The sequence below is a fragment of the Podarcis liolepis genome, assembly GCF_965112155.1.
Source record: "Podarcis liolepis genome assembly, chromosome: 1".
NCBI lineage: Eukaryota > Metazoa > Chordata > Lepidosauria > Squamata > Lacertidae > Podarcis > Podarcis liolepis.
In genome coordinates this window covers 24,833,591-24,905,679 of record NC_139554.1, presented here as the reverse complement: position 1 = coordinate 24,905,679, position 72,089 = coordinate 24,833,591, and the positions used below count along the sequence as shown (strand labels likewise).

Here is a 72,089-nt window from a genome sequence, read left to right as displayed (position 1 = left end):
GTTTGGACAGAGGAGGCGGAGCAGTCCTTTCAGGCACTCAAGCGTCTCTTCGCGTCGGAAGAGCAGCTGCTTCACGTCAACCCCAGCAGGCCGATGAGGGTGGAGACAGACGCCTCGGACAGAGCCGTGGGGGCGGTCCTGCTGCAAAAGGACCAGCAGGGGGTGTGGCGACCGGCAGCGTTTTACTCCAGGAAGCTCAGCAAGTCCGAGCAGAACTACACCATCTGGGACAGGGAGTTGCTGGCCATTCATGCAGCGTTTAAAGCGTGGAGGCACTTCCTGATCGGCGCCAAGCACACGGTGCAGGTTTGCACGGACCACAAGAATCTGGAGCACTGGCGCACGGCACAGTTCCTAAACCAGAGGCAGATACGTTGGGCTGAGTTTTTTGCGAACTTCGACTTCCGCATAGAGTATGTCCCGGGGGACACTAACATCATGGCGGACGCCCTCTCCCGTAAGCCACAGTATCTGGAGGACGCAACGCCAGCGGCCGCCATGCACATCTTCGCACCAACAGTATGGGCGTGCGCCGCGGCCACCGTGGACCTGGAGGCGGTGCGACGAGCGTTGCAGGATGACTCCTTTGCGCAAGCAAAGATGGCAGAGGTGCAAAGGGGCACGGCTGCGGCCGACGGTTTCCAGCTACGAGATGGATTGCTCATCCGTAAAGGGGCCATCTACGTGCCGGGAGACGACCTTCGCGCCAAGGTGCTGCAGCAGCTGCACGACGCGCCCACGGCCGGGCACTTTGGCAAGGAGAAGACGGTGGAATTAGTAGCCAGGGATTTCTGGTGGCCTGGAATGAGAGGGGAGGTCGCAGACTACGTGGCGAGGTGTGACACCTGCCAGAGGGCCAAACCAGTGCACAAACCGCCGGCCGGACTGTTGGAACCGCTGCAAACTCCGGTCGAACCTTGGGAAAGGGTGGCCCTGGACTTTGTCACGGATCTGCCCAGCTCGAGGGGCAAGACAGCAGTGCTGGTGGTGGTAGACCTGTTTTCCAAGATGGCGCATTTCATTCCGTGTGCTAAGGTGGCCACGGCGGAGCAAACCGCCAAACTGTTCATAGACCACGTGTTCAAGGTTCACGGTCTGCCACGGTCTATTCTGTCCGACCGGGGGCGGCAGTTCATCTCGAATTTCTGGCAGAAGCTGATGGGCTTCCTGAACGTCAAGATCAACCTGGCGTCGGCGAGACACCCGCAGACCAACGGGCAAGCGGAGCGGGTCAATGCCATCATGCAGCAGTACCTGAGATGTTATGCAAATCAACAGCCTGCGACGTGGGTGGATTACCTGCCGCTTGCCGAGTTCGCCTACAACAACACGAAGCACGTGTCCACGGGGGTCACGCCGTTCTTCGCCAACAACGGGAGGCACCCCAGAACCTTCCCGGGACTGGAAAGAATGGGAGAGGGGGAGCCGCAGACAGCAGATGCGTTCGCGTCGGAGCTGCAGGAAGTCCACGATCAGCTGAGGCGCCACCTGGAGCTGGCCAAGCACGCATACAAGGTACAAGCGGACAAGCACAGAAGGGTTGGCGAAGAGCTCCACGTGGGAGACTGGGTTTGGTTAGCAGCCCACGCAGTGCCGGCCAGGTCGTTGGCCAAGAAGAAACTAGGGCATAAACAACTGGGGCCCTACCAAGTCGAAGAGCAGGTCAACCCGGTAGCGTTCAGACTGGCACTTCCGGAGGGTTCCAGAATGCATCCGGTATTCCACAGATCGGTGCTCACTCCCTACAAGGCACCGCACAGGTTCCAGGAACCCGGAACGGCGCCGAGTCCGGTCGGAGACAGAACAGGGCACGCGGGAGTGGCACAGAAGGAGCGCATCAACGAAGTCACGGAGATTTTGGACTCCAGATGGGGGGAAGAGGGGGTAGAATACTTTCTCGCCAAGGAGGGCACCCCGGCCAGTGCGAACAGCTGGGTGCCGGGCTACGCCTTGGACGAACCCCTCCTCAAAGACGAGTTTCATGCCCTCTTCCCCCATAGACCTATGCCAGCAGACTTTTTCGACGACTGGCTTTTCACGCCCACGCTTTCGGCCAGCACTTTCCGGGGGTTCGACTCGGACGAGGACCCGACACAAGACGTCCGTTCCCCGGAGGGGTCCCCCTCGGGATCTGCATCAGAACCCTCGTATTGGTGGGACGATAGACCAGAGGAGCAGTTCCGCAGACGGTGGCTGGAAGGCCCAGGACGAGCAACACCGCCAGGAGGAAGTGAGGGAGAGACGGACATGGACGTTTTCGGGGACGACCCTGGTTTCGAGCACGGCGGCACAGAGATGGAAGCGGAGGTGACCGTTGTCGACGAGAGCAGGGAGGAAGACCCGCGAGACTTCAGATGGAGACCCGCCACGGGAAGCGACCGATATCCGACGTTCGTCCCTTTGCAACAGCAGCCCCCAGCTCCAGCACCGGAAGGAGGGGAGGGGGGAATGGGGGGCTTCGAGGGGGGGATGGATGTCAGGGGTTTAGGAGCAGAGGCACGGGCAAGGGAGGAAACAGAGAGCGAAGGGGAGGAGGCAGAAGAAAAGATGAGTGATGACGACGACCCGAGATCTCCGAGTCTTTCCAGTGAATCAGAGGATTCACAGAAAGGAGCACCAGTGGCCAGGGCAAGGGGGGAGTCTAGGGGGGCACCCCAGGAAGATAGAGCCAGAGGGGACTCAGAGGGGAGCAGCTGGAAATCGGGACCAGCGTCACCGCCAGGAAGCAGGGAAGAGGAAAGGAGCCAGGGGGGAAGCGCTGGCAGCTCACCACAGGAGGGAGGGCATGAGTCAGGAGTGGCCACACCTCCATCGGGGAGCGAAGAAACGGTTAAGAGGAAAGTGGAAGGTTGGGCGCGCGCGCCAAGTTCAAATGCAGAGGAAGGCGGCGCAGTAAGCAGCCCCGAAAGGGAACCAGGTCCTAAAGCCCGGCGCAAGGAGGCAGGAGGGTCCGGGTCAGCGTCAGAAGAATCCCGGAAGGAAGAAGCCCCGGGGGGTAGAGGGACCCAGAGGAGGACAGTCAGGCGGAAAAGGTGGAGCAAGGCTAGGATATTAAGTTGGTGCACACGGGGCGGAGACTCAGACGGAGCTTCGCCGATCTAGCTACTAGACGTAGAGTTGCGCGCAGCAGCGTGAGAATGGAAACTGTAATTCAATAAAGACTTTTACTTAATGATCGCTGGCTAGCGTGATCCTCTGTGAGCTAGGATCTTCAAGCAGCTCTGACAACGACCATCAGACGAAGTTACATAAAATAACTGCATGGATCAGAAGTAACAACATCCAAGTAGGCTAATTATAATAATCCTCATTAGGTCAAATAATTGACCTATATGTGAAATATGGATCTCCTATAGATTACACCCGCACCAACTTGGTTTGATCAGCTGCTCAGGCGCGAGAACAGGACACCCACTCAGCTATGACAGGATTACAAGTTTCAGTGTAAGGGCCATCCAATGATAACAAGTATTACAAGCTATGAACATTCCTATTATGAGCCCATTGTTCCCAGACTTTGTCAGCAGCACTAGTAAAAACTATCCATGAGGATTCTATGAGAGCTAAAACTATGCTAAAAAGGTGAAAGCTTAAATATTCGGGAAGTTGGGAAACCCACAGAATCCTGTGTTAGATAGCCAGGAAACATGATTCACAAGTGTGAGACTACAATTACGCACATTCCTCAGTTGCCAACTCTCAGTGCTGCATTTCGTACATAACGGCATTCACAAGGTCACCTCAAAGTCATTTTGGCAGCTCTGGTAATAAACCCATACTGGGCCCTCCTGCCCTATTAAAAGATATAATAATAAATTAAGGCTGCAGTTCCTTACCCACATACTTGGGAGTAAGCCCAATTGGACTTAGTGGGACCTACGCCTGAGTAGACATGTATAGGATTTCACTGCAAGTAAATAGCAGATGTTTTCATTGTCTGAAAACCCTGTTGCCTGAGATAGGTGGCTTTAGGTGTAGCTAGGAGGGAGATTTTCCTACATCAGGGCTGCATTTGTGCAGAGGAAAGGTGGTGAATGGAGCAGGCCAATAAAGGCAAGGATTGGGCAGTCTGTGCACAGGAAGAAAATCTTCCAGTTAAGGAGGCAGTGGGGCTTCCAGTGAGTCAGAATGAGTTCTGATAAACCTTTTAGAAGGCTGTCAGGCTAATGCACAAAAGAATAATGACACAGCAAATGTGCCATTTTACAACTCTGGTTAATGAGCAGTCTTCAGCACCTTACATCTCTAAAGTAATTGAAAGGTTGCACATTACCCGACCTATTTCCCCCTTTGGTTGTAGGTGTTCCATCCCCAGGGCTCCATTCCAGTACTTTAGTTCATCTGCACACTGCCGCTCTCCCAAAGGCATTTCTCCCCATCTGCTGGGGTGATGGGAGTTCTGCAAGTCTGCGTGCTGGAGAAGAGAGACTGACATTAAAGGGAGCCAAAATTCCCCACAATTCTCTCCTACGCATTTGCACTAAACGGAGCAACACTTCTGAGACGACGGCTCCGAGTGTTGTTATGAAACACCTGCCACCCGTTCACAAGGCCTGCCAGAAATCCAGCCTGACATTTATGCAAGTTTCTTGACAGGAAACCACTTGAGCAGGCAAAAAGAAAGCCACCAAAAAGCCGAGGCGAACCATAGCCATGCTCAATGAACCAAGCCTAACAAGGGTTGGCAGGGGGTTGGACTCGATGGCCCTTGTGGTCTCTTCCAACTCTATGATTCTATGATTCTATGAAGGGTGACCCTAGTTGAGGATGTGTACCCAAACACATCTCTGCATTCCATAGGGGCTTCTCATGTGGAGGTGCACCAGAGCAAGCTGTAGAAGCAGCCCACACCTTGCCCCCCAGAATTTCACTAAGTTCTTCTTTCAGGCTGCCTCAAGTCAGAGGATTGATCCTCATACCCTGCATAATCCATAAGATCTCCTTATTAGCATTAATATTATTCATTAAATTTCCATCCCGACCTTCCTCCCAAATAAGTCCAGGGTGGCAAAAAAACAAAGCAGCACAATACAATTAAAAATAAAACATATAAAAAATGTTTTTAAAACTGTCCCATATCCTTACAGCTAATAATTTCAAAGCTGCCAGGAACATATCTTTCAGCTATGAAATGCCTGGATAAGGAGGAATGTTTTACTACTGAAGGCAGGAGAAGGGATCTCACAAACAGGGAACCACCACTGAGAAAGCCCTGTCACAGCTCAGAGATCAACCAACAACAGCAACAACATTAGGACGTTGGTGTAGTCGTGTTGTCATTGCTGGGCAGAAGTCCTCTGGACCTGACCACCTTAGCTGCAGAGAATCTAGACTGAGGTACCCAACACAGTGCCCTCCCAATATTGTTGAACTCATCTCCCATCAGCCCCAGCAGGCATGGCCAGGGATGAAAGGAGTTGTGGTCCAGAGACATCTAGAGTGCCCATGGTAGCTACCTCCAGTGTAGACTCCATTTGGGACTCTTTTTCAAGAGTGTTTGAAAGTTGCAGTTAGTGAAAAATGCAGCCCCTCACAACCTTTGGAATCTAGGTAATGTGGCAGGCAATTCTATATACGTTTACTTAACCGTATGCCTCAGTGAGTTTAGTAGGGCCTAGTCAGAGGATTGCAGTTTCAGAGAATATTGGCTGCCTATCAACTTGTGGGCAGCAGTTGATTTAGGGCAGTGTGCCAGGTTCCGCCACACTGGGAGCTGAACCCAGGGTGTGCTGCAGGACAGCACAGCTATGATGTAGCAAATCGAGCAGATTTGGGCCTTGCTGCTGAAATTTGAAAGACCCAAGTCCACCCCTGTTGTGGTCTTCTGATTCAGGCTTTACATGGCTCCTTTATAACTTAGATACCAGTACTGTTTGAGATCCAGGAGAGGCAATCTCCTGGTGTTGACCTTTACAGCCCTTAACAGCCTCAGCCCTGAAGGAGTGTCTCTACCAGTATCGTTCAGCCTGGACACTGAGGTCCACCTCTGATGGGCTTCTGGCAGTTCCCTCACTGTGAGAAGTGAAGTTAGAAAGAACTAGGCAGAGGGCCTTATCGGCAGTGGTGCCTTTGCTGTGGAATGCCCTCCCATCAAATGCCAAGGAGATAAAGAACTACACAAGTTTTAGAAGACATCTGCAGCAGGTAGTTTTTAATGTTTAATGTTATATTAGTGTTGGAAACTGCTCAGAGTAGCTGTGGCAACCCAGCCAGATGAGTGAAGTATTATTATTATTATTATTATTATTATTATTATTATTATTATTATTATATTATTATTATTATTATTATTATTATTATTATTATTATTATTATTGCATACAGAAAGGTTTTTGATGTGACACCCTGAGCCAATCCTACCATTCGGCAGCTGCTTTGAAGTATCATGAAAGGGTGGCAAATCATTGTTGCTTTACTTCCAAGAGGAGGCACTTCTGGGTGATGTTATTTCTTCACTACCTCATAAGCTGCTTTGAGTTTCCCAGGCAAAACTGCTCTAGACATTGGGTTGCCATATTTCAGTCAAAATATGGACAGAAATGTTATTGAGCTTTTTTTGCCAAAGTTGTCGAGCTTTTTACGCAACAATACCGTTTTTGAGCTATTTTTATGGGGAAACAGCACTGCCAACATGAGCTGCCATACACCTCGATTTTCCCGGAAATTTTTCATCCAGACACCGCTGCCGACTGTAGTATTCCGGACGTATGGCAACCCTATCTAGAAATATGTGAAATGTTCCTAGTTGGAGAGTGATAACAGAAGTTATAACCCTGGCAAGCACCTCATTCTGGCCCCATCATAAAGCACTCATACGATGTGGTTAGCTCTGCCACACATATTTGCCCCTTAGTGTGAATGCGTCACTTTCCTAATGCTACTGAAAGTAACATTTAACTTCCTTTCTCAGTTATTATTTCTGTGGGAAATAATTTTTAATGTCCCATGCCAGCAAGAATATTTCTCTGTCTTACAGTTTCAGTTAATTAAAATTAGCATGGGGGGTTGGAGTGGCTCAGACAGAAGGTGCTCTAGATGTAAAAAGCAATATTATTCTATAGCCCAGTAAATGGTGTACTGTGCTGGCGTTAATAGTGCAGTACAGTTTAAGTTATAACTAGTACAGCATTTTATCACAACTCAAGGAAGTCCGTCCCCCGTCCCCCCCGCTTATGTTTGAGGTGCTGAACTACTTAGTACAAGCTATTGTCTTCTGGCTAGCCTCTGTGAGAAGGGAATCCTGGACTAGATGTGCTGCTGGCCTGATCCAGCATATTCTTCTTATGCTCTTAACCAGTGATTTGGTAGTCAAAATGATTGGCTGAGTCAAAACTGGACATGGCTGTCTTCTGTTTGGCAAAAATTGTCATCTTCCTTCCAAACATTTGATTTTCAAGAGCAAGCGGGTGATGGCAATTTATCTGATCAGACCACAATATTATATCACTTGGGTGGGTCTATGATGAAGCATTTACCCCTTTGCAGAGAGTGAAATCACTGTCAAAAATTGGTTGCCACTTCATTCCACTTAAAGCATACAAGAACAGGTCACCGTTACGTGATTTGCAGACATGCTGTTATTACAAAGCATGGATCAAAGAGTCCAGAGCTTGCAAACAGAGAATGCAGATTCACACCTTTCCCCATTAAAACACACACACACAAACACACAAAGGTTAATTTTTGAATATCAGAATTTTTCTTGCCAAATGAGGCTTAGGATCTTCTGCATGCAAAGCCAATGTTTTATCCTGCAGCTATAGCCCTTCTCGTTGATTTTATCCCCTATTTGCTTTCATATTCTTTATTTACACTGCTTAAAAACTTAGGTAGCTAAGGGGAATATATAAATACCTTAAATAATATGAAAATACATACATGGGGTGCCCTGCTGCTCTTTGTCCCGGCGATTAGCATAATAATAATTATTATTATAGGCAGAATTCGCCCACTCAACCAGAGCACACTTCTCTGCTGCCAGACTCTTGAAAAGAGCCCAGCATCCAGCTAGAATCTTCCAACTGGCTTTTGAAATGAATGCCTGGAGGCAGATTTCTGCTGCTGCTGAAAAGCTGCATTTAGCCTCTGCCTGAGATCTAGCAAGCAGCGGATACTCTGCAGAAGCTTCTAAGGAAGTTCCAGCCCTAGCAACCTGGGCTTTCGGGGGTGACCAGCAGGGGAAAACAGGTAAGCAAGTGTCCCAAGGGAAAAGCTGACAGGACTGGCAACTTGTGAATGCATTTTAAAATACCCCCATCAGCTTCTGCTGTTTCCACTTCTCATCTCTCTTTTTTATGCCAGGGGTGGGGAACATCTGGGCCATGGGCCAAATTAGGCCCAATGCAAGTTCCAGTTTAAGCTCGTGAGGCTGTTTTCTGCAAACCATGGGCACTTACTTGCCCCACGCTTGACGACATTTGGGACATCAGATATGGGACAGAGATGTGGCAGCAAAGAAGAAGAAGAGTTTGGATTTGATATCCGGCTTTATCACTACCCAAAGGAGTCTCAAAGCGGCTAACAATCTCCTTTCCCTTCCTCCCCCACAACAAACACTCTGTGAGGTGAGTGGGGCTGAGAGACTTCAAAGAAGTGTGACTAGCCCAAGGTCACCCAGCAGCTGCATGTGGAGGAGCAGGGAATTGAACCCGGTTCACCGGATTACGAGTCTACCGCTCTTAACCACTACACCACGCTGGCAAAGGTATTGAGAAACTTAAAATGCACCCCCAATGTCCCTTAGCAAGCAAGGCTAGGCAAAGCAGGACTTGATCTCAGCACCAATCAGCTGAACAGCAATTAAAGGAAGCCCACTGGGATCAGGAAAGAGTCTAGAGTGAAGCCAAACAGGGCTTGCTGTAAGCACAAATCGTCAATCCTAGTGCCAACATGAACTGAACAGGGTGAGGCAAAGGATCTTCATCTGCAGGTTTAAGCCAAATCTACAAAGGAAATAAATTACTCTGGGTCACCCAATGTCATGTGATTGACAGGTGGGCAGCTCTGCCTGTTGCATACCCTCCAACATTTCTCCGATGAAAATAGGGATGCCCCATTCCATAATGATAATTTTACTATTTATACCCCACACATCTTACTGGGTTGCCCCAGCCACTCTGGACAGCTTCCAACATACAGTGGTACCGCAGGTTACATACGCGTCAGGTTACAGACTCTGCTAACCCAGAAATAGTGCTTCAGGTTAAGAACTTTGCTTCAGGATGAGAACAGAAATCGGGCTCCGGCAGCACAGAGGCAGCAGGAGGCCCCATTAGCTAAAGTGGTGCTTCAGGTTAAGAACAGTTTCAGGTTAAGAACAGACCTCCAGAACGAATTAAGTACTTAAACCGAGGTACCACTGTATATTAAAACATAATAAAATATTTTTTAAAAAGAACTTCCTTATACAGGATTGCCTTCAGGCAGCTTAGGGGTCAGATAACTCCATATCCTCCAACATTCCTCGAATGAAAATAGGGACACCCTAAGGAAAACATTCCAGGATCAAATCAGAAACTGGGACAGATTCTCTAAATCAGGGATGTCCCTGGAAATTAGGGAAACTTGGAGGATCTGGGTCAGTTCAGCCCCACCACACCCTCAGGAGAACCCAGCATGCGCTTCCAATAGGTCTTCTGCCCATCTGTACCCATGGGAGACAGAAGAGAGGATCTGCCTCCACTAAATTCAACCCCCTCACTACTCCGCAGGGTAAAATAAGGGAAGGAGTTAGCACTGAAGCCTCAGAATGAGCAGAAAGACAGCATTCAAGATTATCTTGACAGGATGTAGAACGAGGCTAAAACTAAGAAAATGAATTTCAGCAGAGCTACTTGGCATGAGATAAGAGCTAAATGTGAATTTATCAACAGGGACAAATGTAAATTTCTGCATTTAAGTAGGGAGAAAATGCACAAACGATGCACAAATACAGGACGGGTGACACGCAGCTTGACAGCAGTACGTGTAAAAAAGATCTAAGGATTTTAGTAGACTGAAAACAAAATATGAGTCAGCAATCAATGCAGCGGCTAAAAAGGCTATGCAATTCTATACTGCACTTGCAGAAGTACAGTACCTTGATCACAAGAAATTGTACCACTCTGTTATGCTTTGGTCAGACCTCTCCTGGAATCCTGTGTTGAGTTCTGGACACTGCAGTTAAGGAAGGATATTAGCAAACTCTAACATGTCCAGAGGAGGGCAACAAAGGGAGTGAAAGAGATCAAGTCTTGCGATGAAAGGTTAGATTGACTGGAGACCAAGTCCAAGAGGGAAAGTTGAAGGAGTTTGGTAGCTTTAACCTGTGGTGTGATGGCATTTTTCAAATATTTAAATGGATGTCACATAAATGATGTAACAAATTGCTCCACAGGGCAAAACCCAAATCACAAGAAAGGGGATTTAGACTAAACACTGAAAAAGAACAACATCATTATTCATATGTGCCAACAGAAATCTGGTGTTCAAGGTCAGAAACAGAATTTAGCTCAGGCTGGGGTTTCTCAGTAACATTGTTACATCAGATATGGATATGAAATTGGCATTGGATAACATTAATCAGGTACAAATCACTGCTTGGCCTGATAATTCTGGACTCCCCTGACCATTCTCAGTTCTTCATCTGTAAAATGGGAATGTTTCAGCAAACTTGAGTGTGGTAGGTGTCAATGACATAATTAGATTTGAAGTGTTTTGCACATGGTGGGGGAAAGCTATAGAAATTATGTGCAATCAGTATGCTTGGCAAATATTTGTCTTATGTGTTAAAACAAGACAGCTTTTGTAAGCCCAAATCTTAAATAGGTAACTGTAGAAGATACAGTCACTGAGGTGGTGAATAGTTGGAGACTGTTGTTTTCAATGAGATTCACAAGTCATGTAAAATGAATGGGTCCTGTTATTTAGCAGATTTGTCAAAGTTGTAAAGAGGGCTATTTTAACTATCTGCAGAATTCATACTGCCTTTTAAATGTTGCTGTTTTCATTGGCTCATGTTGTATTAAAAGCATACAGCCATTCTTGCGAATGTTTTACATCGTTACTAACGTTTTGTATATGGCATAATGACCTATGAATAAGTTGCCATTTTAATAAGCTTGAAGATGCTTTCTTGCTCGAACAAATATTTATAAACATAACTGGATCGGGGGAGGAAGGAAAGAGAGTTGTTGCGTCCAATGAGTTAAAACCCTCTTTACTGCAAAACCCATAAAAAGTAGTCTTATATGATGATAAACTAAAGCTCATTTCAGTAAACTCTCCCACAATATTTTGTGCTAGATTAAATTGCTGCAAACTATTAAATCTAGTTCTTTGTTTCCAAGTCATTAATGTATGGGGAGACATTTCAAAAGAGAGAAGGGGGATGGGGAGACAACATCTCGGTCTGATGCAATTAAATCATTTCCATCACAGTACTTGATTTATCGCTTTTAATAAAGTATCTTCAAGGCCATTTCAAAACACTCCAGAGATGGTTTATTTCACTAATTTGTTCAGGTGCAAAACACAACACTAAAACATTCCTTCCATTCGCTCTGAACCATAGGGAGATTGCTATAATATAAGAATACACCCACAAGTGGTAATATTGCTACAAATATTGAGGGAGTTGTTTGTTTTTCCTGTTCCGTCTAATCTTGGAATGAAACAAATGGCAAAGAATTTGCTGGGTCGGATCCAGAAAACCCCAGCACAAAACAAAAATACTTCCACTTCTGCAAGAAGAGGGTCTCTGGTTCCCACCAGTCCAACCAGTGTAAACCTCCCATCCTCATCCTATCCTATTCCAAAAGGCAGGGGCAAAATTAGGCTTTATTTCACCCGGGTCAAAGACCCAGTCTGGCACCTGCCAGGCGCATTTGCATACACAGAGTCTGGGAGCCTCAATGGCACCTCTCTGGAGGCTTCACCCAGGGCAAAAACACCAGCTACCCTCCCCGCCCCCCAGCTATAGGTAAAGGTAAAGGGACCCCTGACCATTAGGTCCAGTCGTGGCCAACTCTGGGGTTGCGGCACTCATCTCACTTTATTGGCCAAGGGAGCCGGTGTACAGCTTCCAGGTCATGTGGCCAGCATGACTAAGCCGCTTCTGGCGAACCAGAGCAGCGCACGGAAACACAGTTTACCTTCCCGCTGGAGTGGTACCTATTTATCTACTTGCACTTTGATGTGCTTTCGAACTGCTAGGTTGGCAGGAGCAGGGACTGAACAACGGGAGCTCACCCTGTCGTGGGGATTCTAACCTCTGACCTTCTGATTGGCAAGCCCTAGGCTCTGTGGTTTAGACCACAGAGCCACCCACGTCCCTTTCGCACTGCCAAAAGTCCCCTCAGTCTGCTGGAATGGCTTCTCAGAGTGCAGCCCCACTGAGTGGGAATTTGCTTCTGACTTTCCTCTTGACATTTATAGGAATTGTTAAGTCTATATGCAATACTTCTTTATTGTGCAGTTAAGATGAGGGTAGGCTATTTACATGATAGTTTCTTACAAACTAATCAGAGTCTATTTTCCTTTCCGTTCTCTCCTTTATATATTTATCTATTTATTAAATTTCTAGACCACCCTTCATCCGAGGATCACAGGACATTGCAATATAAAAAACACAAAAGCACATAAACATTGCAACAAACAAAATGTTGAAGGGGCCATATATTGTTTCATTAGCCAACCACCTTGGAGAAGAGGAATGTTTTTGCCTGACGCCTGAAGATACGTATGTAACTAAGGCAAGACTCCCTGGGGAGAGCTTTCCACAGACAGGGAGCCACCACAGAAAAGGTCCGTTCTCATGTTGTCACCCTGCAGTCCTCTTGTGGAGGATGCACATGAAGAAGGGCCTCAAATGACAATCACAAAATCTGGGTCAGTTCATGTGGGGAGAGGGTGTCCTTGAGATATTCGGTCCTGAGCCATTTAAGAATTTATAGGTCAAAACCAATACTTTCAATTGGGTCCAGAAACTAATTGGCAGCCAGTGCAATCAGGCCAGGATCTGGGTAATATGCTCAAATCGTCTTGCCCCAATGAGCAACCTGGCCACTGAATTCTGAACCAGATGAAGAAGAAGAGGAGGAGGAGGAGGAGGAGGGGGAGTTTGGATTCGATATCCCACTTTATCACTACCCGAAGGAGTCTCAAAGCAGCTAACATTCTCCTTTCCCTTCCTCCCCCACAACAAACACTCTGTGAGGTGAGTGGGGCTGAGAGACTTCAAAGAAGTGTGACTGGCCCAAGGTCACCCAGCAGCTGCATGTGGAGGAGCGAAGACACAAACCCGGTTCCCCAGATTACGAGTCTACCACTCTTAACCACTACACCACACTGGCTCTCCAGTTTCCAAACCATCTTCAGAGGCCGTCCCACATATAACATGTTGCAGTAATCTATGCTGATTTCTTCTCTTCTTTTCCCTCTTCATCAGGTCATCTTCTTCAACGTCTTCACCAGGGGAGGGTGGAGACAGTGTGGCGTAGTGGTTAAAGTGTCAGACTAGGACCTGGAAGGCCAGGGTTCAAATCACCACTCAGGCATGAAGCTTGCTTGGGTGAACTTGGGCCGGGCACTTCCTTTCAGCCAAACCTACCTCACAAGGTTAGTGTAGGGATTAAATGAGGAGGAGAAGGGACCACGTACACCACCTTGAGCTCCTCAGAGAAGAAGGTGGGGTAAATAAATAAAACATGGCACTCAGACATGCATGTGGGTTCAGACATACACATATAACACAGGGCTATTGTGATGGTGAAATGGCTGGAGCGGCAAGGAGAACCTTCTAAACTCCTTGGAGGAAAGGCGGAATGAAACTGTATAAATGAGGTTTCTGCAATGCATGTTGGGGTGGGGGAGCTCAGGGAGCAATCCTGGTGGGAGAATGGAAGTATTACCAGTGCAGGACGCAGGTGGCGCTGTGGTCTAAACCACTGAGCCTCTTGGGCTTGCTGATCAGAAGATTGGTGGTTCAAATTCCCATGACGAGGTGAGCTCCTGTTGCTCTGTCCCAGCTCCTGCCAACCTAGCAGTTTGAAAGCACACCAGTGCAAGTAGATAAATAGGTACCGCTGCAGCGGGAAGGTAAACAGCATTTCTGTGTGCTCTGGCTTCCGTCATGGTGTTCCGTTGTGCCAGAAGCAGTTTAGTCATGCTGGCCACATGACCCAGAAAGCTGTCTGTGGACAAATGCCAGCTCCCTCGGCCTGAAACGAGATGAGCGCCACAACCCCATCGTCACCTTTGACTGGACTTAACCGTCCAGGGGTACTTTACCTTTACCTTTTACCTTACCAGTCCAGATAACTATTTCTATTTTCACCAGTGAAAGATTGCAGGGTATGAGCTCTCTCACAGTTCAGTTGCCTCAGTTCTTCCTTAAGCAAATTCCTCCACTAAATAATTCACCCAGTGCATCTCAGATGGCCTAAAAACCTCACAAGCACCCGCTGCCAGGCTGCCTAATGGTGCTGACTACACAGAAAAAAAATAACCCACTATAATCAGGAGTGGTATCCTGGTGTTATCCTGCTTACAAAGAGTGAGCTGTTTTTCACTTGCCTTGGAAATGCTTCTAAATAAGCATTCTTCTCTACAGGTCCTAGGACGCCTTGGGATCTCTTCCACCTTATTGCATATTCGTCTCTCACCTAAGCTGTTCCCGTAAGCAATTGGTCTTGCAATGCAAAAGGAAAACCCCCATCAAGATTTAATGATCATATTTCAGTGCTTCCCAGCTTAATGGGATTTTTTGCTTTCCAGGCACTTTTGTACTCAAAGCCAACAAGTCGCAAAAAGTTAGAGCAGGTTTTGTGCACGAGAGAGAGGGAGAGAGATGGCGAATGGTTATCTAACATGCTTCCCGAAGAATAGGTATGATCAATTAAAGAAAATAAGAGAACAAACAGGAAAGGAAGGTGAAGGGATATTTACCGAGATGGGAAGGGTATTAAGCAACAGAAGGAGAATGGTTCTGGAAAACAAGCAAACAATTGAGGAGAGCTTTATAATTCAGTAAATAAATATACTCAAAGCTTTTGCAAGATTGGCTGTTCTTAATGTTTCAAGAAGCTTCATGAAATTCTGTTTTTCTCTGAAAGCTGTCATTTGTGGGGAGGGAGTTCAAAAACGTTCACAAAAACACATACCTTTAACATTTTTACATGCCAATTTGCATTTGTTGTTTCCTTGGTCTTCCGATGCTTGTGAAATAATAATAATAATAATAATAATAATAGAAAGGGCTCTTTTTGCCATTGATACACTTGCTTTGGATTCTGCTTTGGAATAAGATATAGGATTTGAGTTCTCTATCATGGGTTTCAAGAGTGTTTAAAGACTAAGATCATTCTCAGTGTCCACTGTCTTTAAAATGGATCTGTTAACTGCTTGCCCAGTGCACATTCAGGGTCTGGTGTTAAACTCTCTGATCTAAAGATCTTAAACGTGTCTCTTGAAGCAAAAAGCAGACATGGTGGGGGGAGCAATCAGGATTGCAATCACAGCATGCAGAGAAGGGAGGTTTAACCATTCCGTCCCCTGCTGTGATCCTACAAAAATGTTCTTCTATCTATAGCAAATAACACTAGAAGAAGAAGAAACCTATTTCATTTGTTATTATTCCTATTTGCTTCATGGGAGCGATCTTTTTCAGGACTGCAGTGTGAGAAGGAAGGGTTAAACCCGTGTTCTGTAATCCTTCCAGGAGACAGTCGCTGCAGGGAGTAGCCTGGCATCTCAGCAGAGCTGGTGGTAGCCTCCATTAGCCTGCTCCCCATACAAACAGAGTTTCTCCAGGATCCTCTGTTATCTGTTAAGAGATTTCACAACACACTTAGCTCATGCAGGGATACCTCCGCCACAGCCAGCAGAACACATTGACCCATTCATAAAAATACCCATCTGTAGTGGTTGGGAGTTACTCGTGCGTAATCCTGCTCCGTTTGAGCATCGGATTGCCTGGTTAAACCCTCCGGACTGCGCAGCCCATCTTAGCGTGGCTGTCCTTAGTCACTCGTGGAATCTGTCTGTGGGTGTTTCTTAAAGCGTTGCCAACATAAGAGTTGTTTGACGCCCAATCGTTTCCGCCTTTCACTGCGCGGGAGTCTCCTGCACAGGGTGGGCGTGGGCAGCGGGGTGCTTGGGCTCTCCTCGCTAACTTCCAACGAAGAGCCCTGGAGCCCCTGCACCTCCCTGTCCCGTTGTTCTCCTGGATCCCTGGTGTTACATTCATTCTCTTCCCCTTCTTCCCGGCTGAGTCTCCCTCTGGCGCTTGGACCCTCCCCTGCAGAATCAGAGACCCTCTCCTTCTCCCATGCCTCTGATGGCAGTTCCCTGACACCATCTTTTGTTGCAACACTCCTCTTGCTTCCAGTTTACTACTGAAATATGAACAGGGAGGAGGAGCATCTTAGCTGACCAATTGATCTGCTGAACTACTCATATAGTAGAAGTGGGGAAGCTGTGGCCCTCCAGACGTTGTTGGATTACATAAGAAGAACCAGGTAGATCAAGCCAATGGCCCATATAGTCCAGCATCCTAGTCTCACAGTGGCAAACCAGATGTCTGTAGGAAACCCGGAAAACATTACAACCCCTCTCTCTGCTGGCCATGCTGATGGCAGTTGGAATCCAACAGCATCTGGAGGGCCACAGCTTATCACAGAATCGTAGAGTTGGAAGCGAGCCCAAGGGTCATCGAGTCCAACCACCTGCAATGCAGGAATCTGAGCTAAAGCACCCATGACAGATGGCCATCCAACCGCTGCTTAAAAACCTCCAAGGAAGGAGAGTCCACCACCTCCTGAGGGAGTCTGCTCCACTGTCATTCAGCTCTTACTGTCAGAAAGTTCTCTCTGGTGTTTAGTTGGAATTTTCTTTCTTGTAACTTGAAGCCATTGGTTTGAGTCCTACTCTCCAGAGCAGGGGGAAACAAGCTTGTTTCTTCTTTCATGTGGCAGCCCTTTAGATCTTTGAAGATGGCTATCTTATCTCCTCTCAGTCTCCTATATTCCAGGCTTGTCCTCATCCTTTTCTGACAGTGGGAGCACCTTCTCCTGGGTTAGCGAAAACAAACCTTCCTTCATTTGAAGATTTTCTTTTTTATGGATAAAGTGAACCATTATTATTACAGTGGTACCTCAGGTTACAGACGCTTCAGGTTACAGACTCCGCTAACCCAGAAATAGTACCTCGGGTAAAGAACTTTGCTTCAGGGTGAGAACAGAAATCGTGCTCTGGCGGCACGGCAGCAGCAGGAGGCCCCATTAGCTAAAGTAGTGCTTCAGGTTAAGAACAGTTTCAGGTTAAGTACAGACCTTCGGAACGAATTAAGTACTTAACCTGAGGTACCACTGTATTTTCTTTCTCATGCAACATCAGGCAAAAGAGTTGAAAAGAGTCACATGCAGATTTTTCTAACACAGCAGAGGCATAAAATAGTTGGAATATTTCTTCATTAAAATAATTTACAAGATGGTATACAGCGGAAACTGAATGAATTCCCCTCTTTAAAATCTTGGAAACATAAGTTTGGCCTTTCTAGCTTTAAAGGAAGGCCTCAGCTGTGTACGCACTATCAGGCACATTTCCCCTCTCTCCCCCAAATGCTGGAAACTGCAGCTTCCCCTCACAAATCCATAATTCCCAGCAGCTTTAACAAACTACAGTTCCCAGGTTTCTTTACAGGGGAATGTGCTTTAAATATATGCTGTGTACTCAGCCATTGCCATCATCCTCTTAATAATTGGTTACATGACATCTGGTTCTCCATCATCATAAAGAAGTGGCCTGTTTGACGTCTCTCTACTTGGGGAATGGAAGAATGAGGGGTTTTTTCATGGATTTCTCACATCACAGCGGCCGTAGCTTTTAAAAAAAATTAAAAAAAAAAATCTACCCACCGGAAGGAACACATGAATTGATTCTGATAATTCAGATCTGGTACAGATGAGAACGCGGTTTGTGCATTCATTCACATTTTAAATTGGAGGCTACAAATAATCATCATTTTATAGTGCCTTTGTTGGGATACATATCTTGAACAAAGACGGAGAAAAGAAAATGTTTATTCTGGCTTCTTTTAGACTAAGCAAAAATTCGTTTTGAAGCTTTCAGAGTAGGCTTTTCAAACATCTGAATTTCTCTGAAGTGATTAAACAATGCCATCTCCTCTTCAGCCCAGCCCATCTTCTTTTGTCTGTTTCCAGATCTGATATTCCTTTGTGCTTCAGCCTTGTAATGTAACACATAACATCTCACAACAACTCAGGGGGTGGCAAGGGGAGAAAGAAAACCTTGAGATTTCTTTAGTCAAAAGTTGCCACAAACACTAGCGAATCTTTGCACATGAAATTTACCTTTAGCTTTGTTTTCTTCCTGGATAGTTTTCAGGGCCGGATTTAGGTTTGATGAGGCCCTAAGCTACTGAAGGTAATGGAGCCCTTTATATGTCCAGCTGTCCTTTGTCAACAAGAAATTGTTGCTGTGCTTTTTTTTGTTGACTATATGCTATGTGGTAATTTCTGGACCTAATAGGTATCTAAAGCCATTTGCACATAACAAATAGGAACCTACACAACACAAAACACTGTTGCTGTATGTAGGTTTTATTTTATTTGTTTTTTATCTTATATTTTGGAAATGTACATCCAGGGTTTTTTCCCTTTAATTTTTTTGGGGGGCCTGAAGACAGTGGGGCCCTAAGCTATAGCTTGTTTAGCTTACACCTAAATCTGGCACTGATGGTTTTAGAAGCAAGCCTAATTCCTGCATTTGTTCCTCCAGCCATCCGACAGAGTTTTCTCAAAAGTCCTGAAAGAAATTCTCAGACTCCACAAATTGATGAAATGAAATTATATTTCATCCCCAGGAGAGGGGGTCATGAAGATCAAGAGAATCACCGGGTCTCGGTTGTACTGAGAAAACTGGTTTACCCACTTTGAAGCCATCGGGAGGGGGGGGAGGTTCGTGTGGCAGTGAGCAGAGGCGGCAGGTGAGGGTGGCCAGTGGCAATTTATAAGGGTGGCAGGTGGCAGAATGGTGCGGGGGGAAGTCGTGTCCCAATTCGCCCTCCCAGGATGTTGGAGGGTATGTAGGTCTACTCTGCATATAACTTAGTTGGATACAACTCAAAAGATCCAGAGCTGAGGCAGACCATACAGGCCTCACACAAAGGCGATGCTTGACATGGTTATTGCCTGTATTAGCAGAACTGGACAAAGAGTGAATAATTAGGACCGGAGGTCTTAATTGGCTTAATTTAGATTCATCAGCTACAGCTTTCATGGACTGATCGGTAAGAGTCATTTTCAGCCGCTGATGGCAGATTGGAACCAGTGGAGCTGTGAATTGAGAGTACATTTGTTTAGGTTTTGAGGCTTTCCCTCCTTTTTGTTATGGCAATAAGATATTTTTAAAAATGTATGTCTTTCATTCTAACAGAGAATGGTAGCCTTTTCAAATTAAATAATCATGTATCTTACATTTCCTTTTATACCTAAAAAGCAACCTTTATTGAGGTTGATTTAGAATGAGAATTGGCTCCAAGTTAAGGCAAGATGGTTTTGATGAATTTCTTCCACCTCCACCACCACCCTCTCGTTTGTCCTGAATAAGTGACTGGAAACAAAATGGCAGGAAAGAACAGCTTGTCACGCTGCTGAAGCCTTAGCAACTGCCCAAGGACACTGATCTCTGATGTCAGGCTTGGGAAACATGCAAATGTCTCAATCAATTTTATCAACAACCAGAAAATCACCTGACAGCCCTGCAAGTTATTTGGAAAACGTTGGCATTTATGAACCCTTAGCATCACTTGCAGTGCAGTATCTTACATGGACAGTGCTCTCCAGAAGTTGTTAAGCTACAACTTCCTGACCAGTCCATCACCCCTAACTATTGGCTATGCTGGCTGAGGCTGATGGAAGTCAACATCTCTAGGGCACCACATTCGCTACCTCTGTCCTAGTAATAGAGGTGAATTATATAAATGTATGTTTCCTATCTTTCTTGGATCTTTCCAAATACATGTGGAAGGCAAAGGGAGCACAGGATAAAGTCCAGTAGTCTGTCAAAGTCAGCATTAGTAACCCTTATCCTGTTGGTGACCTGACCAGGTAACAACTAGTTTTCTTGATGCCAGAGCCATTGAAAAAAATGATAACCATTGAGAGACCGGGAATACCTTTCTATCAGTCCATAAGTGCCCTCTTTATCTTAATCCTTTTTTCTTTTCTTTTTTGAATTAAGAAGAAAATTCTTGTTTTTCTGAAAGGTAGGCAAACTTTATTCACCCCAGAAATTATATCACATAAGTAGGGTTGCCATATTTCAAGAGGTTAAAATACAGACACAAAATGTTGTTGAGCATTCTAGGAATGAATGAGACTTCAGCTATGTACTTAAGGTATTGGTTTTGCATGAGTCCTGACAGACTCTTGACCCCCATAATGTATTGACCATAATGCAGGTGGGGAAAACCTTTGGCTGTCCAGATATGGCTGAACTACAACTGTCATATTCCCTGGCCATTCCTGGGGCTGATGGGCAATGTAGTTCAGCAACATTTTGAGGACCAATGTAGCAACATTTTGAGGACCCACCCCGGTCTACAGTTGCCACCAGGCCTCCTCCTTCCTGTCAGCGATTTCAGACTGACATTTAGCTCCAAAAATGCTAGACTACGGTGGGCAGTAAGGCCACTGACAAAAACATGACGTCTCAAAGCAGCCATCAATAAAATTGCTTTCCCATGCCTGAGAGGAAGGCAGAAAAAGCTCAAAAGATGCTACAGGCTTCCTTAGCCATAGTATCACTGCCATCTAGAGGTATGTTGTGCTCTTGTGTAGACTTGTCAAAAAGTTTTTGGAAAGAAGGACATCATAAAAATTCATATCAAGCTTCTATTTTCCATTCTGCGGACTGATCTTTGTGATACCTCTATATATTTCTTTCTTTAAACGTACAGATCAGACCTGTTGTAATAAGTTTGGAAGGGGACGCTTTTTGTTTTGTTTGTTTTTTCTTAGACTGAGGTAGCACCATCGGCAGCCTTGGAACAGTTTTTAAAGACGGGGTCTGTCTCACTCAGTGAACTGCTTATCTGTTTATAGCTGAGGCTTAGAAGTGTCTCAGAAGGGAAGAGGGCGACTCCTAGCAAGGTGTCGTGATAAACCACCTGTGATATGACATGCATTCATTAACTGCCATAAAAATAGACCACGTGCATCAATGTGTCAAAAGAAGGCCTGTGTGTTTGTGTGGTTTGGTGATATCTTTGCTCATACACAGTTACATAATAGATGCTTAACTGTTTCTGTTGCATAAGTGATATTATTTACCCACCCTGTCAGCCAAAGAAAGTTTGAAGGTGTTATTCTCTTTCTTTCTCTAACTAAAGGCCACACACAAATACAAGAGAGGCTGCTGATTTGAGGTGCCATTAAAGAGTAGCAAATGATTAGTCATATAATTTATTATTGTTGTGTTTTTAATACCAGAGAAGGGAGAAGTTGCCTATGGAATTTTAGAAGAACTTTTTTTCAGCCGGAACTTTCTGGAACTCAGTTCTGGCACCTCTCAGGTGGGTGCCATTGTCATTATAAGAGAACAATGGAGGTGTTCATGGTGAGTTCTGGCACCTCTTTTTCAAGAAAAGCAGCACTGGCTCCATTGTATTGATTCAGACCAATGGTCTGTCTAGCTCAGCATTGCGCAACAGCACTACAGGATTCCAGATTTCCCTGCCCAACCTGGAATTGCCAGAGATTCAACTAGGATCATCTGCTTGCAAAGAGGATGCCCCATAACTGAACTACATCCTTTTCTGCCTCAGGTGCCAAAATATCATGATCGGCCTTGGGGATTATGCACTGTGGTGGGTGGAGAGAGCAATTTGCTGCCTCATCTCAGGCAGCAAAATGTCTTGGGCTGTCCTCAAATGAACACACACCTTTCTACCTGAGAGGTTCTGTGTTTAAAGACTCATGGAATTGTCTCCTTCATCTCTCAGATAAAAATAAAATAAAAATAGAAGTGTCATGAACCTTCATTTTCCACATCCATTCCCCTACACATGCCTACCAACCATTGACATGTGTGTATATGAGGAGATATTTGCATTCAAATGTTGATCAAATGTGGATAAAATTGCACATGAAATACAGAGAATGGAGCCTGTTCATTTTTCCACATGTCATGGAAGCAAAATGATTTAAGACTTGGAATCTAACCAGTTAAATACTATTTGTATTTGTGTCTATGCTACTTTTTAAATTAGCTATAAAATGGGCACCCTGTTTGGCAGGCACGCCCTCCCATCAGATGTCAAGGAAATAAACAATTATCTGACTTTTAGAAGACATCTGAAGGCTGCCCTCTTTAGGGAAGTTTTTGAGTGGCTGGGGAAACCCAGCCAGATGGGCAGGGTATAATAATAATAATAATAATAATAATAATAATAATAATAATAGTAATAAAAAACAACTATTATTATTATTCCTCTGCTTTATGTGTGCCTATAGGTGTGTTTGTGTGTAACCACACCACCCACCCACCCACACACACACACACACACACTAGAGTGTTGCTTCAGTGGTTAGGATTTTTCTTTTCTCAGCAAGCGCTGACTTGCAGAGACCAGCCAAGTAGTGAGATAAGTTTCATGAACGCAAATGATATAGCCATAAATTTAGTTTGACGCAGGACTTTGTGGTGTAATAAAGCATGGTCACTTAAACACCACTTTGGCTATTTGGGACTTCATTCAGAATAGCTCCCTTGAAAGTAACTTTGAGAGGAATGAATCAAATGAATGAAAAGCTTGTCTTCCTGTAAGAAAGTACTTGTTACCACAGGGCAGCCATTTTGAGGAAGACAAGTGGCATGTCTCACTTAAGCTTTCCATTGGAGGTGAAGGGGGATCGAGACAGAGAGGGCAGTTGCTGGGAAGGGAAGGAGGGTAGCTCAGAATTATTTCACATTGAGGAAGTGATATATCAAGAGGCAAATGAAAATAGCAGCTTGCTCTGATGGAGAGAGGAGTTTGTTGCATGAAGAGTTCACATGATGTTGGAAAAGGCCTGTGTTTTGGAGCTCTCCCTTTGTTTAGTAACCCTCAGGATCCCACCCTTCCTCCAAGGAGTCCTGGCCACCTTTTAAACTCTTCAGAAATCACTTGAGGTATTAGACTGAGAGAGAAGATGCTAGTCACTTGTTAGCCATCCATGCTGATGTTATAAATACATACAAAGGGGAGTGGGACTCACCTGAAATCCATACATTTGGAGGGTCAATGACTGAACATCCCTAGAGAGACTTGTCCATGACTAGAAATGGTTAAATCTGTAAATTTCAGTGTATTGTAGGATTTGAGTAGGATTTGAGCCTCATTTCCCCACATCTCAGCCCACTGAACACACTTACTGCTGCACCACACTGGTTCATTTGCCTCTGGGTATAGGGCAGTATATAAATTCAAGAAGTAGAAGAAGAAGATTGTGGTTGTACATGTGAATTGTGCAGGGAAATTCCACCGTTAAGTTACTGTATTTTTTGCTCTATAAGACGCACCAGACCACAAGATGCACCTAGTTTTTGGAGGAGGAAAACAAGAAAAAAAATATTCTGAATCTCAGAAGCCAGAACAGCAAGAGGGATCGCTGAGCAGTGAAAGCAGCACTCCCTCTTGCTGTTCTGGCTTCTGTGATAGCTGCGCAGCCTGCATTCACACCATAAGACGCACACACATTTCCCCTTACTTTTTAGGAGGGAAAAAGTGAGTCTTATAGAGCAAAAATTATGGTACTTTCCCCCCTGTCATCCTGATGTGTTTATTTCTATTTATCAGTGTGGAGGAATCAAGATCCAACCACATTCAGTATCATTGAACCACGTCCAGTCCACCGGAATCTAATACAGTGGTACCTCGGGTTAAGTACTTAATTCATTCCAGAGGTCTGTTCTTAACCTGAAACTGTTCTTAACCTGAAGCACCACTTTAGCTAACGGGGCCTCCCCCTGCCGCCGCACCGCCGGAGCACAATTTCTGTTCTCATCCTGAAGCAAAGTTCTTAACCTGAGGTACTATTTTTGGGTTAGCGGAGTCTGTAACCTGAAGCATATGTAACCCGAGGTACCACTGTATTACAGTACACAGGAAGCAATAGAGATGGGTGAAATGGTCAGTTCATTTTCTCAGTTTCTGAGTTTTCCAATATTAAATTCAGTTCTCCACATTTCCCCATTCATGTGCAATTTTATCCACATTTGATCAGCATTTGAATGCAAATATTGCCTCATATACACACACCTTTGCGTACATATTTTGGCAATGCAGTTTTCCCTAACAGAATGTTATTTTCCCTAATACGTCAATTTCCCAACACTTTGCCCTAGGATGTGCAGTTTTGTGCACAATTACTTGGCTGGAGAACTGCAACGCAGAATTTGGAGAAGTGGAAATTTAGAAATATGGCTTTCTTTTGCTTCATGCATTGTTTCTGACAGTGCAAATTAGAAAGTTTTAAATGCAAGCAACCAATTTCCTCCTCCCCCCATCCCCAGGGAGCATCAATTTGACCGACAGCAGATGAAAACTCAGAAACGAGAGAAATAATTTGACCTTACGGAAAGAAGATGACCGCCTTTGTCTTTGCAACTTGGCACTTACTTGTCATTTATTTGCCACATCAGCATTCTGCAGCTTTCCCCAAACTGGCTCCTTCCAGAGGTTGTTGGGGGCTACCATTCCCATCACCCCATGCCATTTATTAATTTATTTGATTTATATTCTACCCTTCCCCCTGAAGGAGCCCAAGGCAGCAGACACAGCAATGATAAAACTGTCAGGAGTTCAGCCTATACTCGAGTAGGACCCTGGCAGAGACACATGCCCAAATGGCATGTTCTCTCCCTCCTGGTCAATCGTTCAGGAGCTTCATAAGCTTTCTTCAGCCCAAACGTCAAAGCGACCAATGCCAACCGACACTGGCACACTTAGGGATCCACAGAGTTTGCGCACCTTGCGTGACAGAACTCAGCATTTTGGCTAATATACTTTATTTACATATAAACACACACGGAGCTCTGCAACATGGCTCCCTCTCTCTTTAGCATCAGACAGCAAAGAGGAAAAGAACAAAGGACAATAGTCCCACTTCACGGAACACAGTAACACAAACATCCTGTCTCCGTCACTTCCCACTCTGTGGAGTCAAAACAAGTTCAAGTTCAAGTTTTATTGCGGCCAAAGCCAGTGACACTAAACACCACAAGATCAAACAACAAGAAATCAACAACAACATCAGAAAAGAGAAAAAGATTACACAAGGGAACTTCGCAGTGTGCCATTCAACAGAAGAGATTTACGCTTCCTAATTACTGAAGTGCAAAATTTGGCCACCTCATATGATATTGAGCTTGAGGAATCTTCCAGGAGGTATTTTTGAAGAATTTCGGGGGAGGATTCCAAATAATATTGTAGGGGTATGAATTTTGATAGAAGCGGTAAAATAAGTTGAACTCGTTCTTCACTATAAAATTCGCAAAATAGAAGAATGTGTGTGACAGATTCTACCTTATTAGACATACAAGAGCAGAGACGCGCATGCATTGGAACCCGCGTGAATTTGCCGTACAACATATATTGTCATGTGAAAGACAGCATTCCTATGACTGCAATCATAGATCAGGAATTCTAACAAAAACATCAACAGGGGAGGGTGCAAATCTACTAGCCGGGAAGGCTATGCTCTACATCCACAGTCAGAGACAGTAGTCTCCTGAATACCAGTCACTGGAAACCACAGCAGGGACAAATGCTTTGTTGCTCAGGTCCTGCGTATCAGTTTCGCAAAGGCAACTGGTTGGCTGTTGTAAGAACAGGGTGGTGAATGAGATGGACCACTGGCTTGATCCAGCAGGCTCTTCTTCTGTTTACGTTTTCACATTAATGGCCCAATGTTGGGTTTTCTTGGCATGGAATACCACCACACACCTTGACCCTCACCTCTTTAATAGATAGCTTGCTCTCCACAGTAACAGCAAGGGTAAAAGGAAATCTATCCAGAATGGACATGCCGAGTTAATTCGTGGCATTAAATGAAACCCGTTGCTCAAAAGACAGGCTTGCCTCGCATGATGCCAGAGAACTTCTTGAAAGTAGCTTGCTTTTGAGACGACCTAATAAGACTAAGTAGCCTGCAGCAGGAGCATCTGTGGATGCTGAAAGGCCTCATCAGGGAGGCTGGACAGCAGAGAATTGCTGCAATCCATCTTTGTAATGAAAAACGAAATGCAGCACCCTTTCTGGACCGAGCTCTGTTAAACATGCTGTGCTGGGAGCTCGTGAAAGATTGCAATGGTGGAAAAGCAGAGATAATACACAGAAGCCAGATATGAAAGGGGCTTAAGAAGAACCCAGTGATTGATACCTCAACACACTTGATTCTTTGGAGAAGACAGCGCTGTTAATAGTCGAATCTGAAGATTGGTTCACATATGTCTCAGGGCAGTGAAATGCCAGAGCTTACCTCTCAGGTCCACTCATTTACTGTGTTGAAGAACATTTCCAGAAACCCACAAGACGGTTATTTTCCATTTTGTATGCAAAAGCGTTTCATATGGACAGCTGCTTGGGATCACCAAGATTGACCTCCAGTGGAATATGAGGTTGAGACCTGTAACATATTCCTCAATGCAATTGGTGGCATTGTTTGAAGATCAGTCAGCCATCTGGGCTGCTCAACCTTCAGAAGCACGATGTGGTAATGAGACTGGGGGAGGAGTGTTTCCTCAAAAGGGGAATTTCTCAAGCCAAGAGGAATTTAAGGGCCAAAAGTATATGTGATGCAGGAGATACAAGCCCCCTGCCACTTTTTGATCAGGAAAATGTCCTGTAGAGAAAAAGTTGCACACACATTCACACAGCCCTGCTGCCCAATTCTGGTGTTCCAACAAAATTCAGAGTGCCCTGCTATGCAGCACAGAGGCAAAAGCAAGATGCCATTAAGATAGGGCTGGGGTGTGGTGGCCTGGGACTCGGGCTCGGAACCAGAGGAGACTCAGTCTGCACTGGACCCTTTGCCTCAGGCATCATCTGAACCAAGTCTGGGGCCTGATCCTGAAGAGGACTCTGCACAGGTTCCCCTGCAACAAACACCAGCTGGGCCGAGTCAGGGGCCTGAGCCTGCCCTGGCTCCAGATGCAGGGATTACCTTGTTGCCTTCAGCTGGGCCATCACTTACAGCTGCTCCACTACCAGTTTGGTCAGTGGAGGCTGAGGTGGCCCCTGGATCTAGTAACCCACCGACGTCTCCCGAGCTGCAGAGACTAAGGTCTGAGAGAAGAAGAGACCTGAGTACTTGCAGGAGGAGTGCTCACCTTCGGGCAAAACAGGGAGGTGAGTCGCCAGGGGATCAGGACCGGCCGCTACCCCGACAAAAATAAAAGGCTGTCGGACCCCGCCCCAGGTTGCAGGAGCAACATTGCTGTATGCTAGATCATGTACCTGTCCTTGCCTGGTTTCCTGCCTCGTGTCCTGCCTTGGCCCTGTTGGACTGACTCCAAGCGGAACCTTCGGATCCTGGACTGGTCCTGGACCGCGTTTCATGGGTTACCCCCGGGGCCAGCACATGGGGAGGCTCCAGGTACTGTTAGATTCCAACTCCTAAGTATGTAAGCAGAGCCCTGCTGGATCAGGCCAAGGACTCATCCCAACCATCACTCTGTTTTCACAGCAGCCAGCCAGATACCCACAGGAAACCCAGAAGCAGAATCTGAGCACAACATGACTCTCCCCACTTGTGGAAACCAGCAGGGGTGCCTACTTGATGAAAATAAAGGGGGTGGGCAGTCAAGGACAGTGATACGGGAGAGAGGTTGGGGCAGGGAGGAAGAAGGGACAGAAATGAAAGTTGAAAGAAAATGGTGAAGCTCTGGACAATGTCCCTGTCCCCTCTCCTCCTCCTCCTCCTCTTCCTCCTCCCCTGTTTCTTAGGGCATGTCTCATGTGGTTGAAATTGCGAGTCTGGGAGGGATTTAACTTGAGAGGAGCCTGCAGCTGGGACTGCCAACGGGAGCTTCTCTTGTTGGAAGAACGTGTGGCAGACTGTGCAACACAGAGAGACTTAGCAGAAACAGATGGAGAACGCAAATCTCAAATTCCTCTTCTTGTTTCGAACGTTGAGGTGCTGCGATTTCCTCTGCTCACTCTGCCCACCCCTCCACCCCCGCACATATATACCCCTTCAAGGTTTTCGTTCTCTCCCCTCTCTCTTCTCTGCTTGTGTGTGTTAAAGAGCAAGGTAGCAGCTGTCTTATAACAGAGCAGAAAGTAGCCAGCTCCAAAAGCAGAACTGAGGAAACTTCCCATTTTGCATTTGAATATTTTCTTTTTTTTACTTTTTACTTTATTTTACTCTCTCTCCCGACCCAAAAAGCATGATACAGCTGTGGAACTATTGAGAGTGTTCTGCATTTCTTTATTCATTTATTATTATTTATTTCTATCCATTGTTGCGGGGAGGGAGGAGGGCTAATCCCCACTCATGCTGCTTTAAAGCCATTGCTTCAAATTACTGGAAACTTAACACATGATCAAGGTGTTGTTGTTTTTCCACATTCACAATTTAACTTGAGCTTGCCTTTTCTATTTTCCTGATATGCTTAATAGAGAACAATGCATTGCTGTCTACCAGCATAATGCAGAGTAGCTACATCGTTGCAGTTCTCTGTGTACATCTGTTCCGAATAGACATTAAGCAACGTTTCCTGGGGTTTATCCTTCTCACTTCCTTCCTCCATTCCGGCAAACCCAAACATTGTAATACAACCTTGCTCCATATTTCACCGAGCAATACTGAAATATGCTCCCAGTATTGCGGAACCATCTGGGCTGTTGGGATTGCAACGGCTAATTACAAATCTTTGGGATATTTAACATTTTGGCAGCCTGTTTCCTTCCCAAGGGCACTCGATGTTGGGCTGAGCACTTATGAAAGGTGAGGCTGTAGGCTCCAAGAATGACTACATCTGCACATCTCGTCCTTCCTCCAAGAGACTCAGGGTGTGCCATCCATAGGGATAAAGTCCAGTTTATCCTGAGAACCCTGTAAAGTAGGTTAGATTAACTGAATGACCCAAGGTCACCCAGTTAGCTTCATGGGCAAACAGGAATTTCAATTAAAGCTGGGCTGCTCTCCCGCTCCCTGGGAAATCAGGAATAGATTTTCTGCTGCTTTCTTGTGAGGGTTGTGGGGAGATAAAAAGTTCCCAGTTTGTTGGGGGAAGGACAGATCCCATACTTCACTTTTGTGTTGTGGTGGCTGAGGGTTTTGTATTCCCCATCAAAAGCGTGCCACATCCCATTGCCCCCGAGGCAACCAGGAAGCATTGCAAGGTGCTGTTTCCTGCCAACCACATGGTTCTGAGTGGCACACGACTTTAAATAAAAAAGAGAAAGAAATCAGGGGGATTTTATTTCCTCTTGCAAGTGGTCAAAAAAGAGCTGGCTGGATTTGTTAGCCCAGTTCTAATCTGAACAGAGGCCACCCAAACCAATTCCATAATTCTCTAATGGTCCGATGCATCAATCAGGGCTCACCTTTGATGTCGTATTTACTGGAAGTGATATGAAAGATGGAAGGAAGATAGGGGGTGCAAGGCGCTTGCTTACCATGGTTGGATTATTACCTTATGAAGACTGGACTAGCAGTGCAGTGCCCTGGAAAAGGCTGCATTCCCCCTACAGAGGCAAGTGCAGAGTTTGGGTGCGTTTCTTGATCCAGCTCTGTTGCTGGAGGCCCAGGAAGCCTCAGTGACCAGAAGCACCTTCTACCTGCTGCGATTGGTGCAACGGCTACAGCCATTCCTAGACCAAGAGAGCCTGACCACAGTTCAGGCACTGGCGACTTTAAGATTAGATAACTGCAACACACGGTATGTGGGGCTTTCGCTGCACAGGATCTAGAAACCGTGGTTAGTGCTGAGTGCTGCTGCACTGTTGATGACAGCAGTGAGACCTTGTTAGCATGTAACGCCTTTGCTCAGAGTTTCCACTGGTTGTCCATTTGCCAAGTTCAAGGTTATATTAGCATATAAAGCCCTTAACAACCTGAGACTCATTGAGATGCGGGATTCCCTTAAACCACATATAGCCTGCCAACCACCTGAGTCTCCAGAACTGGCAGTGCTACAAGTTCTTCATAAATCAATCTTTTAGTGTGGCAGCACCTACGGTTTGGAACTCTCTGTGTATTGATACCAGGCAGGTACTTTCACTGTACTCTTTTTTGGTACCTGCTTAAAGCATTTTTGTTTAGGCAAGCTTACCTAGACATGGAGAAGTTACATGTGTTTTATCTCTTTTTAGCTCCTCTTTATTTCAATCATATTTTGAATGCTTCTACATACTTGATTTAAGTGTTTGTAGGTAATTGTAATGTTTCATTTTGTATTTTTGTAAACCACTCATAGTTTCTCTTCAAGTGGTACATAAATTTTGTTCCATAAAAATGCTATCTGCTACACTGATTTACCTACACCTACACTGAACAAATACAAGATGAAAAACAGGTGATACGGACTTCCCACTTTTATTCTGTGCAGCTGCTGAATGTTATTTTAAATGAAGACATTTTTCTAATGTACCCCTTGTATTTTGATTTCTGTTTGTAATATCCTACCATGTTTGTTGTTATCTTGATTTCTGTTTGCACATTTTTTGTATGTGTGTGTGTAAACTGCTTAGGAGATTTTGCCAAAATGTTAATCAGTGATATGCTTTATCCAAATAATGCAACTTCTAAGGCTAGACCTGAAGACCCAGTAGATTTGGATGGGGCTCCCTCTTGTGGACAAGAATCTGGATAGTCTTCAAAGTGTTCCTATATTTCCAACTGATTTTGTTTTTATTTTAATTGTGTTGCCAATATATGATTTATTGCTCAGTCATTGTAAAATGCAGACCACACATGTGGTGAAACCCTTCAGCGTATATTCCTATTTAGTGAAGGAGGCTGTGAAAATACAAGCCTCTTTGGGTTTGAGATCAGACTCTACAGAAGAGGAAAGCTTACCTCCGAACCTTCAGAAAAAGTGACAATTTTTAAAGCAGTACCGTAGACATATAAAGGTTTTAAAGCAGCATTTATTTTTCCAGTTTGAAACATTAGGCTTTGTGGTAGTCAGCCACCATATGCCAGCTTTTCACTGTAACATCAAGGCAATCCTTGTTAAGAATTCTTGTTAAGAATCATGAGAGGTCCAAACATTTAGCAAACATTAACCTGTTGAGAACATTCACAACCCAGCAACTTTAAAGTCTACCGTTTAATAAATTAACAAGAAACAAATATTGTGATTATGCTACATTTAGTACACAATGCAAAAATACAAATTATCTGCCCTAGCACAAAAAGGGGGAGAAATATTTGGAATAAATGCAGTCAATCAGTCATGACCTTATATCTTCATTGCTTATGGTCAAAGTCCATCAAGAAGGAAATGCTATAATGAACATCTTTATCTGCACTTTTGAATTTGGTCTGAATTGAGTTCCGGCTGACAAAAAACATGTCTCTGTCTCCACAATCACCTTCCTTACTTTGCACCCATGTCTAGCTGGTGAACCTCATAGCTCTATATATCCTGCAAGCCTGAAATTTGCCACCATAGATTACCAGTCAGTACAAGCATTACATGTCTCAAGGACAGTTCACAGTGATTTCTCTGGTCACCAGTAAAGTTGCAACTGGACTCATGCAAAGGTATTGTTTGTACGAGCTATTTTCTCCTTGCAGGACACATATTTAACTTGACCCATATGGAGGTTGCGATTCCCACAAATGGTGCATGGCTGAAAGCTTGGCAACTTCAAGTGCTCTCAAACTGACTTGTGCAAATTGGCTCTTAGGATCGTGAGGGTGGGGATAAACATTCTCCCTTGATTTTTTCATCCATATTACTTTTACAGATTCTTTCCCCCTTCCATTTACCAAAAGAGGCAGACAAGCTTAGAAGAGAAGCTCAAAGAGGCAAGGGAAGTTGTGGGGTTATCAAACCTTCGAACAGTGACAGGCACCATCGACATATTTGCTACACTGCCATTAGCAGAGGTAGTTTAAAATAAGGCACTTCATAAGGAAGCCAGCTAGCAGCTGGCTTTTCATTAAAAACAGATATATGAATTAAGACTTTAGAAGAGGAAGGAGGCATTTAAATCCATTGAGTCCCTTATTCCATCACCTCAGATAAAGTACGAAAGAGGCAAAAGGATCTTTCAGTTCACAACACTTCATAACAACCAGATACACCAGGCACTTCTGAAAAGAAATGGACTTTATAGCTTTTGAAACAGTTGAAAACAGCAGTTTTCTGAGGTCTCTGTTGCACATTTCTTAAAATGAGGCTAAACAGTCACAATTCCCACCAATGAAACGACAAGGACTCTGCTCCAGTTCCATTTATACTTTGTAAAAGAAAAAGGGGCGAGGGGACAGAGAGAAACTTAATGAAACTAATTCTTTCTGCCAAGAGAGAAAACTGAATTCTGAGAAAATCCTAATTAGGACGACACAAACGCATTTAAACTTTAGAAGAAAGCTGAATTCGTTCACAAAAGGTGGAGGGGAAAAGAAACAAAAATTCCGTACCAATGTCAATTACAAAATGACGACGGCAACAGAGTTGAAACTGGCTCAAGTTAAAAGGAGTCAAGAATTGGCTTGTTGAAGTATGACGGGCGTCTCAGTTGGCCTGAACATGAAAGTTGTCGAATTGTGTAAATTCATAAGTGTGAGTCCCAATAGCTGCCCATCCATTTCCAGGATCTGTTACGGTGACGTTCGCCCAGAGAGGATTGCCATTTAACATGCCAGACGCATTGGTGCCCTGTCAAAAGTAAGGGGAGAACATTAATGTACAGGGTCTGATGTGGATTTCAGTAAACTGGTCAAGAACAAGGGCTGCAAAGCTATCTGGAAACTGCTTTGCAAGGTGAGTTGAAGTGAAATACATCCAAGTGTGTTTCCCAATGCCCATTCAGTTTTAGTTAAGCTAAGGAATTTGCTCCCACAATCAGTAGTGAGCCAGTGTGGTGTAGTGGCTAAGAGCGGTAGTCTCATAATCTGGTGAACAGGGTTCGCGTCTCCGCTCCTCCATATGCAGCTGCTGGGTGACCTTGGGCTAGTCACACTTCTGTGAAGTCTCTCAGCCCCACTCACCTCACAGAGTGTTTGTTGTGGGGGAGGAAGGGAAAGGAGAATGTTAGCCACTTTGAGACTCCTTAAAGGGAGTGAAAGGCGGGATATCAAATCCAAACTCTTCTTCTTCTAGTGATGGTCACCAACTTGGATGGCTTGAGAAAGAGGACCAGACAAATTCATGGAGGATATGGCTATCAATAGCTGCTACCCATGGTGGATATGTTCTGCCTTTCATTGTTTTTGCTGCAAGAGACTAGCGTGGCTGCACCTCTGGAAAATCCTATATACTGATAGCAAAGCAGGTTTTCCAAGTGTGGATCCTTATATAGCCAAAAAACCCTCATCTACATACAAGATGAGAGATGCTCCAGGGTACACTAAGGTTTCTGCAGAGGTGGAGCAAAACAGTCCAGGGAGGACAAAGCCTGCTTAGTGGCTATGGAATGGAATACCCTGAAAAGAGGTTTGGCTGGCTGAAACCCTGAACTAAAACACTCCGCACTGCAGCATTTTCATTGTAGGTTCCACCTGTTATGACGGACAAGTGGTATTAGCAGGTCATCAATATTTATCAGGGTTAATACTTCTCATAGCAAATTAAATTATAGCTATTTTAGGCTTATAAGCTATTTTAGGCTTATAGCTATTTTAGAACTCTAAACAGTTTAAATGCCACCCCTTGCTATCAGTCAAAATGAATCTTATTTTATGCTCCAATTTCGGTGCTTACCGTAAGAATCAGAGTGAGGGTATGCCATGCCTTGGCTCGCACACCAGACAGTCCTTTCATCAAGACCTCTTCCCCACCTGCATGAAGAAGAAGAAGAAGAAGCTGCTTCAGAACATTTTCTTTATTTGGGACATGCCCTAAAATTATACATTACAGTGGTACCTCTAGTTACGAACTTAGTTCGTTCCAGAGGTCCATTCTTAACCTGAAGCACCACTTTCGCTAATGGGGCCTCTTGCTGCCGCTGCGCCGCCGACACACGATTTCTGTTCTCATCCAGGGGCAAAGTTCTCAACTCAAGGTAACTCTTCCAGGTTAGCGGAGTTTGTAACCTGAAACGTTTGTAACCTGAGGCGTTTGTAACTCAAAGTACCACTGCATTGGAACTCTATCGCAAATAAAATTGGAAGCATGACAGCAAATGATTTTCCTTTAGGCCCAGTGCTTATTCTGTCCTGTTATGTTAGATATAATAGTCTACCTGAAGATTAAGTAATTATTGTTCATTACTCGAAACAGTAGCTCATTTGGATTGCTGTTAAATGGGAAGGAGGGGAGATTAATTCTTCTTCTTCCATCAGTGAATGGCTATCAACTGCATGGGACAAAGTGATGAATTGTCACCCTCGGGAGGTTGTGGACTCTCCTTCCTTGGAGGTTTCCAATCAGAAGTTGGATGGTTCTGTCATGGATGCTTTAGCTGAGATTCCTGCATTGCAGGGGTTGGACTAGATGACCTTTGGGGTCCCTTCCAGCTCTAAAACTCTTAAGATTGCATGACTAATTTAGTAAGCAGTGGGAAAACAGAATTCAATGTTTTTAGCATATTGCCACAGCGTTTGCAATCACAAGAACTCCTGGCCATTACACAAAAATGGCTCTTCCTTAGAGCAGCTACATTATTTGCCATTCCGAACAGGCACACTATTTGAGGGCCTATGCACTTGCCTCAGAGGCCTTCCAGATTTCAAACCTCTAGAGCCTAGATCTAAGATTGTGGTGTTTGCTTGTTTGTTTTTTTAAAAAAACAATACCTTTGTACAAAGGCCTTGTAGGCCATGGTCTCTAAAGTCATCCATTTGATCAAGCAAAAGGTGACTTGATATTTTACTCACAGCAGCGCACCCAACAGACTATCACAGCGTGGTGGCCTGAAATTTGCGCCTACACTGTGCCCTTTCCTCTGCCATGCATGAAGCATCAGCCATCAGTTGCTTCAGGTATCTTCTAAGGACATATTTTTGCCCAGGTGCTCCCTGACCCCTAAGGCTACACCTTATTTATTACTGAATTTCTGTTTTTTATCCACTTTTATAATACTATTCTACTGCTTTTTATTTTTGCATGTGTTTTTACTGTTTGAAGGTTGGTATTTCTGTATACTGTTTGAGAGATTAAGCAGGTTTATAAATGTTTTAAAGCAATAATAATAATAATATTTGTTCAAAGATCAGCAATTTCACACCTGAGATCTTAAGAAAAAATTGGGAGGCAGATGCCTTCCTGAGCAGATTGGACCCTGTTCTACCCAAGTTCCTGGGGTGCGTTATTATTATTTTTGTCTGTTTTGTATGCTACTTAGGGATTTTTTCAAAAAATATTAAACCACTTAGAAACACTTTCAATATTCTAAAGCAGCTGGCCCTCCTTCTACACTTGAGCATTTAACGCTGCGAATAAGAACCATTCAGAACAGCTTTTGGTTGAAAAAGTTTCGCTTTGATTGCTCCGTGCCAGTTATAATCATTATATGATAAACTAGCACGGCACCTTGGTTTGAAATAAAAATAAAATGAGGTGTGGAGGAAGACACCCAACAGAAAACAGCAATTACAAGTAAGGGAACTATTGCATAATGGATTTGCCGTGCAAGCCTCAAACCCTTAGAAATGCCATTCTGCATTACCTACTGCAGGATAAGCTGCAACTACTTAATTAAGCATGCAAAATCCATTTTAAAGGATACTCACTGAGATCACCTGTAACTCGGTATGTACCGTCAGGAAATACCCAGAAGAAAATGCCTTTAGCAGCTTTGGTGTATGTCCCACCTTTGTTCACTCTTCCTGCAATGAATGCACCTCCATCATTTGACTCTATGTAAATGTCGCAAGTTATCGTTAGGTTTACCCTGCAAAAAGACAAATGCAGTTCTCAGCGCTGGAAAAGTGTCAGTTTTGGCATTAGTCTTCCAACAACAAGAAAAATTCCAACCACTTCTAAGTGTGAACATATTTAAGGACATGTGTGCACAAATCTCTGTCAGGGAAAAAGGCAGAGTATCAATAAATAAACATATTGTAATAATTACAATACAGTTCTTCCTGGACTTGTTTTGTGTTTAGACACTGCAGCTGGTGGGAGAGGTGGAATCTGGATCAGCACTGTGGCACAACAGAGGTTGACTATCCCCGCCCCCCGCACACACACGCACACACACACACACACACACACACATCATTTTCCAAGAGCTGCATAGATGCAACTGCTTAAGGTGAACAGCAACCACACCCAAGGAGGCACCCAGTACAACTGTCCATTCTTCTGCTATACCAGCTGTGCCATCCCTGCCAGAAGTGATATTCATTGATGTGTTTCTTTGCTAGCCTGGCATAACTTCATGGGAGCAGGAGTAGCAAAACAACTGTGCAGAGCCAGTGTGGTGTAGTGGTTAAGAGCAGTGGACTTGTAATCTGGTGAACCGGGTTCAATTCCCTGCTCCTCCACATGCAGCTGCTGGGTGACCTTGGGCCAGTCACACTTCTCTGAAGTCTCTCAGCCTCACTCACCTCACAGAGTGTTTGTTGTGGGGGAGGAAGGGAAAGGAAAATGTTAGCCGCTTTGAGACTCCCTAGGGTAGTGATAAAGCGGGATATCAAATCCAAACTCTAAATAACAGAATCCCAGGGAGTGGAGGAAGAAGATGTTACCATAATTCCAACAGTGGTAGCAGAGGATGGTTGCTGTTTTCTTCGATCCATCGGACATCTGCATGAGAGGCTGGTGAATTGTCCTCCTCTGCTCCATGGAAGCCTGATGGGAGAGGCTGATTCTCTGCAGCCAGAAGCTGACCAGAAGAAGCTGACAGCCAAGCCGATGCTCAAGGTATGAGATTTTAAGGGCTTAAAAGAGTGAATGCAGAATGATTCATTCCCTGCTTCACGGAGAGCGTGTGTGGGAAAGCAGCTCCAACTTAGAAGAGGCCTGCATTCCAGGCATTCTTGTGGTTTCCTGTCCAAGGAAAGGAATGCGCTGTTGCTAAGCAACGTCCTTCAGTGAAGGCTGTGCCTCAGAGAGGAGAAATGGATATGGAAAGTTACTCGAGAGGGCTGGACAGTCAGTCTATGCCTCAGAGAGGCGAAAACAAAGTTTTGTTATGACTAGGTCCTCACGAACTGCTGGAAGGGACTTTCCAACGCAGCCAGTGTCAGAGTTGCCAGGTGTCAAGAGTGTAAACAAGCCAACTATTGGATTTTAGAGGCTTGTGTTTTAGAGTCATGCAAGGACTCAAAATGGATGCCAAGAAGGGGGGAGGCTTGCCTTCTCCACCCCTCCTGACCAATGACAATTATTCATCTTGGTCTGTAAAGATGAAGGCCCTGCTGCAGAATCAGAGACTGTTTGGGGTGATTGAGAACCCCATCCCTGCAGCACCAACGCGTGCTTGGGAGTCACAGAATGTGAAGGCTAGGACTGCTATAATTCTGTGCGTCTCAGATGATCAATTGGTGCATATCCAGCATTTAGAAAATGTGCAAGAGGTTTGGAACACGCTGCGTACAACGCATCAGAGAGATGCTGGTTCTTCAGCGTTGCTGTATTTTGAGAAGTTGACCAATCTGAGATTAGCGCCTGATGGAGATGTTCAAGCGCACCTGACAGAGATGAAGTATCTGCGTCAACAGATGGTGGAACGCAATTTCCGTCTACAGGAGGAAGTGTTTTGCTTCATGATGATAAACAGCCTTAACCGCACCTACAAGGTTGTTGCCAGTCAGCTTGGTTCGCTACCTGCTCAGGATCTGACCGCGGAAAGGGTGTGTGCCGTCGTCCTGAACGAACACGACAGACTTGCTGCACTGGAAGTGAAGGACAGAGGGAGGCAAGAACAGAGTTCAAATCTTCCCACTGCTGAATCTACTGGAGAGCATGCCGTAGCATTGAGTGCTGTCCGATGCCACAATTGTGGACAGACTGGGCATCTACAGCGAAACTGTAAGAAGCCGCGACAGTCAAAAGGAGCCAAGAACAGCTCTACGAAGCCTGAGGCGTCAAGCAAAAGCCGTACCATGTGCCAGGTGAAACCTGCAAAGGCTATGATGGCGAAAGGAACCACGCCAGATGTTGGGAACGCGTTCATAATCGACACGGGAGCCACGAAGCATCTCTGCCCACACAGAGAACTGTTTTCGACGTTGAAGAAGCAAAGCTTCACTGTGAAACAAGCCAACGGTCAAGAACTGGAAGCGACCGGAATTGGAACTGTGTATCTTGAGAGTCTGAACTTGACTATAAGCGATGTTTACCTGGTTCCAGAACTGAAGTTTAGTCTGCTGAGTGCTTCGCAGATTGCAAAGAAGGGACTAAAACTGTACTATGATGCTAAAAGATGCAAGATCTACAAAGATGGAGAACTGTTTCTTACTGCCAAAGAGAAAGATGGACTGTATTTGTTGACTTTTGATCAAAGTGATTACATGAAATGTAATACTTCTGATTCTAACGAAATTTCTCTTGCAGATCTGACCAACAAGGACACCAAGAAGGTGGCTAAGAAGGTCGACAGAGCTTTTCAGCGGGTGTATGCTGATGTGATTGGTCCTATAGAACCATCTAGAGGCGGTGCAAAATATTACCTTGTGTGTGTTGATTGTTACACTAATTATTCTTGGGTTTACTTGATGAAGAAACCGCAGGAAACTTTAGAAAAGTTTCAGGAGTTTTGTAACAAGGTTAAAAGTATGCATGATGCTAACATTGATTGTCTTTTCACAGATGACAAGCCAGTTTTTCTTTTACAGGATTTCCAGAGGTTCCTGGATGAAAAAGGGATAAGACACAAACTTGCTAGTTCCGAAGAAGCATGGAAGAAATGTGTCTGTGTTAGGGTGAACAAAGAATTGCAAAAGGGGATGCATGCGCAATTGCTGAGTTCACACTTACCACATGAATATTGGGCCGAGTCGCTAGCGTCCTATCTTCATGTGTGGTTGAGAAAAGTCTCAACAGAGTTAGGATGTTCTCCTTTTGAGAAGCTGTTTAATAGAAAACCTTCTGTTGCCTATTTTAAGGTTTTCGGGTCTCATGTGAGAACAGAAGCTCCAAGTGGGGTAAAGAATGCCAGAGGCATCTTCGTGGGTTATGAAAAAGGTCTCTACAGAGTAATTTTGTCTGAATCTGGTCAGGTGATTCTCACAAAATTTCTAGAGAGTGCTCCTGAACAGGAGAGAGTGATTGTTCACACTTTTTCCACAGATGATTCTGATGTTGATGATGATGAGTTTGATCTTAATGAGTTCAGTGGTACTGATGATGATGACAGCGATAGCTCAGACAGCTCAGTTGTCACAGTCATTGAGAGGAAATCTCAATTAATGACTAGACCCTCAGAAGAGGCGGATGAACCACTGATTAAGCTTACCACTGGTTCTTCAGAGAGTTCAGAGGCTGAACCAGAAAGCAGAGAAGAGCTGCAACTCTTACGTAGGTCTGAGAGAGCAACGAAGGGTGTACCACCCAAGAGGTATTCAAAGGAGTTTGCTAACCTAGCATATGTTGCTGTTGTAAACGACCAAGGACAAATTGAGGCAGTGTCTGAGTCAGAGACAAAGGCACAACAGAGAGTTGTTAACCAAGGTAATGTGAAGTCACACAACCAGAGAGGTACATTGGTAAAACCAGTGGCGGGTAGTTCCAAGGGTGGAACTGAAACAACAGGGGAATGTTATAAGTATAACAACTGTTTGTTTTCTTCTCTGGATGACGCTTTGCTCGCAGCAAGCATTGATACTTTAGGGGGAGTATGTTACCATAAGGCACCAATGCTGCAGCAAGCAAAGGCTCCAGCAGCTCAGTCAGCTGCTTGTGGCTGGAAAGCCAGACAGGATGTTTGTGACTGTTGCCTTGGGAACAAAGGGGCAGTCCATTCTGTACTGAGCACCGGATGTTAGCTCAGTGTGTGTGTCATATGACCCGTACTGGAAGTACATGGGAGGAGTTTCTTCTTGCTGTTGTCGAGTGCAGACATGTTTCTCTGTACTGATATGAGAGACAGAAATAAAAGATGTAAATAGTTTTCTGTCTGCTTCTTTCCCCTCCCTGGGGGACACCAAAGGGGAGAGAGGAAGAACGGTGTGTTCCTCTCACATATTTGAGAAGAATCGCCGAGACCTCGCCTGCTTATCAGCAGAGTGGAGACGCGGGGAGGTCGGCAGGAATATCTGCCGGTGCCTACGCTGTGGCACATTCCTCTGACCCAGGCAGAATTCCAACAGAAGATAGGAAAGGAACAGACGCACCTAGCCAACTGCTTTTTGTTTTTATATGTAAGCCACCCTCAAATGGAGCTGTAGCCAGTGCTTTTCCCCCCGTGGAAAAATAGGTGCTGGTACTCACCACTAAGCTGTTACAATAAGTGCCACACTTTTCACCAAGGGGGGGTGCCAGTACTGCATACCCCTGAGTACCCCCTGAAAAAAGACCTGTTGTATCCAATTACATTATTATGCGAGCAAAATGATTTTCACTTGTAAAATTGAAACCCGCTTCCTCTCCTCCTCCTCACCAACTAAATCTATTCCAGAGGGTTAGGGAAACCCAAGAGCAATTTTTTTTTAGGGCGGGGGGCAAACGGGGAGGAAAGAGAACAGTAAGTTCTGTTGTGTGAGCAGTAGTTGTTCCAATCGTGCAGTGACGTCACTGAACACAACCCAGCATCTGTATTATAGAGCAAAAAACCAAATTGATAAGAAAAACTAAACTGCAGGGACTGCAGCACGTTTATAAGCGCAGAGCTCCAATACTTAAGAGATAAAAAGTGTAGCAAGTAATACTCAGAACCATAGTTGATTCACAATCCTGTAACACTCCGATTTCCAAACACACAATCTAAGGCAGTTTTCTTTTTACGTTCAACCATGCATGCTCATACAATCACTCTCTGCAACACCTTGATTTCCATCAGCTTCTTTTCACTTAGTTATGCTAAGACAACAGCAGGTGGCAGCCTTGAATCACATTAAATACTGTACGTCGGCATGCAGCACCTGGTTTATGCGACCACAAAAACCCAGCAAAGAAAGACATTTTGCAGTTCATGGGTGAGGGGTGCCCTTTTGCATTCACTGTTGTTCAAATCTGCATACCGCAGCTAACAAAATCAGTGCAATTACTGGATTCCACCGCAACTTTGCACCAAGCTGGAAATTCAGCGGGTTGCACTGTGTTTAATTACATACCATTTATAGTTGCCAATAATGCTGATGGGATGCTCTGATTCAGTAACCCAGGTTATAGGCCTCTGAGTCACCACCTGTCGAAGGGTGAAGACATGCTCCCCAGGATCAGAAACGTTTACAAAGTACTCAAACACCCCAGTTTGATCGGCAAAGTTTGGGGCCTCACTGAAAGGCGGGTTGCCTGTTGGGAGAACAGAAAGCTCGTTATTTCACTCGCCTGCACTACGAAAGAAGAAGCGACAGCTTCTCTCAGCACCACTGCAACACCAGGGACGCAGCAGGCAGAACCTGACACAGAGCTGACATCCCCCCAATTTGGTAACAAACTGAGTGTTTCATTAGAGTCATCCAAGTTGAAGAGGGCATCTGAAAGCCTCTCAGGAATTGAAGCCCATGGAGGATCCTCAAATCCTAACCTGCAAGCCGTTCCGGCACTGGATGCAAATCTCAACACAGATGGCTGTTTTGGGCCTTGCAGCTAGGGAAACTTCTACAGCCTGGGAGCCACATCCTTTTTCTGGTCTACCTTCCAAGGGTCACGTGGCAGCGGCATGCGGGGCCACACATGGAAACGTTACCTTTGCAAAGTAGGCTACCATCTACACACACTCACACTTTCCTCTCCATCCTCAACCCTGTCAAGCAAGAGGCTTTATCAGACACATCACAGCCAGGCAGAAATGCTCAGGGTCCGAACAGAGCCAGGAAGGTGTGTGTCTGCGGAGAATCGAGAGGGCCAGACAGAGGAGCCAGGGCTGTGGGTTGCAATTGGCCCCCAGACCTGAGGTTCTAACACCCCTGCCTTTGGGGATCAGAAGTCTTTCCTGAAGCTGAAGCTCCACAAAAAGAAACTTTTTGTATACTGTATACTGAGTATACAATATGCTGGATACTCCCCAGGTCAAACATTTGTTTTAAAGCAGGCTTCTAATCACATACGCTTGAGAATTAATACTACTGATAAGGATCCTGTCCTAGCCCAGGGCCACCAGATAATGTCCTATCTCATCTCCCAAACCCAAAAAATGACTTCCAAGTCTTACTTACGGATATTGAAATCATCCTTGTAATCAGAAGGAAATGGCTGGGATGCAGGAGGATCCGGAAAAGGCTTCTCAAAGCCCGCTGTCAAGGTTGTCAAAGTATAGACCTCATCCAGACCCAGATTTAGTGTCAACACGCCTTCGGAAACCTGCGTGGAGAAAGGATGCACAAGAAACTTTGGAAAAGCGACTTGAAATTTATAGCATGTTATTCTTTGAAAGAGAACTATTTGAAAATGATTCATAGATGGCATTTAACTCCAAGTAGGCTGGCCAAGATGGGATGCAGGTGGCACAGTGGGTTAAACGACAGAGCCTAGGGCTTGCTGATCAGAAGGTCGGCGGTTCAAATCCCCGCGACGGGGTGAGCTCCCGTTGCTTGGCCCCAGCTCCTGCCAACCTAGCAGTTCGAAAGCACGTCAAAGTGCAAGTAGATAAATAGGTACCGCTCCGGCAGGAAGGTAAATGGCGTTTCTGTGCTGCTCTGGTTCGCCAGAAGCGGCTTAGTCATGCTGGCCACATGACCCGGAAGCTGTATGCCGGCTCCCTTGGCCAATAAAGCGAGATGAGCGCCGCAACCCCAGAGTCGGCTACGACTGGACCTAATGATCAGGGGTCCCTTTACCTTTACCTAGGCTGGCCAAGATTTACAAGATAGAATCAGATAGGTACTGGAAGTGTAAAGAGGTGAAGGGAACATTCTTTCACATGTGGTGGACATGTAAAAAGGTAAAAGAGTTTTGGGAAATTATTTATAATGAACTGAAAAAAATGTTTAAAATAATCCCCCCCCCCAAAAAAAAAAATATTAAAAAATCCAGAGTCCTTTCTGCTGGGGATAATCCAGACTGAAATCCTCAGGTATCAGAAAAGGTTATTTATGTATGCAACAACTGCGGCCCATGTTTTGTTAGATCCAAAATGGAAAGTGAGTGAGGTCCCATCTAAAGGGGATTGGCAACTTAAGTTGACAGAATATGCACAGCTTGCAGATTTCGCATATAGAATAAGAAAGCAAGAAGAACATACATTAAAAGAAGATTGGAAAATGTTTATTGAGTATATGGAAAATAACTGTGTACAGCTCAAAACGCCGGCAAAGTAATATTGATGGACGTAATAGTGGAAAACCGATTGGAATGGTTATTGTAAAATATGCAGGGATGTAAGATAGGCAAAATGAATCATGGAAAGAGAAGAAGGGAAGTCACTGGATGAAAATTTAATAAAAATGAGAGAGAGAGAGAGAGAGAGAGAGAGAGAGAGAGAGAGAGAGAGATCATGCACAAGTGGCTGACTAGAGGCAGGAAATACAGGTGAAATCTTTCATCTTGGGTACAATCCTAGGACCGGCAAGGTAACAAAATGGTCCTGCTTCAGATTATCACTACCAGGTTGACTAAGCTTTAGCCACAACCTCTGGATGTGACATTTTACTGCAGCAATACAAGGCATTATAGTAAAGTACGGTGAGGCATTACATTTCAGGCCTGGGACAGTAGTGAGTTTATGCAGTAAACAGAATCAATATTTAGCATGTTGAGGACTCATCAGGCCTTTATTTATAGGCCTGGAGAAAAGATCACAAGCAACATGGATTTTTTTCTTCTTGAAGACTGCAGTATTTTGCTATAAATTAATCAATTAATTTTATAAGATTTATATACCGCTTGATGGTAACAAAACCTCAAAGCGGTTTACAAAAGAATAAAACAATAAAATTATTGGGGGGGGCAGTTGAAAACAACCATTTAAAACATTAAAAAAATATTTACAGTCCATGATAAAAGACATGTCAACATTCTACATGTCTGGATAGGCAAGAATCAGTGCCAGTTCAGCAGATCAAAGCAATCGAGCTGACATTTATGGGGTAAAGTGATCTCGTAAATAAATTAAGGCACACTTACATTTATGGGTCCAAGAGACTGGAACAATGTGGAGTTGGGAGAATTAAATTCAAGTTTAGAATACCACATGTGAAGAGATTTCAGCTTGCTCTGAGGAAGGGGGAGAAAACTTTCATGAGTCTTCTTATAAACCCTGTAGGTTTCTGAATGTGTTGTAAAGTGCAATATACAAAGGTGACACTGGATGGCAACAGTGAGCTATGCCAAATTCAATGTATTTTTCAAAGCATTTTTTAAAAAAAGCATTTTCACAATGGATTTTATGTGTGTAGATTCCAGCTTAATCAGGAATGGGGCAAATGTGGCCCTCCAGATTTTGTTGAACTACAACTCTAATCATCCAAATCATTGGCCATGCTGGATTAGGTTTATGGGAGCTATAGTCAAAGAGGTTCCCAATGCCAGAGCAAAGTAGAAGTCTTCCTCCTGGCAGAGGTAAGGCCCGCATAAAGATCATGGGCTGGTGTCAATAACCAAACACCATGGATCTAGAATATCTAGCTGCCTACTGTTTTAATATTAATTTAGTCATATACAACTGCTGTGTGGGCAACTCAATAAGAATGCATAGATTGTAAGTCTGTGGCAGCAAAGTCCGCCCTTTTTAAAACTATTTTTTATTAAACATCTCAAGGCAATTTAACAATAAAATATATACAAACAATACCATATATTAAAAACAATTTCAAATCTGGTACGAGTCAAATCTCTGCTGAAAAAGAAAGGTCTTCAGCTGCTGCCAAAAAGGCAATAGAGACAGCAGCTGTCCAACATTCAGTGGAAGGGTAGGTGCCATAACACACACACACAAAATGCATCATACAGAACAGAACTACTAATGAGTGATCCAAAGCTGTGATCAGCTGAGTATAAAACAAGTAGGATTATTTATATATGGTGTCTAGCTACACAGACACTTCAAAATAGCAAATACGTATCACACACACAATTATTCCAAGATTCTGTTTTCTTCATATGTCCTACTGCACGTATATCGCACACATTAGTGGCAGCACACAGAAGTGAGAGGCAGCAAATTAAGTGTATGACATTTACTTACAAAGGATCCTTTGAGATGGAAAGTTGCTTTCTGTGGTGACACAAAGTAGGGAAATAGTGGTGGCCTGATGCACTTGGAGTGGTCGTGAGTCTGAAAATGAACAGCAAGGAACTCACATCAACCACCATCTCAACTCAAGACAATATATTATCTGAAACTAATACTCAAAAGAGTCACGTACAGTGGTACTTCGGGTTAAGTACTTAATTCGTTCCGGAGGTCTGTTCTTAACCTGAAACTGTTCTTAACCTGAAGCACCACTTTAGCTAATGGGGCCTCCTGCTGCCACCGCACCACCAGAGCACGATTTCTGTTTTCATCCTGAAGCAAAGTTCTTAACCTGAAGCACTATTTCTGGGTTAATGGAGTCTGTAACCTAAAGCGTATGTAACCTGAGGTACCACTGTATTATACCTCGGGTTAAAGTTGCTTCAGGTTGAGCGTTTTCAGGTTACGCTCCGCAGCGACCCAGAAGTAACGGAATGTGTTACTTCCAGGTTTCGCCACTCATGCATGCACAGACGCTCAAAATGATGTCACACACATGTGCAGAAGCAGTGAATCGCGACCCGGAGACGCAGGTTGCATTCTGCTCTGGATGCAAACGGGGCTCCGGAACAGATCCCGTTCACATCCAGAGGTACTACTGTATTAACAATACAACTAGAACTCCATGTGTTGCTTAGGAGCCATGTGCTGACTCTGGCTGAATTCCAGGTCCTGAACAGGGCCAATTTGGGTCTACCCAAAATTGAGCCAAAATGGGTTCAGGCAACCCTGGATCACTTTGGGGCTCTTATGAGGGGAGCAATAGGGAGGTCAAAAGGGGACAGTAAGTTGCCTGCATGTGTCTTCTTCCCCCACCCCATCCCACATTCCAACCCCAAGCTTAATTAAAATTTTAAACCCCAATTAAAGACTGTGCAAGGACCCCAATTCAGTCCAGGACCTGAATCCACATCAAATCAACTCTGGATCAGAACAGGACTGCTCTGAAGGACCAGACTGGGAACTGTGCAGAGTTTGTTGCCCACAGCAACAAAGTGCTAAGTTGTGTTTCTTTCTCTTTTTTGGAGTGGGGGGTGATCCTTTGAATTAGGCTAACATTCATTGATGCCCTAAGTCAATCAGGAAGCTCCTTGCATGCAACTTCCATTGAGAAGTCTCAAACCTTGGCACAAACATGACCTAACTTTGCATTGCTAGCAACTGAAGCAAGTCATAGATCACACTGAACAAACTCCATTCAAGATCATGCAATAACAAGCCAGCAGCAGCTGCAGAAAAATAAACTTTTGTAAGCACCTTGTTTTGTGGTCCTCACATTCCTTGTTAAGTGCCATGAACCTCAATAGTGGTATGACTGTCATACTTTGAATGACTGTGTCACCAGTGTTCAAAGCACTTCAGGTATGTCATTCCTGGAACCCTTACAACAGGGATGGGAGAAAGAAGTAGGCCCTCCCAGTGCGATTGAACCACAACTCCCATCAGCACCCCCACCATCATGGATGATGGCCAGGGATGATGGGAGTTGTGGTTCAACAACATCTGGAGGGCTGCAGGTTCACCAATTTTACCTTGCCTTTCCACAATTCTATAAAATAGGTCACTACAAACGGCTCCTGTAATGCAGGCATGGGGGCAGAGATTATGAGACAGAAGGTTATCTAAGGCCAGCTTCTGAATTCATAGAGGAGGTGAGATTTATAGATGGCCCTTCCCAATCACAGTTCCATCTAACGGACCATGGCAGACCAGCATACAGCACAGGTACCTTTAAAACACCATTGTTTTAAATAGCTGGAATACAGTTCTGAGCTAGGTAGACGTTGGCAGAGTGTGTTAAGAGAGCATTACCATGGTTTCAATGATGATTGTGAGATTGCCTTGCCTATCAGTCAGAGCCACGTAGCTGCCACCTTTTTCCAGATGCCCATCGGCTTGCAGGTAGTACCAGCCTGGTTGTGTGAAATGAGTAGTGTGTGCTGTGTCAAAACAGAAAAAGGAGAGAAGAAAGTTGTTGTTGTTTTTCTTTCTATTGATAACTTTACTACAGTTTTATCTTTTTTGTAAACTGCATTGAGGGTTTTTGCTTTTACAGAACTGACATCAGCGGGGGGGAAAGAAAACAATGAAAAAAGTAGACAGCCCCCCGCCCCCTCAAAACATCCCCCAATTCCAAAACTAAGATAAAAATCAGGAGGGTCAGAGGCCCAAGGAAGGTGCCATAGATGTATCTGAGGGCACTGTGGTGCTCATGGACACCATGTTGGGGACTCCAGCTCTACACACACAGGTTGATGCAGAGAGGTGGGGACTGGCCCTAACATTAGGCAGAGTGATGCAGCCATCTCTGGCAGCCAATTTGGGGTGACATGAAATCGTTGCAGGAAATATTTGTGTATTTACTGTTGATTTTTTTACAAGACAGGAGAGGAACTTGCAGTATTTTCTGCCCCAGATACCAAAATAACTTTGTTGGCCTTGGGTACTGTGTACTTTAGGAATAGAAAATGCATCATTTGCTGCTGCACCACAGAAAGCAAAATGTCTAGAGCTGGCCCTATGTGCATATATATACATACACAAACACACACAGAGAATTTGCTTAGTTCTGCCCCCCCCCCCCGGGGAAACATGGAATCTTACTAAAATTTGCAATCCTAACTCCACTTACCTGGGAGTAAACCTTGTTAAATTAAATAGGGCTTCTGAGCAACAGTTAGGGCTACTCTGTAAATACATGTGCATGTATGTGTGTATAGCATGAATACGTGGCATTTTTTATCATGCTGATCGTGCCTTGAGCTGGCCCTTATTGCGCCCAAACAAGTTAATTTCCAAATACGCCACAACCTTTCCCTTCCAGCTCTTAGTTAACTTGCCAAGAACATCACTACTACAAAGGCTGTCCAATAAATTTGAAAAATTGCATCACAGAGCAGCAATTCAAAATACATTTGCGGTGCAATCCCATGCATATCTATGCAGAAGTTAGCCCTGCTGGGTTAAATAGTTTGTATGCCCAATGAAGTGTGCTGCGGCCTTAATAACTTAGAAAAGCCACAATTGAAAAACATACATCTCATTTCAAAAAGCTCTGTCTAAAAAAAATACCTGTTATCCATATGGGGGGGTTCACAGTGTAATGCCCGCTCCATGGTTCCTGCGCTGTCATTAAACCACACCGGCCGAAAGGTAAATCTTCATAGTAACTAGCCACCAAATTCCAAGCAATAGTGCTGTGTGATATAGAGATAAAGAAGACAGGAATTAATAAAGAGAATCATGTAAAGGATTGGTCTAGCATGCTATGGTTAGACCAATAAATATACCGGGAATATATTTGTCTATGAGAAAGGGCTGTAGCTCAATGTATGTCATCAGTATATTGCTGACAACGTACTCCAAAATTCCAGATTACTTGTTAAACAGCAATGAGGATCAAATTGAACCCCCACAGTGAAGACTCTACAAGGCCGAACAGCACTCCCCATGCATCACCCTCTGGAAATGACCATCCAAGCAGGACCCGACCAACTGCAAAGTGGGTGCCACCCACCCCCAACTCAGACAGCCGCTCCAGAAGGATACTATGGTTAATGGTACTGAAAGACGCTGAGAGACTGAGGAGAATTAACAGGGACATATTTCCCCTCCGTCTTTCTCCCAACAAGGTCATCATGCAGATCATCAACAACTGGAGGTAACATGTGAAGAGGGAAATTAAGAGTTATCTGGGCCACAATATCAAGTGTTTGAGCCTACTTCTTCTGTTGTGGATAAAAGTGAACCAGACTGTCAAGAAATACAAGTTTCAAGTCCACGGGGATTTCATTAGCTGAAAAATGCAAACCAGGCAACCAGCATTTCCAATTACTGGTAATTAGACAAGGTTTTATTCTACCTTGCTAGATAGATAGAGACAGACAGGCACACACACACGCGCGCGCGCACACACACACATCTATAATTCTTTGAAAGTCAAGACGTACGATGTCATTTTCCCATTCACAAAATTTTGGTTCAGGATTCGAGCCCAGCAACCTGCCCCCACTTCATCATTGAAAGTGCTATAGTCTTCTGAAGCCCAGAGTTTCTTCTTTGTGTGCAACGCACTAGGCACCGTTTTCGTTCCTGGGTAATGAGCCCTGGATATTGAAAAACAAAAAGCAAGGACAAAGTGCATTTTAACTCAAAGCAAGGACTCTAAATACACTTGATTGCAGTAAGTTTAAACTCTAGAAAACTGTAGTTTCTTTTCTTTCTTTCTTTTGCAGTAGTTCTTCTTATCAGTCCTTTCCTCCATGGAGGAGAGATTAGAATCCAAACACCTCTAGAATACATTTAACAAATCAATGATCACCCAGTGAAATTGGGTGTCTTTTTCCTGTGTGTTTGCATCTGCCATCTCTTAACCTGCTGCCTTGCAGACATTGTGAAATCCAGCTCCTATCTGTGCCATTTAGAATGCCCAACAGTCAGGGGTGATGGAAACTGCAGTCCATGATGTCTGTAAGGCACAGGGTTGGTGAAGGCCAGGCTGCATCATCCATTTGGATGCAATACACAGTTAAGTCCATGACCCGGAAGAACAAAATACTTGAACCTGAAAGTGTCATGGATTTATTAATTTCTGCCAAAGACTGCCATTTAACTATTCTGAATACTGAATTTTAAACTGTTGTAACCAGCTCTGGGACCTGCTGGTGAAGGGTGGCTAATAGACTGAATAATAATAATTTACATCTCAAAACTTGGAATGGAAAAAAATAAATACTTAGCATCTACATAGCACTCTGGACACTCAAAAGAGCTTTGTATACTTTCTCATCCATCTTTGCAAAAACCCTGCAAAATAAGTCATTATCACTGTCTCCATTCTCTCTCTCTCGGCCTCTGGTGGGCTCATTCTCTCTCTCTCGGCCTCTGGTGGGCTCACAGCAGAGGCAGAATTTAAGAGCTTCAAAGACCTTAAGGACTATAGTGCCACATAGCAGGGATTGGGGTTCTTGTTTCTCAAAACAGGAACCCTGCCTCACTCTGGGCATGCCAAGTTGATTTTGAAACATGGAAGTACTGAAACATGCAGCTACCCCTAAGAACTTTCTATCTTCTGAAATCTTGAACTAGAGTTATCTTATCGTTTTAACCTAAATCACACAAACGATTCAGATCTTAAATGAATATAGTCCATCTCCACAATCACCAGTTTCAAAAAGATACACAAGGCAAATTTTACTCACTGAAGAGCTAATGTCACCACATGGATTGGTCAGGCTGATCAAATCAGATCTACATGGCAACCATTCACTCTACCAAAAGGGAACAACCAGAACTAAGGAGACCTACCGCTATGAATTACAGTCAATTGCATGAAAGTAGAGCCTGACAGGTCTCCCTACTGCCCAAAGAAAACAGCTTTGGGAGGATGTGATTTTGAGCAAAGACTTTCTTCACCAGAGTACCAAATGTATATCTAGACTTACAAGCATATCTGGAATCTTGGAAGGAGGGGGAACAGCTTGGGGAAGTGGGTGGCATGATTCGAAGAAATGAGGCACTTCTCTGCTCAAATTCTCCTCTCCCCTTTTCCCAGAGCAAAGGAAAAAGGAGAGGGTTGTCATGTTCTAATTACATCAACGTGTGTGTATAGTTCAGTATCCCTGAAAGTATCCTATGGAGGTCAGTCCATCAGTCCATCAGAGGTCAGTCCATCTTTGCAACAATGGGTCATCCTCCCAGATCCATGTGTATGGCAGGGGTAGCCAACATGCTGCCCTTTAGATGCTATTGAGACTACAGCTCCCATGAGCCATGACCACCGCCAAGTTGGCTGAGGCTGGTGAGAGTTGCATTCCAACATCTGATGGGCACAACGCATGCTCCCCTTGGCATACAGGATTGCTGCTAAAGAGGCACGTGGCCAAAATTTTGTAACTGCTATGCTGATATTCCAGAAAGTTTTTCCAAAGTTGCTGTTTCCCATCATTTGCCAGAATTTTTCAGAAGGGATTATGGGTGGAAAAAATCAGCTTTGAAGAGATGTCCTACCCAATGATATCGACTGCTTCATGTAGCTCAGAGTCAACCAGCATGAAAAAGGAAATTGGCTCCCAGAGGTTATCGCTGGCTATGATCCTCACCCGCTGCAGCTCTTGTTTATCCAAAGTGTATCTTAAAAGCTTGGAAAATAAAGAGATGAAAAGGTAGTATTCCCACACACAGCATTTTCCAAAAATCAAGGCTGCCGTGCTTCTTTTGGTACACAGCAGGCATATTATGTGCTTCACTCTGGTGAAGGCTAGGTATTAAACAGGAATTGAAAGTCTGCTCTCAGATTTGATCTTGGGAAGCAAGAGAAAGGACCCTGCTCTCATTCACATCCATTGATAGACATAATCAACAAAGTCAACCGTCTCTCTGTGCAATACCCTGACACAGGATATGAGCAGCTTCTAAAGTGTAAGCTTGAATGTGTGTGCCAATGTTACTTTAAGCTGGGTTTTAAGAAGAATCAGCAAGCAGTGGGAGAAGGCACAAATTACAGCTTTATTATTCTGCGCCAAGATTTTATCACCTGTACCTCACCTCACTGAGAGACATCTGCACAAATGGTAGAGTTTCAAAAACTGCAGACAAGAACTTCACCAAAGATGGATTGAATTGGTATAAACAGACTGTAAGATATCACTATTAAACAAAGCTCACAGGAGACCTTTATGTACAGCCCAGGTGACCAACATGGTAAAGGTAAAGGACCCCTGGATGGTTAAGTCCAGTCAAAGGTGACTATGAGGTGGCTATGGGGTATTCCCCTTCAGGCCAAGGGAGCTGGCGTTTGTTCACAGACAGCTTTCGAAGTCATGTGGCCAGCATGACTAAACCGCTTCTGGCACAACGGAACAGTGATGGAAGCCAGAGTGAATGAAAACGCTGTTTACCTTCCCGCTGCAGCGGTACCTACTAGCAGCTGCAGCTACTAGTGTGCTTTTGAACTGCTAGGTTGGCAGAAGCTGTGACAGAGCAATGGGAGCTCACCCCATCGCGGGGATTTGAACCGCTGATCAGCAAGCCCAAGAGGCTCAGTGACTAACTACGACATCCCGTGAACACATGCAAGGGGAAACAAAGTGACGATGTTATTCTGCTGCAGAAAAGACACTGATACCTCTTTCAAAAGATTTGCAGCTTAAAACAACAACACCACCTGCAATAGACCCATAAACCTCATTGAAACAAAAGGTCTTCAAAATAACTTAGCTGTTATACAAAAGAGCTACTATGGTTGCTGGTATCTGTCTGTCTTGAAAGACAATGGAGTGCACCTCCAGGGGTGAAGTCAACCTCTGCATTCGCAGAACCAAAGTGACCTCCTGGGATGCAAGGCTGGGCAGTGTGCATGCAGTGCACCTGGGCTACCCAGATGACAAATATCCCCTTCGCGGTCTCACTGATATGGTCCAAAGGAAAGCAGAGTTGAGGGAAGGAGGCATACAAGGCACCTTCCAACCATCTTAAGAGCATTCATTGTTATCTACTTCCTTCCACAAATACAACTAGTTTTCTGCAAAAGTAGGATTAGTACATATTTGGATGGCACCTCATAGAAGTTCCTAAATATTAGATTACTCCCAATATTGTAAATGGAACCAACCTCCAGTTGGACCAAGACAAAGAATTCAAATTCATACCTAACTTTGTCAGGGGTCAATACATTTTGGTTGGCCTTACCAGCGGAGCTAAGCATTTGTTGTTGACAGGACCCCACTCCTTCAAAGGACAGGGTCCAACAGCTTCTCTGAAATGCGGCACATGGTCAGAAGTCAGAAGAAAATCTGCTCCTCTGAACTTTTTTGTTTGGAGTAAGGGGGAGAAGTGGGAACATGAAAACAAGTTCCACCTCCAAAAGTTTAGAGCTGGGGTTATGCAAAGTATTGCTCTTCCTCTGCACCTCGCTGGTACTCTAACCAAGCAACTACCATTTGGTGCAGAGGCTGGGCAAGCCAGGACACCTCCATCTCTTCCTTCCAAATTGGGAAGAAACTTTATTTTTATTTCTTGCAAGCAAGTAAAGTTATGGAGTAGAGAAAAGATCAATAGGGATGTCTCCTGGACACACAGGGCCAATTCAACACCTACTGCACACACAAACGTTTATGCTAGAAGTGACTATCACAAGCAGAATTTCTACAATTCAAGTTGCTAACCTCCTGAACAAACTCTATGGAGCCCAACCAGAGCCCTCTATGCTTAAGCCAGTTACTGCAATGGCTTTGGGGACAAAAGCAAATTCTCTCCCGACTAAAGCCCAAACCCATTTTCAATTCTCATTCATTCATTCACAACTCATTCATTCACTCCATGGTGAACTTGCAGCAAGACACAGACTTGGCTCCCAAGGCAACATCACTGCGGTGGCAAACAGAGGACATTTCTATTTTCAAACACCACTAACGTTCCACTAGGTTGTCTCTCTGAACAGCAACAGAAGAATCTGAAGGGAGGGGGAAAGGCTCAGTGGCTAGAGCACCCGATTTGCATGCAGATGGTCCCAGGATGAATCCTCAGCATCTCCAGGTAAGGCTAGGAGGGAAGATGCCTGAAACCGTGCAGAGCTGCTGTCAGTCAGCATAGACAACACTCAGCTAGATGGACCAATGGTCTGACTCATTATAAGGCAGCTTCCTACACTATGTAAATAACAGGGAAGTCAAGAGTGTATTTTTTCAACCAGCTTGCCCACTGTCATTATGTAATGGCTTAACCATCCCCCCGCCCCTTGCTCCTCATCACAATCCAGATCACGGCTCCCCACTGACGCCTTTTGTAAAGGAAAGATACTGGGAGTTTTCAGAGTTTGTCTCAATGTAAAACAAAACGCAGGTGGAGTTTACTGAGCCAGACCGTGAAACTACAGGCAAGACACTAAAATCCGGTGCATTTAAGAATCCTGATTTCCTCGTACAATTAACAGCAAAGGTCCTAGGAGTAGGCATGTCATTTTTAAAAATGGTTATAGTATCAGTTTACCTATCGTGAACAAGCTTCAATATACAACCTGTTCAATAACAAGGTTAGGAGGACTTTGCATGAGACTAGTTTTTGGAAGCCTATCTGCATAGCTACGAGGTTACTCTGAGGCCTAAGTGAGCATTTTCAGAAAAGCAGGACATGATCCATGGCAATCTTTTCCACCACCCAGTAGCAGGCTGTGGGTTGAGGCTCCGCTGCTCACCTGACCTCCCTCCAGCTGAGTTGCTGTTGCATACTGGAATGGAGAGGCAGAGGAAAGATCAGTGCATTGCAAACATGTGAGCAAGAGCACTAGCCTGGTTCCGCCACCACATTTGCACCACACCAACCTCAACACCACAACATCCCTTCTTGTCCCTTTAGGCAGCTGTGACTCAGCTAGAACAAAGTCAGGTGAGCAGCATCATTCCACACACAGTGCCTGCCACTAATCACATCCTAGTATAAGCCTTGAGGTGCTCTTGCCTATGATGCCTGACTACCATTTTTCAATCAGAAAAGTTATTCCATGGCAAGTTATCATTTTGAAAATCCTTAAGTTCTTCTGAGGGCTGACTGTGTGTGTGTACCTAACTAGATTATTAATCCTGTTGAATGAATCCACAATTGGGTCAAATGTGACTACCAGCTGAATTGCTTTTAAATTAGTCAGCAGAGAGTTAATTGTTGCTGTGGCAATTTAGTAACATTAGACAACTCTGCAGAACAGGTAATATGAAAACCAATGGCCCTGATTAGTGCCCCAAATTTGTTGTGAACCTCCCTGAGATCTACAGATGAAGGATGGTATATTTACTATTATTATTATTATTATCATCATCATCATCATCATCCTCATCATCTTCAAAATTCAGGTGCATGAAGACACCATTAGGAGGAGCCAGCCTCTTCCGAACTACTATAAATATCGCCTAATTAAAATAACTCTTTTGTTTGGCTAAAAGGGGTAGCTTTTGCTTACTGGTTAATTAGCCTTCACAAAACAGATTTATGATCCAGCCCTATGTAGCCTCACTTAGTTCAATGATGCTTGCCCCCTAGTGAGCGCGTTCAGAATAGTGCTTGCCCCCTACTTAAGGGGTACATCAGAAGAGGAACTTTTATTTTTCTAATTTCCTCCCAAGAGATATACATGGCTTTTAAAAATGCAAAAGTAAGAGCTGCCGCAAAATATTGTTGTGTATTCCAGCCAGTATTCCATGGGTACAGAGCATGCTCAGTGGTCACTGTGCAGGGGGGGGCAGGGAGGCAGGGGCGATCGCGGCTGTGCCAATCACACACACACCCCAGCCGGGCCGCAATGCCCTGGGCACAATCGCCCTACCCCCGGGTGCACAGCATGTGCGCTGCTCTGGGTGCCCGAGTAGCTAGCTCCGCCACTGCCACTGTGCTGCTTTGTGGGGTTATCCCCCGCGTATTCATTAAGGTTCTTACTTACTACTTCGGCAGATTACAGTGTTCCTCCACAAACCTGCTGATACCTCCCTCTTATGCGTGGGTTGGGTTGTTTAGGCTACCTAACAATTGTGTTCATACCCGAATATCATAAACAGAGGGAATGATGGCACTTCCATAAGCTTATTTTACAAACGTAGCAAATATCACAAACCCAAGGGCGACAGTGTCTGAACATGTGTCGATATATTGGGCGATCCTTTTTTAAAACGAGGATTTCCATGTTGGAAAGGCATCTTAAGCATAGACTGTCACTAGTAATGTCCAAATGGCCATAAATTTTCTGTATATGACATGAATTTGAATATTAAACAGGTGTTGTCTTTTTCAGCACCTACTGAAGACTTTCCTCTTACAAAATGCCTTTGAGTTCAGCTTTGAATGGGAGTTCTTTAAAGGTGTTTTTAAAGTGTTTCATGGCATGTTGTTTGCTAGGTTCCTAGGTTTCTTCAGGAGGAAGGGCTGGGCACAAATTTGATTAATAAATAAATGTAGGAAATGGATACCCTGCTCCTCCTCCCATAGAGCATCTAGAAGAATTTCACAGCTAAGAGATATGGAACACATATGTAACAAGGGACATTAAAAGGACATCTACAAATGAAATTAAAAATCAGGAAATCTGAAAAAAGAGTAACAATACAGCAACAATACAGTAAAGCAGTAAAATATTACTGCTTTAAATATTAAAACCATGTTGAAAGTGAAGTTTTCAGCTCAGAGAAAAGAAAGGTCAGAGAGGGAGCCTGAAGGATTTCTACAATGAGAGTATTCCAAAACCACACTACCACCACTGAAAAGACTGTAGAAGATATATAAAAAAGGATGCAGACACCAAAATAAGCAGCAGCAGAGAGACACTAGACAGGTTGCACTAAATGCACAACGTCAAGCACAGGAGCAGAGGTGGCAAAAGGGGCAGCATAGCCCCATGCAGTAAGGACTTTATGCTCAAGTATGACATGCAGAAATGGCCAAGCTTGGATCCAAATTTCCTTCAGTTAATGGTCAAACGTGGATCCAAACTTTCTTCAGTTCATATGGAACTGTGATCAAAGGCACAAAGGAATCACCATCACCAGATAGGTGGGGTATAAATAATAAAATTATTATTATTATTACCCAAGGCTTCCACACTTACCCTACTATCTCAACCGAGTCATTAAGATAGGGATCGACTAGCATTTCAAATGCAATGTCCCATTCACCATCTGCAGCAATGATGCCAACCTTCCTTAAACCCACTCTGTCCATGGTTTTGCGGAGTACCTTGATAACAGATAGCATTACTTGACAGATAACACAGCTTTCATCAATGGAGAGAGTGTGACATTATCTTAACAGATCAAATTAAAGTGCGAGGGCTGTGAAATGATGGAAGAGCTGGGCTTCTACACACACAGTTAATCTGCCCGAGTGTCACTGCTCTCAAATGGAATCCTGAACACCCTTACCTGAGAGCTTTCTCTCTTCCTGGCCCCTTTCTGATATGTACATGAAATGTACTTTCAACATTTGGATAACTACTGCTTTAAATTGTGCTCCAAAGCTTCCAGTTCCTCAAGTTATTCATGTATTACCAGTTCTTAATCCTGGAACCTGTTGTTAAAACAAGGACTTCCAGGGCTGCAACTTGAAGGGAGTGCCTTGGCAGGTGTACAGATTCACTTTTTTAGCCAACTATCAGGCACAGCTAACTCCCGTACATCTGATGATACACCTGCCACCTCCAACACACTGTTCTGGATGTTCTCCCAAGCCAATTTCAGGACATGCACAGAGAGCAGGGAAACCCCATTGAACAAATAGACAGGACTCATTTGTTGAATCTCACCCATTAAGGCACCTCATCATCCAATTTAAATAATGTAAGAATTCTAAAATAAAATAACTGAATTGTTAATGACCGAGAAAGCAGAAACGCTGGAGATTTGAAAATCCTTGGCAGCTCTCCATTCTTATCATTAAACAGGCATGACACGCTGAACTCAGAAGTCAATTAAGTGTTTGAGAACTCCATCCTACATTCACTTAGCAGCCAGCTTCTAATACCATGTTTTAAAACAGGGGTGCGAAACCTCCAACCCACAGACCTGATTAGGCCCACCAGGTCTCCCCATTTGGCCACATCTACCTGCCCCACAGATGAAAGGAAACACCTTGCTCAGCTGAAATAGGTTTGCAGGGGCTGCCAATATGTGGTGTCTGCAAAACCATCTACAAAGCGCTCCGTCATGGGGTCTTGCAGAATGCTTTGCAATAGACTTCACAAGACCAGACAATCAGTCAATTGTCAGGTCTTGAGTAGTGCTTTGAAAGGTACTTTGTGGGCTGTGAATTTGCCTGCATTGTATGATTCCAAATGGTGCAGAGTGGAAGGGGTAACTGACATCATTGTGATGTCAGGTGACTGAGAGGTGAGCAGCCCCCCCCCACCTGCCAAATTTAGTCTTCACAAGGGGAGGGGAGGGAGAAGATGATCTGGCCTGAATCAGTAAAAAATTCCATTTTTAAACCCCTATTATTTCCTTCATTGTTAATCTTGCAATCTCCCCTTTTTATGCAATGCAGAAATCATTCATACAACATAAACCACTCTACACATACAGAAAAGATGATAATCTTCAAGAAATATTTCTGTCTCATACAGATAAGACTTCCCATGAATTATGTCCATTATCCTACATTTAATAAAGCGGACTAATAATACTGCCACATCTTAGTAACTGACTGTAATTGAACTTTAACTAAAGTGCATCCCATGAATGTTTTTAAAAAGAGGGTAAGTTGATAACATCAGAAAGAGAAAACATTTTTCATTGCTATAAGACTGTCATCCTATATACTTCCCAGGGAATAAGATCCACTGAAGTCAATGGAACTTATTTTTGAGTAGACATGGGGTTGTCTTGGAGGGCACTATGTCGGATATAAAACAAGGATGGGCAGCCAGTGGCCCTCCAGATACTCTTGGACTCCAGTTCCCATCAGCCCCAGCTAGCACGGGCATTGGGTCATGGTCAGAACTGATGGGATTTATAGTCTACAATGTCTGGAGAATAAGTGGTTCCCCCCACCTTTCAGTTCTTGGCCTATTAGTGCTGCTGACAAACCTTACTTCACAGAAATGGAGGAATATTCACTAAAAGATACATCTGTAGCAGTGACACAAGTTAGCTTAAGAGACACATCTGTAAATGACAAATTAAACCATGCTAGTTTTCCTAGCACAGTTCAGGTCGGGCATGTGTGCATTCAGTCACTTACAGCTTTCACTGCAGTCCCTTTCTACCAGATATCCACACAAAATATACACTTTTAACATATCCCTTCTACATTATAACAGTAGTAGCATTTCATGTCTTCAAAAATGGGGTTCATTTAAATTTGTCGTGCATAGCAAGACACTCTTAGTCAATAAACACTATGCATTGTATGCAACGGCTGAGCAAGTAGAAGGTTTAAACCATGGTTTCATGGCTTGTTTCCACGAAACCGTGGCTTGTTTCCCAGTTCAGGAGGAATGGGAGACTATGGTTAACTGAAGACTATGGTTAACAATAGTATCAGCCAGACACTGAAGAAAAAATAAAACCAACACTGAGAATCTAGAGACCCTCTAGCCCAGTGATCCCCAAGAGGACATCCTCTCGATGTATTGGAGTACAATTCCCATCAGCTCCAATCAACATGGCCAGCAGCCAGGGATTATGGGAATTCTAGTCCAAAGCATTTGAGAGGCATCAGCTGGGCATGTTTGGATTGCAGCCATTTTCTATGCATCTTTATCCATTAAAACTGCCTTAGGAAGCTTTGCCACTCGTTAGCAACAGAACAAAAACAAAAAAGGCTAGAACTGTAGGTAAGCTGATAAAGGTAAGCTTCAGTGCAGACATTCTGCCCTCTTCTCCGCCCATAGACGCACACACAGCCACACAAGCAAAATTGGGAGAGGATGCATAGGGAGAGATCCTGTTGCACTAGTACAACAACTTAGATGAATTCTGCTAGAAGTTTGATGTTATACATGCTAAGAATGCATTATTTTAAAAATGGATGTCAATTGATCAGTTGACCTACCTTGATATATTTGCTGCTAAAAGACCGTTCATTCCAGATCTAAAAATACCAAAATAAAAAAAATAGAAGTGATACAAAGGTAAGAGAAGACACACTCAAATCCAATTCCTGGCATGCCCTGCCTGAGCTTGCTGACCTTAAGCGTGAAGGGCAAAAGGCGCTACACATGAACCAGGTTAAGGTTTTGCTCCTAGTACTTATGAAGCCTCTGGTTTCTCTAGGTATGATATACTGCAGAAGAAACTGTCCAGACTTAAGGATCTGCACTGGAAGCTACGCTCTCTGTCCTGGCCCAACGTGTGGTAATAATGCACACAGATACGAAAGGCAGGCAGTGGTGGATGGCCTAAAGGAAGATCTGCAATCTCTACTAGTAAATCTCTGGGTGATTAAAAGTAGATGAGCAACAAATTCTGACTACCAACTGTTCAACAACAACAACAGAAATGAGGAAAGCAGGAGAAGGAGGACTGAAAATTGGAGTGGGGTGGAGGGAAGGAACATAAGTTCAATGCAGTTCTGGAAGTAAAAGCAAATGCCTGGGCTCAGAATTGTTTAATTGCAGCACCTTCTCCAAGTGTTACAGGTAGGAAAAAGGATGGGTGTGTTTGTGTATAAATGTGTACACAAAGGAAACGTATGTCTTTTGTACCAGGCTCTGACTGGTGGATCTTGAGGTTCTAGGACAAAAAAACAAGGCAAATCCCATAAGCCTAAAGTGTGCGCACCAATGTTTCCTAATCATTACAGTATTTTAATAATTGAGGGGAGGGGTGTGAAGTAACCCAGTGGATTTTTTTCAGGAAAAGCAGACTTGTATTAGATGACTTTGGGATCTCTAACATGAATCATGTTCAAAAGTATTTAAAGAGGAATTCCTTTACTAACCCCGATGTAGTCAATGTCCAAATCATGAAATCTTTTAGCACCTATAATCCAGGACACAATATAATAAGCAGTGACATCCGGATAATCATAGGGCCAGTTCTCACCCCTCCCAACCCATCCTGGAAAAGCCCAGGGCAACCCTGTAAAGAGAAGGAAAAAAACAAGCATAAAATTAATACAACGGAAAAGCTTAGCACACAGCCCCTATTCTCAAAATAGGACAGTTCAAACTTCAACCTACCCTGCAGGAGAGGCATTGTGGGTGTGCTCACACTACAGAACAATCCACACATTTCTTTGCTCTTGAAACCAGTGAGGCACCACTCAGTTCTGGTTTTTAGAAATTATACAGAAAGCTTCCTACTTCTTTGGCCATGGGAGTATAATACCTACCATCTTGAAGAGGCACTTCCCCCCTAAATTTTCAATTTCAGAGCTTGCTGTCATTATTTATTATTTTACAGTGGTACCTCGTGTTAAGTACTTAATTCGTTGCAGAGGTCCGTTCTTAACCTGAAACTGTTCTTAACCTAAAGCACCACTTTAGCTAATGGGGCCTCCTGCTGCTGCTGCGCCGCCGGAGCACAATTTCTGTTCTCATCCTGAAGCAAAGTTCTTAACCCGAGGTACTATTTCTGGGTTAGTGGAGTCTGTAACCTGAAGCGTATGTAACCTGAAGTGTCTGTAACCTGAGGTACCACTGTATTTCCTTTATGAATAGCTCCCCATGAACCACCCCCAAGCAATTAACGATCAATGACTGCATTAATAAAAACATTCAAAACAGAGAAAGATTGGGACAAAGATCTCTGGAGCATCTCCACCCCCAAAGTTCAGCCCAGACACTGAGGTCCAGCGCCAAGGGCCTTCTGGCAGTTCCCTCATTCAAGAAGTGATGTTACAGGGAACCAGGCAGAGGGTCTTCTCAGTAGTGGCTCCCGCTCTGTGGAACGCCCTCCCAGAAGATGTCAAGGAAATAAGCAACTATCCGACTTTTCAAAGGCAGCCCTGTTCAGGGAAGTTTTTAATGTTTGAAGTTTTATTCTGTTTTTAATGTTCTGTTGAAAGCTGCCCAGAGTGGCTGGGGAAACCCAGCCAGATGCGTGGGGTAGAAATTAATAATAATAATAATAATAATAATAATAATAATAATAATAATAATAATTTTTGTTATTATCATCATCATCATCATCATCTCCACTTAGAATGCTTGCAGGAAAAGGGAAGTCTTCAACAGGTGCCAAAAAGACAGCAGCGTCTGCTTGATATATAGCTGGTGGGAGTTCCAAAGGGTAGATGCCTCCAAACAAAAGGCATTAGTCCAGCATTGTACAGCAGGCGCTGCAACAATCCAACAGGTTGACCTCACCCCCAAAAGGCGCACTCCTCCATTGTCTCACAAAGCCCATGGATGCAAACAACAGCACAAAATGGACCTCCTGATGAGATGATGTCTGAGGGAGGCCCTCTCCTGCAGAGTGCAGTGCTCAACTGGGTGTAAAGGGGTGAAATTATCAGCTAGGTATCCGTGTCCCAATCTATGTAAGGCTTTGTACACCAGTACCAGCCCCCTGAGTTTAGCCTGCTGTCTGGCTGGCAACCAAGGAGATTAAAAAGCGAGTTACATTTCTGGGGATGCTAATGCCAAGCCCAGTCTAACAATCATGGCTAGAAGCAGGTAGGGAAACTGGTTTGGGCTAACTAGAATACAGTCATACCTTGGGTTGAAGTAGCTTCGGGATAAGTATTTTTGGGATGCACACTGCGGCGACCCGGAACTAACGGAGTGCGTTACTTCCGGGTTTCGCCACTCGCACATGCGCAGACGGTCAAAATGACGTCATGCGCATGCGCGGAAGCAGCAAATCGCAACCCGCGCACATGCAGACGCGCGGACACGGGTTGCGTTCGCTTCTGGATGCGAACGGGGCTCCGGTACGGATCCCGTTTGCATCCAGAGGTACCACTGTATCTGCACTATTGTTAATAACTATTGGCTCTTAGGGCATGTCCACATGAGAGATGAGGTAGAGGGAGGAAGAGAAGCACACATGCCCAGGTAACTAACCAAACCATGGTTTGGCGATCAGGCAGCACTAAACATCAATTTTCTTTCGTTGGTACGTTTTGATTCAGTATTTCCACGGTACCCCACAAATAAATTCTCTTTTCATTCTCTCCAGAAATGTGTGCCGACAAACAATACCCCCTGCTACTGGGCCTTCCCTCTCTTTCTCCAGCAAAGCTGTGGGCTTAAGTGCCTGCGGAGAAACGGTGCAACCAACAAACACTCAAAGGCTCAGCCAGTCCAAATTGCACTCTTTTTGCTATCAGGCCCTCCTTTACTGTATGCCACAGAACAGTGCTTTTCACCCAGTGGTACACCTCATGGAGTTATCAGAAGGAACAATTACAGCCAGGTGACCAGCACTGCTTCGGGCTGGTCCTGGGCTTCCTTCATATTCTGAGTGTGCACATTCTCAGAACCAATGTATTTTCCATGAAACATCTACAGAGTGGGAAAAACAAATCAAGCACTCAGGAAATGACATGTTGATTGTGTGGGCAAAGAAATGCCAAACAGGAAGGTGAGGCAGCATGCCGTTGCAACGGGCACTCCTAAAAGAGGAAGATACTACAATGCATGGGAAATATGTGTTGCCTAACTCTGTCATGGGAAGGCATTTGTGACATTATGAGTAGAAGGCTATCAAAAGAGGCAAACAACAGCTCCAGGCATCTAGTCTTCCTCATTTGTTGTCAGCTTTCCAGGTTATGCTGATTTTCTTTGGGACACCCTACAAGAGACTATACAATGCACTGCTTGTTCCTGTGGCTTCACCTCAGTCTCCAACCAACACACAATTTAATTTTCTAGAAGTGTTACAGGTTCCTGCATATTGTATTTTCACAAACAGGCTGAATTTATTCAATAAGGTTTCCTTATCAATTGCAATGGTAATTTTGGTATCAAAGCATGTGGTATATTGGAGGTTTTATATGAAAATCATAATGTTCTCTTAACCCTATGCTCCCATCACAATACATCCCCAAATCTTCCGTTTCAAATTTAAGAGCATTTTATTATACGTTTATATAACAGAAATGATCTGGAAATGGTGCAGGGGATTCAAACTAGAAAATCCCTTAAGTGTGTGTTAATCATGGGGAGCTGACCGAAACCAAATTTTTAGTGAAGGGGGGTATTTGGGGAGAAGCAAAATGTTTACAGTTTAATCATTATGTAAAAGGCTTCTTTCTTTTTTAAAGGAATTAATAAAGCCTGACAGGTCAAAATCGCTCCATCTGCCCACCAACTCATTCCTATATAAGCAGTAACAACAGCAGAGGATGCCTTCTTTTCTCTCCACCCTCCCCACCCCCCGCCACCACCTATGGTTTTTTTCTTGGTAGCAGCTCATAGCTAGTGAGTAAAGAGAATAACCACCAGCCCGGGTTTGAATGACATGCAAAGCCAAACACTGGCTAACTTCAGGACAGCATAGGCCTGAATAGGATATTAACAACAAGCTCCCCTCTGAGAGCTTGCAAATTCATATGGTCCTGGTAAGCCACAGTTTGGGCTTGCAAAGTTGTGCAAACCCAGCCTCTCTCACACACACAACACACACACTCCAAGCTGAGTAAATCAATATTGTTTAAAGCATGCTGCACGTTACATTGGAACAGAATGGTTTAAAATGAATCACAAAGGTACTCTCAAATTACAGGGTAAGAAGGACAAAACGTCACACCTTACAGGTCTGCAGGTCTTACCAATCAATTTAATATTAGGGTTTCTCTTTTTAGCTTCTTTCATCAGCCACCATTCATAGCCCCGGAAATAATTTTCATCATCTTCATAGTGCATGTGGGATGGTTCAGTTCCATCTACAGAAGGAAAACAAAATTGTAGCTCAGCAATGTGTTACACATCCTTTGCTACATCAATCTTATACATTTCTCAACACGTGTAAACTATATGTATATCATGAAACTGGACATGCAATGTTATTCTTACACCAATTTTAGCACCCTGGATAGCATCAAGGGAAGAAGGATATTAACAACAAGTGCAGTTCTCTGTACTTAAACACCTACATTAAGAAACCTGATCTTCTACAGACATTCCAATGCCTATCCTGTAATCACAGGTTGTAAGAACTTACTGAGTGGAAAGCTATACTTTAAGTCAGGTTATTCTGGGGCTTATCTGCTGGAGAATCACAAGCACATGAAACAGGATGGCAAAAAATACTAAAATATGAAATGTAGATGAAATGTGTTGCCGAGATGGCGCCATGTTATGTTGCGGGGTTCTTCATAAATCATAGAAACCATTTTTGATAAAGTCTAAAGATATAATAAGCTGACATTTGGCATTCACCCACTCATGACTCTGCATTGAAATAATGCTAATGAAAAACAATGCTAATTAAATGTTCTAAATATAAATCAGCTGTACCATCCAGCTTATGCAGTGCTTTGCCAGCCCAGGATATGCATGCCTCATTTACAAGGTGAACTGTTATCTGTTTATGATCTATGTCCAGTTGCATTAGATTGAGAACTTCATGTAATATGGAACAATAATAGCACCATTCTAACTATCCAGTATCCCTGCCAAGAAAACTCCATGGACAAAAACAACAACTATTCTTAATAGCTACATCTGTCAACCTCAACATCCTCCAGCTACATATATAGCGATAATAATATTATTAAGACCATCTCTATGCCACCTAATATATAAAATACCTCTAAGCAGTATACAGCAAATAAAAAAACCAAAATATGCAATAAAACCATAAATACAACTCAATAAAACACTGATCTTTGTTGATACCAGTACAGTAACTGGGAGGTGAAGATATCCCTTTCTCTTAACACACCTCCCCACACAACACCTCTCAGCTTCCCACCTCTTCTCTAGGAACAAACAAATAAACAAACTCACAGGTCACCTCAGCATCTCCCACCACAATGAAGGTCCCCTGAACATGCTGATCTTGTCTCTCATTGTAGGTGTGGGTCACCTTTGGCCCTCTAGATGCTGCTGAACTACAATTCCCACCATCCCTGGCCATTGGCCATGCTTCCAGGGGCTGATAGGCATTGTGGTTCAACAACCCATTTAACAGCACCTTGATAAGCTTACGTGGAAATAAGTGCTAATGAAATCAATGGATTTACAGCAAAGTAAAGATGCTTATAGCAAGAGGACATCCCATTTTCAGGAGATATTCTCAAACTTAATATGGAACCCACTAGACAACAGTTCCCTCTACCCTGCAAAAACAAAAAGCCATACACACAACAATCTTAATAATATTAATGATAATAATAATAATAATGTGCCACCCATCTGACTGGGCCACCCCAGCCACTAGGGGTGGCTCCTAACAAAATATTAAAAATGCAATAAAGCATCAACCATTAAAAATTTCCCTGCCTTCAGATGTCTTCTAAAAGTCAAATAGTTATTTATCTGTTTGACATCTGATGGGAGGGTGTTCCACAGGGTGGGTGCCACTACCAAGAGGGCCCTCTGCCTGCTTGTTCATGTGAATCCACACACTCTCACACACCCCAAACACACAGGTACACAGATCAGCTGTGGGGGTACTACACCCACCCTGCTTATCAAATTAGCAACATAACTCTGGGGAAGGGCAATTATATCCCCATCAAGGGGCTTGAGAAAAATCTCCACTATTGAGTATTTTGTTCCAACCATAACAGAATCAGTTTTCCAGAACCTAGTAAAGAGGCACAATCAGTATATCATGCAAAGCTCGTGGTGAGCAACTTGGTTGACAATGTTTAGAACTAACTAACCCATAATTACAGCATTATTACAATGCTTTGTAGTTAAATCTCTTTCCTCAACAGCTCATACCTGTGGACTGTGCATCTCCGCCAATCTCTACTTTGAGGATTTGTAAAGCAGCAGCAAAATTTGGCTTCAGGGGAAAAAGAAGAGGAAGCAGTGTTAACATTTATGCTATTCATGGATCACAGTACATCATGTAAATAGGAAGTAATTTGCAGTCAAGACTGTGGTACTGACTTATCACCTACTATGATGCTCAACAATCATTACCTCTTTGATTGAAAACAGAGATTGTGTTTGCACATGATATGCCAAAACAGTGGCTGTGCAAGCATACACTGCACATAAGAAGTCAGGCTTCAGAGCCTTTGAGACGCTGGCAGTCAATATCCCACAGAGGATCAGTTCTGCAGTGCTAATGAAACTAGTCGCCCAGCAACACCAGCACTAGGGAAAGGGATTTTAATACACCTTTACAAAGCAGCTTGGTACAGAAGCCTATTATGCCTTCACCTTTCATCAGCCTTTCCCCTGTCTGTGTGCTGCAAAAAATGAGCCCTGTGGCTCTTCTGCAATTGTTTTACAGGGACACGTACACTTGTTTCCCAATAAGAGAAAAGAACATGGCAGTGATATTGGCTGTATGTACTGTACCTTCCTACAATTAAGTGGAATGGGAAACAGGCTATGAAACACACAGTACTTTCTCCAGGCTGAAAGGAACTCCACAACACTACCCTGAGCCCTTGCCAGGATCATTGCATTGCTTATTAACAAAAGCAGAAGAATACTTTTGCTGCTCATTTTATCTCATTCCACCTTTCTTTCTTTATATTTATGTATATATTTTCTATTGGTATGCAAAATTTTGCATATTGCAAGGAAGTTTCTTCTAAAAGGTCAATTATTTTGCAGCTTATTATATTCCCTCAAAGAACAGTAATCCCAATTACAAAAAATAATTGCCTTCAATATGTTAAAAAAATATTCACAGAAGCACAAACATAGAATCATAGAACGGTAGAGTTGAAAGGAATCTCAAGGGTCCTGTAGTCCAATTCCCTGCAACACTGCTTCATGCTTTGCAGGGCTGAGACCTGGCTCCAGTTAAATCCTGTTAGCCCTCAAAGAAGCCAGCCAGCACCAGTAATGGATCAATAAGCAAAAAAAAAAAAATAGCCATATCCCATGGATTTGAAACTTGCCGGCTGTCTTCACGTAGTAAACAGTGTCACGTAGTAACTCCAAAAAGGTCTTAACCTCTTGGAAGAGATTCAAATGCCATGGTCTGATCACTACGCTCTGAAAGCCAAGATTGACTTCCCGCTCCTCCCCTGCTCGGGTGGCAAACCTATTTGGGCTCGTCCGCGAAAACAGATGGATCCTGATAGATTCCGACAAGCCTTGCTGGACCCTGCTCCTCCTGGCGACTCATTAGATGACCTTGTTGAGGACTGGAATAATTATTATCATTTACCATTTCATTTACCAGGAAAGACCATAAATTTCCTAAGCACTCCAGAAGAAGACATTATTCTTGCTCTGAAAAAGCCCCAGCACTGTGCTGCTCACCATATTCCTTCACCACTTCAGCATTGCCCAAATACCCAGGCTGTTTCTGTAAGTACATTTCTCACATTCTATTCTGAACTGCAATCTTTCGTCAACATTCTTAATGTTGAAATGAAAAGCAGTACATCTTAGTTTCACGGAGTGAGAGTTTGAGGCTTCGCTGATGGTCCTGTCTTGAGAATATTTACAAGCCCAACTGCAACATGAATTTACAGCACTTTGTCACAGTTAAGCAGCCACTAAGCTTCCACAAGCTATTTGACTAGTATTATCAATGCCAATAAACACGACAGTAAGCGGCGGGGGGGGGGGGGGAGTGAGAATAAGAAAAACATCCTAGCTCAAATTCTTACATCTTATTTGCCAGATGTATAAAGCAAACATCAAGCATACACCATGGCAAAAAATTGCAAGTTGATATTAATGCACTGATAAGGTTTGGGTCATGATATCAAGCACTGCATACAGGTTTTATAAAAATATAAGTACAGTAAAGAATACCTGTCCGCACATTAACAGATGGAGCAGCTCCTGAAGGCAGTCCAGAATGTAGCTGCCACAGCACTAAGTGCCACGTCAGTTATGAAACACCGTTCCTCACAAGTATGGCTGAGATCCGCCTTACTTTCTTTTTAGTGCCAACTAAAGACATATTTGTTCCAACGACTTGGAGAGGTCGAGAAAGTCAGTTGACACCCAGGATAGAAACACCTATGTGGAATTTTGATGATGCATTTTATGTGCTCTGGTTCGACTATTTTTATGTGATGTTTTATAATGCAACACACCCTAGGATAGCTAACAAGGCTGGACGGCTAAAACATTTTTTAAATGAAATAAAAAAGGTCAAAAAAGGGTTGATTCAATGACTGCCCTAGGTCAAAGTCTACAAGAACAGCAATGTCGCACTTACCTTAAAAAGATAATCCAAAATCTGAGAGCGATAAGGTTCTGGGTAATTCACCAAAAGCCGGGAAGTAGCCTAGAAGAGAAAAAAAGAAAAATTCTGGAGTTACTGTTTATATCTCTATACTGTAAAATGTAAAAATCATACGCTCCATAATCTGACAGGTGATTGTTGCACGCACACACACACACACACACTTGGGCTTGCACCCCGAACCGGAGGCCAGTTTCATCAACCCCCTAAGTACACCTCTGTTAATAAATTATTAAATTTATATACCGCCCATCACCCGAGGATCACAAAGGGGTTCATAATATAAAACCAAAAATGTGTAATATAGCAACGGACTGGAACAATAACCCTCCCAAATAAACATCAGGAAAAACTTCCTGACCAGAAGAGCTGTTGGACTGCGGAACCGTCTCCCTCCTTGCACGGAGGGTGTTTTTGTTTGAATTAGTTTTTATTGGAGGGTGGGGTTGTGTTACAAAGCAAACAGATACACAGGGAACGGTTTTAAGCAGAGGTTGGGGGGGCCAGCTGCCCTGGATGCTTTATAGCTGAGATTCCTGCACTGCAAGGGGCAGCCCTGTTTAGGGAAGCTTTTGATGTTTAATAGATTATTGTATTTTAATACAGTGGTACCTTGGGTTAAGTACTTAATTTGTTCTGGAGGTCCGTACTTAACCTGAAACTATTCTTAGCCTGAAGCACCACTTTGGCTAATGGGGCCTGTTGCTGCTGCCACGCCGCAGGAGCCCGATTTCTGTTCTCATCCTGAAGCAAAGTTCTTAACCTGAGGTACTATTTCTGAGTTAGCAGAGTGTAACCTGAAGTGTCTGTAACCTGAAGTGTATGTAACCCAAGGTACCACTGTATTCTGTTGGAAGCCGTCCAGAGGGGCTGGGGAAACCCAGCCAGATGGGCGAGGTATAACTTCTTATTATTATTATTATTATTATTATTATTATTTTGTGCTGGATAACCCTTGGGGGTCCCTTCCAACTCTGCAGTTCTATAGGATCCCTCAACACACACACACAAGCATTTCCCGCGCGTGGACCCTCATGGACCGGGGTGAGGCGCCTACAGACACCGGGGGTAGCGGCAGCACCCGCCGCCCAACCTACCCCGCCTCCGCTGAGGGCGCCGATGCCGTCGAACTCCGAGGCGAGCCCCACTGCGTCGTCCAGCCGGTAAACGCCGCTGGCCGAGGCCAGGCTGCAGCCCAGCAGCGCGAAGCCCCACAGCCCCCAAGTCATCCTCGCACGCTGCGCTGAGCCGGGGACAAGGCGGGACGGGACGAGCCTCACCGGGTGAATGTATGAATGAGGCTGCCGCGCTTCCAGCCTCGGCACGAAGGAGCAGCCGCGTCGCCTCAGCGCTGCTCTGCCGCCTCCCGGCTCCTGTCATAAATCCTGTCAGCCACGGCGCGAGGCCTCCACTCCCCCACACCCCGAGCACGGTCACGTGGCGCGAGGTCACCTGACTTCGGCTGCGTCGCCGTTGTTGTGATTCTGCGAAAAGAGAAGGGAGGTTTTTACGCGCATACCGCGGAATCCCATTCTCGGCCGCCGCGGCTGCCCCCCCGTCACCTCCGATGACGTTCCCGCCGCGTCAGTGCAGTCACGTGACGAGGACTATCTTGTGGATGCTGGGTGACTTTTGAAGTTTGGGGGGGAGTTTCCTGCAAGGAGGAGGATTGAGCGCTGTAGGCTCTTTTTTGGCTGTCTAGCAGCCCACGGCGATTTAACTTTACTTACCCACGTGTAGAGCTCGCCCTTCCTCCAAGAAGCTGGCTGGGTGTCCTTCGTGGGTTGTCAACCTTCCACCTACCTCGCGGGGTTGTTGTGAGGACGAGATGGGGAGTTGGGGCAGTGAATTCTAGAATTGCGGATTTGCAAGGGACCCTACTCCCTGCAATGCCGGGATCTCAACACGCGACGCCCCTCATCCCGTTTGAAACTATATCCGTATAAATGGCAATAAAATGCATGACTGAAATGCAAATAAGAAGCTCTGGATTCTTTTCTTTTCTGCACGCGCGCGCACACACACACCTACCACCACTGCCATCCAATCTTCTCCCAACAATTCTGTGAGGTAGGATTAGGCTAACTAGCCTGACAAAGGACTTGAGCTTCGTGGCCTGTGTGATTTCAGGTCAGGTCTCCCTAGCCCTAGTCCTGGTAACGTTAAAAAAAGGCTTGAGTTCAGTGGGGCTTGCTCTCTAAGGAAGTGTGCATAGGATTATAGCTTGATCCTGTGCACATTTACTTGGAAGTAAGCCTGTTTTCTCTTTTAGGGAGATGATGGGAATCCCCCCTCTCAAAAAATATTAGTGTGAACAAGTGTATACTACTGTTCTAAAAGTCTCAACCCCTCCCACTGGTCTATAAACTGGGAAAACCAAAGAATTTTAGTTTTACCTTCAGAAAGTGTCAGGAAATATAAAATATGTATACTATATAGATAAAATAAATATATATACTGTAATATAACTGCAAGTACGTGGCAATCATTTTTAATGATTTCTTTGCAATGTTACACACATTTTATTTACAATGCAAACTAAATCATGTGAATTTAACCCAAATATATTTTGAATTCCCAAGTCATGTTACAACCTCTTAGTACCCCACATGTTCAGAATTTGAGAATTGAAAAATTCAACACACCCACCAAGCATCTTGCACTAGAGATCCCCAAAACATGGAGCCAGCACAGAAAAGTAGAACCATATTCATTGTGAGCTTAAACATCAAGATTTGGTTAATCTGATGCAACCTGGTTTCTTTTCATTAGCTATGTGAGTACACAAACACGTACTCCATAAGCCAACCAGGTTTCTCCATGGCATGGGAATTTGCAACAATCTTAATGTACTATATTCACATTTATTTGTTATGGTATAAATGTAT

At 44.2% G+C, this 72,089-nt stretch overlaps 1 protein-coding gene across 3 annotated transcripts; it reads right to left on the bottom strand.

Moving 5' to 3' along the window:
• Positions 1 to 31,120: 31,120 nt before the first annotated feature.
• GALC (galactosylceramidase) lies at positions 31,121 to 70,765 on the bottom strand. 3 transcript variants are annotated; one of them, XM_083502012.1, is made up of 17 exons: positions 70,299 to 70,765; positions 69,175 to 69,243; positions 66,756 to 66,819; positions 64,634 to 64,747; positions 60,857 to 60,996; positions 59,969 to 60,007; positions 57,030 to 57,157; positions 49,393 to 49,548; positions 48,515 to 48,639; positions 47,255 to 47,382; positions 45,395 to 45,484; positions 44,335 to 44,424; positions 42,429 to 42,573; positions 41,382 to 41,562; positions 35,895 to 36,055; positions 33,925 to 34,001; positions 31,121 to 32,880 (listed from the first exon to the last, which is right to left on the bottom strand). In XM_083502012.1, the coding sequence occupies exons 1-17, from the start codon at positions 70,428 to 70,430 to the stop codon at positions 32,737 to 32,739; spliced, it is 1,983 nt and encodes a 660-aa protein (XP_083358138.1). In that variant the 5' UTR covers positions 70,431 to 70,765; the 3' UTR covers positions 31,121 to 32,736. The 3 variants fall into 3 exon arrangements, with proteins under 3 accessions (XP_083358138.1, XP_083358139.1, XP_083358137.1); XM_083502013.1 differs by lacking the exon at positions 57,030 to 57,157 and adding an exon at positions 51,452 to 51,582 and having other exon boundaries at positions 70,654 to 70,765; XM_083502011.1 differs by lacking the exon at positions 57,030 to 57,157 and adding an exon at positions 51,452 to 51,582 and having other exon boundaries at positions 70,299 to 70,764.
• Between the last annotated feature and the right edge of the window lie 1,324 nt (positions 70,766 to 72,089).

Bases quoted from the DNA above. Each gene is read 5' to 3' on its own strand.
- GALC (XM_083502011.1), bottom strand. From the start codon at position 70,430: ATGACTTGGGGGCTGTGGGGCTTCGCGCTGCTGGGCTGCAGCCTGGCC. The intron at 51,583-59,968 runs GTAGGTCAACTG...TTATTTTCCAAG, and splicing joins TTAGCAGCAAATATATCAAG to CTTTTAAGATACACTTTGGA. The intron at 34,002-35,894 runs GTGAGTATCCTT...TTCTTCATGCAG, and splicing joins CCGAGTTACAGGTGATCTCA to GTGGGGAAGAGGTCTTGATG.